Source organism: Taudactylus pleione, unplaced genomic scaffold (genome assembly GCF_031769625.1).
Source record: "Taudactylus pleione unplaced genomic scaffold, aTauple2 ptg000329l, whole genome shotgun sequence".
Classification (NCBI taxonomy): Eukaryota; Metazoa; Chordata; class Amphibia; order Anura; family Myobatrachidae; genus Taudactylus; species Taudactylus pleione.
Genome location: NW_028284730.1, coordinates 785,306 through 853,242, shown reverse-complemented (window position 1 = coordinate 853,242; position 67,937 = coordinate 785,306). Strand labels below are relative to the sequence as shown.

General features: G+C 45.9%; 3 protein-coding genes across 7 annotated transcripts; 1 reads left to right on the top strand and 2 right to left on the bottom strand.

Annotated features, from left to right (window-relative positions):
* Positions 1 to 12,736: 12,736 nt before the first annotated feature.
* Positions 12,737 to 17,557, top strand: ANKRD39 (ankyrin repeat domain 39). Its single transcript, XM_088443286.1, has 5 exons — positions 12,737 to 13,057; positions 14,096 to 14,199; positions 15,308 to 15,511; positions 16,745 to 16,900; positions 17,181 to 17,557. Exons 1-4 carry the CDS (start codon positions 12,925 to 12,927, stop codon positions 16,880 to 16,882), a joined length of 579 nt encoding a protein of 192 aa, XP_088299412.1. The 5' UTR covers positions 12,737 to 12,924; the 3' UTR covers positions 16,883 to 16,900; positions 17,181 to 17,557.
* On the bottom strand, positions 17,035 to 33,772 carry LOC148509214 (metal transporter CNNM3-like). 4 transcript variants are annotated; one of them, XM_088443282.1, is made up of 9 exons: positions 32,299 to 33,767; positions 31,659 to 31,802; positions 29,622 to 29,771; positions 28,868 to 29,037; positions 28,691 to 28,787; positions 28,466 to 28,569; positions 25,516 to 25,645; positions 23,228 to 23,304; positions 17,434 to 17,519 (listed from the first exon to the last, which is right to left on the bottom strand). In XM_088443282.1, the coding sequence occupies exons 1-8, from the start codon at positions 33,701 to 33,703 to the stop codon at positions 23,255 to 23,257; spliced, it is 2,250 nt and encodes a 749-aa protein (XP_088299408.1). In that variant the 5' UTR covers positions 33,704 to 33,767; the 3' UTR covers positions 17,434 to 17,519; positions 23,228 to 23,254. The 4 variants fall into 4 exon arrangements, with proteins under 4 accessions (XP_088299407.1, XP_088299409.1, XP_088299408.1 ...); XM_088443281.1 differs by lacking the exon at positions 23,228 to 23,304 and having other exon boundaries at positions 17,035 to 17,519; positions 32,299 to 33,768; XM_088443283.1 differs by lacking the exons at positions 23,228 to 23,304; positions 31,659 to 31,802 and having other exon boundaries at positions 17,035 to 17,519; positions 32,299 to 33,771.
* A 742-nt stretch (positions 33,773 to 34,514) lies between these two features.
* On the bottom strand, positions 34,515 to 63,461 carry CNNM4 (cyclin and CBS domain divalent metal cation transport mediator 4). Of its 2 annotated transcripts, XM_088443279.1 has the most exons (9): positions 62,391 to 63,461; positions 60,768 to 61,131; positions 59,015 to 59,158; positions 55,089 to 55,226; positions 54,833 to 55,002; positions 54,573 to 54,672; positions 54,384 to 54,428; positions 39,104 to 39,276; positions 34,515 to 37,469 (listed from the first exon to the last, which is right to left on the bottom strand). In XM_088443279.1, the coding sequence occupies exons 1-9, from the start codon at positions 63,408 to 63,410 to the stop codon at positions 37,281 to 37,283; spliced, it is 2,343 nt and encodes a 780-aa protein (XP_088299405.1). In that variant the 5' UTR covers positions 63,411 to 63,461; the 3' UTR covers positions 34,515 to 37,280. The 2 variants fall into 2 exon arrangements, with proteins under 2 accessions (XP_088299405.1, XP_088299406.1); XM_088443280.1 differs by lacking the exon at positions 54,384 to 54,428 and having other exon boundaries at positions 62,391 to 63,450.
* Between the last annotated feature and the right edge of the window lie 4,476 nt (positions 63,462 to 67,937).

Sequence of the window (67,937 nt, the reverse complement as noted above, 5' to 3'; positions counted from 1 at the left end):
GTAATCCAGCCAAGGGAACCAACATCTACCTGGGTTTTAGCAATAATACTTGAAATAATCATGTTCTAAATTAACCACCCTCTTCCATCAAGCTGTAATTTTGTGTTCACTGGCATTCACAAGTCACCAGAGAAATCATTGAGTGAATTTGGGTATATGCGGGAGTGATTGGAGAAGAAGCAACCAATTGTTAGTGATTCTAAAGTACTGCTTGCCAGAGAGGAGATCCCTGGATATTTCAGCATATTTGTGCAGCAGAGAACCATCCTATCCATCCGCACTGACTCCAACAACTCGCAAAAATGTTGCTGTATGTGCAAATGGACCAAGTTCCAACATAGAGAAAATGATGGCAAGATTTTTCTAATGCACATGAAGATGCTGCAATATTGGTCCTTTTTTTTTTTTTTTTTGTGTTGTTGTTAATCCTGAAGTTTTTAATACTCTTTTTATCTTTTGAGTGAAATTTGAGCTTTCAGCATTCCACTGTACATGTGAGTACCGCTCAGTTGTACTAATGTTACTAATTGGATTGCAGCGATGAGAAAGGGGCCTATTGTTAAATGTGCTTGAAAGTGACCTATTTCTTATTCTAACATTTATTTTGGAAAATCTAATGTGGTGATGGCGGGAAGCTCTCAAATCAGGGTTGCATAAAGATCCGATTTAAAAAAAAAAAAAAAAAATAATCGATTTGTTTGACTTAAATCAGATATTTTTTGGGATTTAAATAGGTGTGTGTGTGTGTGTGTGTGTGTGTGTGTGTGTATATATATATATATATATATATATATATATACACACACACACACACAGCGTGGATGGCACTCCCACTAACTGCCCGAGATCAGGGTGCCCTCTGGGGATAGCCAAAAATCAGCAACCAAACATACACACGTAGCCAGCGGCACTCCAAGAAATCAATACAAAGGCAGGCAGAAATCAATACGCCGGCCAGTCAACATCGATGGTCAGCGATCCTTCGCAGGATCGCTGAAATATTACAAGTTAAATGTCCCCGATTTGACAATCGCGATCATTTTTTGATCGCGATCGTCAAATCTGGAAAATCCAACATGTTGGAGTTCTGCGATGCTGGGTTGCAGCATCGCGGGATCGCGGCAATCCATCGCTGATGGATGGGCCCATAAGTCACATGTGCTCAACCATGGATATCTCTAAAACCTGAACTGTTGGGAAGCCTTGAGGACTGCGTTTGGGAACCTCTGTGGTTAACCTTTTCTAGCAAGTACCGTTGTTCAGTAGCTGGACGTATGAAGTCCTTTGCGTATAACTCACCCCCCACTGTTATCATCTGCGTAGCGTCAGCAGCTTCAACTAACTGGTACATAAGCTATTCGCCCCTGGGTTGTGTGGTTATTTATTTATTTTATTTTTTTTATGGGATAAGTGTCTTCCCTGTTCAGAGCTGAGGCTGGAAGCTAGTTTATAAAGGTTTTTTTTTTTTTTTTTTTTTTTTAGTTTTTTTTTACTATTTATAGTCCTTCCAATTGTCATAATTCTTTGTCACATTAGGAAGATTTGTTCCCTTCATGTCTTTGTACTTTGAGAAGTTTCTATGCAGAAAGGAATATTTTTCTTGTGTTCACATTTAATTACAGAACGTGCTGTCTTCTGTAGGACGTAAACTGGAAGATAAACCAGATATCATGAAATCTGGCCCGTTTGAACAGGGGCAATATGTCTGTTCAATAAAATTTTCTCTGCTTGTTAATCAAACTAATTCCCTATTCTCTCCCTATGTGGGGTGGCTTCTGGAGCTGCTGAGAACATTTACTTGGAAAGGGATTTGAGATCTTGCAGCTGCTGCGATAACATAATTCACTTCCCGTGGGAGAGAGAGAACTTTCAAGGGTTCCCAGGGATAGATTTGGGAAACAAACCACAGCACTAGGACGTTTTAACCCTGTTCTATTTTGTTGAGTAAAATGAGTTCTTCCAAAGGATTTGTCACTTACAAACACATCTGTTGTAAATAGACGCTGGCTTCCGGGGTAGGGAAAGAAATCACAATGCATTTGAAATCCATGCTCATTGCCTGCCTGAGTTTGTCAGTGCAAGTCTGGGCCTTGCCAAGAGGTTGGTGATGTACATTTCCCAGCTTATCTCTCAGAGCATGCTGATTATAGTCTGAATTCTGCTCAATCACATACACAGTATCCTAGACCGTCCTTTTCTACAGACCACGGAACCTCATGATGACTTTTAATATCCTTTTTATTTTACATTTAATTAATGCACTATTCCTTATAATATGTGAGTGTATTTCGTACAAAATGAAGTTACTCAGGTCACAGATTTCTCAGTTTCACCTGGAGAGTCCCTGCTCACCTTGGTGAGTGTGTGAATTTAAGGGGAGGCAAGTTGGGGATGGCCTAGTGTGCAAATGTTGACCCGGGCACGCCCCTATAATGTGAAACCTCATTGACTCTTTTTCATACCTCAGAACTGGCCCAAGTGTTGACTTCAATGGTGGTGGATAGGGTGAAGTTTGGGCATAGCCTTTCAGAGCATGTGTGGCTGTCTCCTACTTTGGAAAGGTCAAATGTTGGACGGTATATGTTGCTTGTATCATCATTCTTCATTTATAAGATCTGCAGCACTGTACAATCAACAAAAGCTGAGCAAAGTAAGGGGCAAGAGAAACAGGGCTCTATAGGTGAGGCTGAGCTGGAATTGTATTCTAGAGGGAATTGGGAGAACATGGAGATGGCACAATGGATGATTAGTCAGCATTCTGGACAGATTACAGGGGAAGACAGACATGTGCCAGTCAGGCCAGAGGAGGAGATTGCAGTAGTCAAAGATTGGGCAAAGGGACGGGATGTGAGGAGTGAAGTTGAGGGCAGAGTCCATGATGAAAGTGGAAATGTGATACCCCACCACCAGTGTTCTATTTTTTCTTTTCCCCTGCGGAATCCTGTGTTGCTGCGCTAGTTGCCCTATAGTTTTATGTTTAGGTTTATTTGAGTGGGCGCTGCCTGGGATGATGTCACATGGGACCTGGCTTTAGGCTGCAGGCACGGAGGAACACAGGGTGTCTGGAGGTGGACACCATTGCCATAGTGATCAGTAGGGACGGAGGAATCTGTGTGTGCACAGATGCGGGCTATACAGGTGAGTGCCGTTTGGAGAGAATAGAGCTGCTGCCATGGAGTCGGACAGCCAGTATTATTAAGTGGAGAAGTGTGAAGAAAAGGCTATTTTACCTCAGATTCAGCTTTAAGGGGTCTTTTCAGCAGAAGTGACGATATTGCCCAGAATATTATCGGGCAACATCGTCACGACTTTTTATGAACTATAAAAACATAAGTAAGCTATTCAGCAATATTTTATGCAGGCACAGCCGTTGCGGTAATGCGCTGTCCCTGTGATGTTACAGAAGGCATTGTTTTTGGTTTCTGGAAACAATACCTTCTGTTACTTCTACTGCGCATGCTCAGTCATGCACTCCCGAACAGTCTCCGTCCCGGCTTTGAGGTGACCGCGGAGGGGTAAGTACAATTACAGCCTTTCCAAAGTGATTGACATGTGTACACAGGCTTTATATTAGCCTGTATACATGTACAGTATATTTATGTGCTTTTATTTAAAATGTATATATACAATGTTAAATATAATAGCACATAAATATACTGTACATGTATACAGGCTAGTATAAAGCCTGTGTACACATGTCAATCACTTTCAGCAGGTTTAACATGCTCTAATTGGTCTTACCTGCCGGCGGTCACCGCAAACCAGGCACAGAGACTGGGCAGAGTTACAGTATGCTGCAGGGACTTATGGGAAATATTCCCTCTGTCCCTGCAGTTTTTGGGCAATTTAAGGCATTTTCTACATATTACGCCATTCTGAGATGGCGCTGTATAAAGTAAAGATTTTTTGAGCAATTTAACAATGTTTGCTATGCTGAATAGCAAATAGCGTTAAAGCACTGTAGAGATCAATGGCTGATCCAGTGGCGTATGATCACCCCAGATGCCCGGAGGCAAGTTATAATTTGTTGTCCTCCTCCCAGTCACAGCTGCTGACACTGTAATGTAGCAATTCGCAGGCGAACAGGATATAGATAGAAAGAGGCGGCAGCTGATGGTCTGACATGGAGCTCTCCACTAGCGTATGGCGACTTCTTAGGTGCTGGGAAGGGGTGCCATGTATTGGGCGGACATTACGGCATACTCCGGGTATATAATTGGACAATTGAGGAGGTGCCCTTTACAGTACAATACTATAGAATGCAGGACAAGGACATGGATAATATACATTGCTACATTAGCAACCATAACACCCACATAAGCAGCAGAGCTTAAGCAACCAAGTGTTAGGTGCCCTAGTGGGGAGTAAGAAGAAGATGAATGTAAAGTAGGGAGAAGCACAAGAGGGTAGAGGGTCCTGCTCATAAGAGCTTACATTCTAAAGGGGAAGGGCAGACAAACAGGTGAGACACAGATGGGGTAGGCAGGGAGGAAGGAACATGTAGCAGCAAGTTAGGATGAGAGCTGGAAGGCTTTAATGAAATAGTGGGTCTTGAGAGCACGTTTGAATGATTGTAGAGAAGGAGAGAGTTCCAAAGGTGAGGAGCAGCGCGGGCAAAATCTTTGAGGCGAGAGTGAGAGGAAGTAATCAGTTGGCATGAAAGGCGGCGTGTATTAGCTGAACGAAGAGGGCAGACAGGAGAGTGAAGGGAGATTAGATCAGAGATATAAATGGTAGAAGATTGGGAGAGCGCTTTGTAAGTGAGGGTGAGAACCTTGATTGGGTTCTGAAAGGGAAGGGGAGCCAGTGAAGAGCTTGTAGGAGAGGGGAGGCAGATGTAGAGCATTTGGAGAGGAAGATAAGCCGTGCAGCAGCATTAAGGATAGACTGGAGAGGAGAGAGATGGGATTTGGGGAGGCCAGATAGGAGGAGGTTACAGTAGTCCAATCTGGAGATGACCAGTGAGTGTATGAGGGTTTTAGTAGCATCCTGGGTGAGATAGGTCTGATCTTGGAAATATTACCTCTCTGACGTCTACCTGCTGTGTCTGGCCCTTCCGCGATCCCTGGACTCAGCAGTGAGAAGACAGACATAGCGGGAGCCCAATATGCCTGCTCCTCACTGCGCATGCCCCGGCATCCAAGAGCAGCAAGTCACATCAGACCTGCTGCAATGGATGCTAGAAAAAAGGGGCGGAGCCAGCACTGTGTGCCAGACAGAGAGCAGGGAAGTATGCGGCTTCCCTGCTCTGTTTGGGCAATAGTACAGATAACGCCATCCTCAGAATATCACACTCACCATACAATAGTGACACCGGCATGGCGCGGGGGTGCTGCTGGAGTAGTAATACACTTCTCCACGGTAACTTGCTCCATGAATTGCACGAAGCAGAGGAGAGCCCTGATTTCAGCTGAACAGGGCTCTTCTCTGCTTCATGAATAGACCCCTAAATGAGAGGCTATTTGTACCTCAGATTCAGCTTTATTGTTCAGAACTTATATTCAGTAAGACTACTGCAGCGATCATGCACAGTGAGTAATTAGGCGAACATTAACATAGAAGTTTCCAGAACTCTCAACCTCCGTTATAATCTCTCTGCTTTTCTAGAGCAGCGGAACCATTCTACACATCTGTAATCACTCCAGAGACAGAAAGAAAGTGCACCAACACAGCTGCAACGTATATATCAGCATATTTCTAGTGAGAGGAAACACAACTTGTAAATATATTATCAGATTTAGTTTTTATGATTGTAATAAATTGTATTGATGTTGATTGTATTGTGTCTAGAGTCATGGTAGCTATTGTCTTACCGATGGACAGTAATATTCAAAAGTTGGAGAAAAAGTGTTTTTCAAGCCAACCCAGTTTTAAACTGTTAAGTTTTTTTAATGATACCACTTTTCTTGCAGAAACATAACTGGGATTACAGGGAATTATATAAAAGATTTGCAGCATCGTATTAAGATCCACAGCGCACCGTTCCTGAGAAATAGATGCTTGCTGCTCTGGTTGTGTCATCTTACTGTCTAATGCAGGGTTTCCCAAATTTCGCCATTGCAGTCCAGTTTTTAAGGATATCCATGCTGAAGGAACGATCAGGGGAAAGTGAGGAGTTTTGATTCAAACAAGAATGTTGACGTATCCAAAGATGAGCTTGGGTAGGTTGGAGGAAAGAAAGTGGGAGATCCAGGAGGGAGTGTTGACTAGGAGGTAGGGCACAGGGGAGGAAGATGACAGGAGGGGGAGAGAAGTGAGGCATATTCAATTGTGCGCGAGGTTTAATGAGGTAAAAAACTTTGCGCCCAATTTTGGAATACCGCGGGTATGCGCACTCCCGATACCCGAGGTATCCAATTAATAATAAGTGGTTGCGGTGTTTCAGCTCTGAAAACCCCATGCCGCATAAGAAAAGAAAAAAAATTCTTCACTTACCCGCCCAGGGGTCTCCGGTGGTCTTTGCGGCTCCCGGTGGCCTCTCCTCTATCTTCTCATTGGAGAGAGGGCTGCTGGGAGGGGAAAGGGGCTGCTGGGAGGGGAAAGGGCTGCTGGGAGATGTAATTCTCCCAGCGCCCATTCCGGGGGCCACACTGATACTGGGGGGGGGTGGGGGGACGGGACACATACACCGGGGGTCACACACACACACTCATGCACGCACACACTCATACACACTCAAACACTCGGACATACTCACCGCTGCTGCAGTAGTCTGGGACCCGATGCTGGATGAAGAAGACAGCACTTCGGAAGGTGAGTGCTTACTGATGAATTCAACTAATTGGAAACTTCCAATTGCTTAATTAGTCCACAGGGGGTGTTCCGCCAGGGTGCCAGAGCAAGTCCTACTGATTTTTCCTAAAATTTATGATTTTAGGAAAAATCACACTTGCTCGGGAGGTGCAAGAATTTAAGCCTCCCGCGTGTAAAAAAAGAAAAAAAAACGCACCTAATTAAATAGCAAAAAACCCGCATCTGCAGGAAAAACCTTGTAGGTGCAGGTTTTTTGCTATTCTCGCACCCAATTGAATATGCTCCATGGGGTGATGAAGTAAAGGAAGAGGGAGGGTAAAGGGGTGAACCATGCTGAAGGTGTAGTTAGGAGATAAAAGGATGCCTATGTCACCATTCTAAGAGCCATCATGACAAAGAGTATATGTAAAGAATAAAAACATCAACGAAAATCCTTATCCAGATGTATTATCCTAACTGACCATTATAGGTTTCACCACTGGACTTTTTCATGTTGAATCATTGGGACAAGTGACATCAATACTTTCCAAATACACTCAGTGGCCACTTTAATCGGAACACCTATGCTTCCAGAGGAACAATAGAACAGCCTCAAATCTTGGCATGGATTCAAAAATGTGGTGGGAACATTTCCTATATGTTCTGGTCCATACAGACCTACACCTGACCATGAACAACACAGATGGTTCCTCGCACAGCATAGAGGCGAGCCGCAAAGTCTGTGATGTTGTAGCACAGTAATTATTGGTGACCTGTGCAAAGCACATCGCCGATGAATGAATAACCTCTTAGTTTTGACTACTGTCTGTGTCATTGCAATAAGACAATCATATTCTGTAGCTGACATATTCTCAATGATAAGTGAAGCAGTTTAAGACATTACTGTTCAGCTCTGATTTCTCTAACAGGCTTTCAGTATGAAGAGATGTAGGATCAAGGAATCACTTATTTAAAGTGTTGCCATTTGGTTACACGAGTTTCATCATCTTTACAGAGTTGAAAAGAGGTTGTGATGTCATTTTCAAATCTCGTGGGATTCTCTGCGCTCCGTCATATTCTGCTATTCTAGCTGCTTTTTGTAAACTTAAGCCATATTTTTTGCAGATCATTAAGACTTGTTTTATCCTCAAATATGTGTTTAACTCTGGCGTATAAAATACAATCCCTATCTGGCTTGTAAAATAAAAAGAGAGATGGGGAGTTTGATTGGGGTGGTACAGTACTGGTCCAGCGTGATCGCAAGCAATGCGCCCTAAGACAGACGGCAGCTGTTCGGTGGCGGGGAGGAGACGGCGCTAGGTAGCGTCCCTGAAATTGGGGTTGCGTCATACCCGGTTTCTGGGAGTGCTGAGGCCAGTGTCTGCGTCTTCCGAGCCAGATGGCCAATGCTGCAACCATCGCGTGATCCGATGCTGCCTCTTCTGACGCAGAAATCATGACTGCGATGCCGGCAGGTGGCGTCTTTTGTCCTCAGACGCGCAACAATTAAATGTTACTATTCCTTAAGTGAAGCAAAGGTAAATTATCTTGAGTAAGTCAGGTGCAACATTAATGACTGGCTTATGCTGACCATACACTGTGAGATACAACTCCTCATCAGACAAACAGATCAATTATCTGACATTGGATTACACTGGGCAGAGGTGCAGGATATTGCATAGAGATAATGTTGGAGGCTAAATGAGCTGATGAGCTAACCTAGGGGTCTATTCATCGTCTCTTAATTTCTATAAAAGTAGGTGAAAATGTTAATTTTCACCTGCTCTTGTAGAGATTAAGTTTTGAGGCCGTTCATCATAAAGGTAATACAAGAGATATCACAGTACAGGGTTGGACTGGCCCACAGGGGTACAGGGGAAATCCCCGGTGGGCCCCACTGCCTGTGGACCCACCACCCTCCTCTAGGTGTCAGCTTCCAGACCTCAAATTATAGATTGTTACTCATTTAGACAGTCAGTTACCAGGAACACTGATCAGCATGGTGGCTCGGTTCCCTTCAATTGAAACTACAACAACATTTGCCATTGGTTAGCCAAGCATTTGTGGTGGCTGACCACACCCCCTCTGATGGATGACCACACTGTTTAAGAATGGGCCCCTACCACTGCATTCCCCTGGTGGGCCATTCATATCCCAGTCCGACACTGATCACAGATATCTCCTGCTTACCTTCCTCTAGCGGATTGGCCCCACTGTCCCCATACACTAGTATCACAGATATCTCCTGCTTACCTTTCTCTCCTGGAATGGCCCGCTGTCCCCATACACTAGTATCACAGATATCTCCTGCTTACCTTTCTCTCCTGGAATGGCCCCTCTGTCCCCATACTCTAGTATGGGGACAGGAATTCATCAAGCTGAGAAAACACAATATTTTCTGAACTTGACTGCGGGAGCATTCTCCATCTTCCTATGGTGTTTGCTCCCGCACACCCATTCCTTCCCTATGGCAGGGAGTCCTGGGTTGCAAAGAGGGATCCTTGTCCGGCTCCTTTCGCCAGCCATGGGGGCTTTGTGCGCCTGCGTAAACTCTAGTTACTGACTAGTCAGACTGGGCAATGCTAAGTTTCACTGCTACGAAAGAAAACATTCAGGGAGACAGCTGATTTCGGATCAATGATGAGTTGAATGTTAATTATTGGGGCCCGTTCATTATGATAATTAACATAATAAATATGGCCCCTAAAGAGGATGCGTAAATGGAGAATAGAAGGAGATCCAAGCACAGAACCTTGGGGGACACCTAATGGTAGAGGAAGTGTGGGAGAAGAGTAGTCAAGAGAGGAGACATAGCAAGAATAATCAAAGAGGTAGAATGACAGCAAGGAGAGGGCAGTATCACGCAGACCGAGGGAGTGAAGAATTTGCAGGAGGAGAGATTGGTCCACAGTGTCAAAAGCAGCAGAGAGAACAAGGAGAATGAGCAGTGGTGGCCATTGGATTTGGCAGCAAGGTCATTGATGACTGTAGTGAGGGCAGTTTCTGTGGAGTGGAGCGGATTAAAGCCAGACTGATTAGGGTCAAACAGGGTGTAGGAGGAATGGAAGGTTGTAAGACGGTTGTAGACAATCCACTCAAAGAGAGTGTGTCTGGATCAAGGGTGTTATATTTTTCAGAATGGGTGAGACAAGGGCATGCTTGAATGAAGAGGGGACAATGCCTGATGAGAGCGAAAAACTGAAGAGTTGAGCAATATGGTAAAAGTCAACGAGAGAGAAGTAGGGGAGGAGGTGGGAGGGGATAAGGTCATGGGGGGAGGGGAAGAGGGCGAGGACCCGACTTCATCTCCAGATACTGGGGAGAAGGTAGTCAGAGCGATTTCGCTTTGCAGTTCGTGAACATTTTTGCAGGTATCTGGTGATTTGGAATGCCAAGGTTAGTGCATGGATCTGCGAGGGTGAGTAGTGACCGCTGGAGCACTACTACAGCAGAAGTAAAGGAGACATTGTATAGGGAAACAGCTTGGTCAGGGCAGAAGAGAGAGACAATGGGGGAGAAAAGTGAGTCAAACTGAGAACATAAGGGCATAGGGCCTGATTCAGATCCACATACAACTGCTATTGCAGCTGTGATCTCTTATGGATCGCAAAATCAAGGAAATGCTAAAGACCCAGGGCTTAGACAGGCCCACTGAGAGCATCTCGCATCAGCTGCTAACTCACGAAATTGGAAACATCAAACCCAGATCAGGCAGCCATCAGCCTTCTGAATAAGCCTAAGCTGCCGCAGCCACAGCGAGTCTCCAGCCACACACAGAGGGCTCTCCTGCTGCCAGCAAGGACGCTGTGGCTAATTTATGCACGCCCAGAAAATAGTGTTTAAATGGTCCGACACTCCTGCGTTTTCCTAACCACCCCCTGTTATCTCCCCCAAATGCTGGCTCCCTGTCACTCACTTAGTGAATGAATCTTCTGCGCGAGCGTAATCGCAATTTAATCGCTGAGTCTGCGCAGTGCGGCTCACACACATGCACAATGGAAAACAATCACTCAATCTGCATAAATATCGGCATTGTGTCCAAATCTGAATCAGGCCCATAGTGCATGGGTTCCCAACCGCGGTCCTCAAGGCACACTAACAGTCAAGGTTTTAAGGATAGCCATACTTGAGCACAGGTGCAGTGGCGTAACTTCATCCCAGGTGCCCGGAGGCAAGATAAATGTTGCCCCCCCCCCAAAAAAAATAAAACATTAACCATCCCCCCCAGCACCTATGCCAGCACCTATGCCAGCCCCAGCTGCCATCGCCCCACTATGCAGTTCCCTCTGTAGAGGTCCCCCTGTGCAGTGCCCGCCTATGTAGTGCCCCCCAGTAATGGTCCCCCTATGCAGTACCTCCAATAGTTGTGCCCCTATGCAGTGCCCCTGGTAGTAAAGGCCCCTGTACGCCCAGCGCCCGGGGAGCTGCTGAACAACGGGAGTGTTTCACAGGCCCAGTATTTCCCACAAGCAGGGCCGGATTAAGGGGGAGTGGGTGCTGGGGGCAAGTACCCTTGGGCCCCCCTCTCTGTGAGGGCCACCGCCACCTGCTGCAGATCGGATCCAATCAGCAGCGCAGGCAGCAGACACTAAAGGTGGGTACACGCTTGCCCTAGTGTGTACACAGCATTAGGCAGCCTTCACAGTCCCTGCTGGCACCACAGATCAGTGTTAGGCTGCCGGGTCTGGCAGCGGACCAATGAAATGCCAAGTTGCAGCCTGAGGCTCCCAGTGATAGCTTGCAGGGAAGAAGAGGGCGGCCACAGGACTCGAAGGGTGGGCACAGCCGCATATGGAGGAAGAACCTAAGTAGTGAGAGAGAGGGGAATGTGCTGCCCAGCATCGTGTTGATTATACAAGCAAATTTCAATAGTTCTGGAATTCCCCTTATCCGATGTGGGGCATTGGGCAGAGTCGGATTTAGGGGGAGGGGGCACGGTGTCCAGGGTCCCCTCTGTCAGTGCTCCCCCCCAGCTCGAGCACACTGCTGAACTCACTGTGTAGTACTGCGCATTTTCTAGGGGCTGGACGTTGAGTGGGGAAGGGATGGGCCCAATGACAAGATGGGGTGGTCCTGACAAGAGGGGGTGGGCTGGAGGGATAGGGAGGTCTTACGTGCCCCCCGCCGCCCCAAAGGCTTAATTTGGCCCTGCCCTCAAGGCAATGCCCACTTATGGCAGCGCCCCTCTGAGCTGTCTGTCACACTCTGTATTGCATATATAGCAGAGAGAGTATGGGGGTGGGGCAAATAGGGGGATCTGTAATCGAGTGGAAAGAGGGGTCACCTTAGGGAGCTATGGTTAATGGGGTGGACGAGGTGCAGGAGGAGTTACAATACTGAGGAGTAGAGGAAAATGCCACAGGGTTTGGGGAGAGAATATCTGGGGGTATCAACTTTACAGGGGGGTGTGAAAGGAAATTCTCAAGGATTGGAGGATAATGCTTAAAAAGGCTTTCTATACGCCCACTGGGGGAATTCTTTTCTAAAATATTATTAAATGTTTTTCATTCAAATAGGTATTATGTACCTAATTAATTTAAATACTGACAATTTCTGAGACTTATTTAAAAAAAAATTTAAAAATAGTAAGTTAAGTGGTTAAATAATTATATTGTTGTCTCCCTAATTTTCAGAATAATTTAAAGATACGCCAATTCCTTACAAATCTGTTAGTGGCCAAATTATTTGAAAATGACAAAATTAGACTCATGAACCGGTGGATACAATGAGCAAAACCTCCTATAGGTGTTAATATAGATAGTAAGCTCCACTGGGGCAAGGATTGATATTAATGGTCAAATATTATCTGTAAAGTGCTGCGGAATATTTGTGCACTATATAAATAACTTGTAATAAATACATACAGTCACTGACTGCAGTGAGAAATTAGATCCCTGCCCTTTTCTACCATTGCTGGGGCATAGCAAAGTACACAGCGCCATCTACAGGTTACATGACGTTCCTGCATCACCTGGAGTGCCAATGGGTATTCGTCACGTTTGTCAGCACCTATATTAGTAGCACTAATATCGCCAGCCAGAGCTGTGTGACTGCGCCATCTGCTGGTGTTAGTTCTTATTCCTGTGCTCGGCAGCCTCTAACCCTCACTTGATTGGTTGCCAGCACATGCCGGATTGAGTGTGTCATGGCGGCGCTGTAAGTGGCATCCTGAGCTGCGAGATCTTATTCGCAATGGCCTCGGATCGGGACGGTGGCTGCTCCTCTCATCACGTGGGGGGACAGGGGAACCGGGGCTGTGACACGTGCTGTCCGGGAGCAGCCCTGGGGCTGCGGGAGAGTGTGCCAGAGATGGACTTCCAGAGAGGTACGTGTGCTGTAGGCTGCATCTTCATGCAGAGCCCTAAGCTTCCTGCGGGCCTATGGGCAGGTTTGGCTGTCATACACAGTTCCCCAGCAGCTGCACAGCCACTGGTTTAGGCTCTTTCCTTGCCCTCCTTTTGTATAAAAACAACACAACAGAACATAAAAACAGGTTAGGGTAGTCTGGGCCCTAGACTAGGTTGCTTAATGAATGATCTGGTTCTGCCACAGCTTCAGGGCCCCCATTTTTTTTTTAGTTAAAAAATAATAATAAAGACACCAGGGTGCCCTGACGCTTGGTCAGGCCTTAAAATCCATCCTATACTTATGTCTCAAAGCTTTACTACAGCAATGGTACAAAATTTCCATAGTAGACTAGCCTCTGGGGCAGCAGATGGCATGTGAGGAGCTGCTGTGGCTGGGCATGTGCCATCTGTATGCTGTGGCAATCAGAGCTGCAGGGCAGACATGAAAACAAACCTGTCTCTGGAAATAAATAAGTTGATAGGGCAGCGTGAAAATCTGAATTCAGCTTCAAAAATCCATAAACGTCACACAGGGAAATTAAATCAATTTATGTTGCAAAAACGACCCATATCTCCAATAAGAGGTCTGCTCTGTTCTCTCTTTTACTAATTATTTTCTAAGGTTGGGTACACACACTAGTCTAGTGACTAGACGGTACACCCAGCCTGACATCCACAGGGACGGACCCCAGCAATGGTGTGAGCTGGCCATGCTGCATTTAGCAGCATGGCCATCGCCAACGACATTCCCCGTCGACCCTGCATGTAGGGCTGACGGAGGATGTCGCTGACTACCCGCGGGAGCACGCTTTGTCAGCGACATAGCGGGGGTACACACTAGACGAGGTGCCGATATATTGGTCCGATCTGCTGGATCGGATGACATATCGTCTAGTGTGTAGCCAGCAAAATTCCTATTCTCTACGTTGCATTAAACACAATACCTAGTCTGTGTTATCTGAGATGTTGGACTTAGGTGATGTAACTATTATTTATGATTTATCTGATCAATACAGGTATCTGGTCAGCTGCTCTGTATGGAGACCTAGGCCAGGTCCAACGCTTTATTGAGAAAGGAACAGACCCCAACCTGGCCGATAACTTTGGGTACACGGCGCTGGTGAGACCTACGTTCCATGCTGTGCCGTGTACTTTTCATTGGGTTATAATCTGATATAAATGAAAGTAATGGTACAGACTTGTACATTGCCTAACTAACAGGGCTTTAATACCCCCTATCAGTCCGGACAACCAGAAGACGAGGGCCACCACCTGTACTGTGTGATCCAAAACAGCCCAGGTGTTGAAGCAACTCAGCTTGGGTGGGGGGAGAGTAGGGGTATCTGCATGGATCAGCCATGTAACGATCATCCTGTTGTTATATCTGGGATATTAATGGTCTTTTCCAAGTAAACACACACATGCTGGGTTTGGGCCTGATTCAGACCCGCTCGCAAGTGGGTCGATGGTGTGCACTGCGCATGCGCGAGACGCGACGAGCGAAGGACTTTCCTTCGCTCGTTGTGTCTGATCAAAGGGGGCGTGCTGTCGATGTTGATTGACAGCACGCCCCCTTTGGTGGGCGTGCCTGCCAGACAGAGGCGTTCCCAAGGGAACGCCTACCGTCAGAAGCCGGCCCCACTGCCATCACTAGTGATGTCAGTGGGAGTGATTTTGGCTCTTGATAGAGCCAAAATCACTCCGGGCCTTGCAGTTGAGAAACTCAACCGCAGGCTTCGGCTCGCAGTGGCGATGGTCAAGACCATCGCGACCATCATCCTGCACGCTCGTATAGGCTGTGGGTGGTGACCCACAGCTATACGAGCGTCCAGGAGGACGCTCCATAATTATGGAGGTGGGCCCTGATTCAGAGTGAGCGCTCTGGTCAGAGCATCCGGCTCTGAATCAGGGCCCTTGTACCATATTAGGACAAGTTGTACTGTCTGTTTCCCAACTCTCTGCTATCACTCTGAGCTAGGAGACTCCAATTATACTTTATCAGGCGGAACAGAAAATGCTGCTAATTGGGCCCCTCCCTTTGTTATGTGTATGAGGCCATCTCCAGCTTATAACCCGGAATCTCCCCGTTATTACGTAATGCGGCCATTCAGCCTGATGCCATCTTGGTAACAGATTTGGTTGGTAGTACAAGTAATTGGAAAGCACAGTGGGTGAGCAGCGCCATCAGCATTGTTATGTGAGCGTCATTGTTCTTCCTTCTCATCCAGCACTATAGTAGCCGACACGGACATTTGCCAGTCTGCAGCTTACTTCTCAGCAGTGGGGCTGACTGCAACGCTCAGACACATGGGGGCAGCACTGCCCTGCACCGGGCAGCTTACTGCGGCCACATAAAAGTGGTAGAGCTGCTACTGGAGAGCGGAGCTGATCCATCCAAGACGGACTCGGATGGGAGGACGGTGCTCCACAAGGTAAGTGGCCAGAATTCAGGAACGTTATTCACAGTTCTCATGTTCATTATTGTATTTTGCAAATGATTCAGTCTATGGCAGGCACAAAGTCCAAAGGCCTTTTGCCAGCAGATGTTCTGGACCCCAAATGAATTCCATCAATCCTATGTGGGAACACTTTGTCGTTGTGGTTTAGAAGACTGCAAATATAGGATGCGTCCATCTTCCATCATCACATGAATGCACGATAATATACTGTATAGTGTCAGACTACAAAAGGCCTTCTGACCCTGTGGGATCTCTGCTCTGTAGCTGTTCAATCCACATCAATCTTCAGTGCGTAACTCATAGGTTCCAAACCGAGTGCCACGGGTGGGAGGTCCAGCACCAAATCACATTATATATGATCAATATAATAAGCAAAACCAAGAGCTGGTGGCTGACAATCATGACAGAAGCACAACCCTGACCACCACATAACTGTAGCTACAGATGACAAGTAATCACGGGTCACAATGTAGAAGTTTTGGCTAGGGGTGCTTCTGATATAATAGGGTACTGTGACTAAAGAAAGCATGGGAACCACCGGTGTAGCTCGTGAAAGGTTTGGTAGTCTCTGTCCTAGCAGTGTCTGCCATTCTCTATACTCCTATTCTAGATTGGGAAATGGTGGTCTGTCCTAGGACCCTAGCCCCTAATGTTGTGCAGAGCCCACTTTCTGCTCCTCTAGCTCTGGTACAGGATGAGAGGCTTCATCTGATTAGACAAATTCCTGTTTCATCCCTCACTCACAATAGCATGGGCAGATCGCTGCTGGGTGAGACACAAGGGGGCAGAGGCAACTGGGTCTGGTGACTGCTCGGATCACAGAGCTACAGGTGAAGGAATAACATTTTGAAATGATTTCCTTTAGTTAAACTCTTACACTATTAACTTCATTTGGCCAAGTTTGGATTCCTTGCTTGTTTACGTGGCTTTTATGTATAAATGTGCTGTAAGCAAAAGCATCAAATCAGACACTAGCTCTTATTATCTAGCCTGCTGATTGGTTGCTGTTGGCTTTGTACTATCAGTGACTCCTGGAGGGATCTGTGGTTTGATGTCGCCTCTCTGAGGGAATAAGTGAGGAAGTTTTAGCCAATTAGTCAGTGTGTGATGCGTTGTCCCCTCTCTGCACCAAGTCCTGAAATCTGTTATCGCGTCATTTTGTGGCAATTGCAGCATTCGTGCTGATGCTTTCTCTGTGCTCCATAGGCGGCAGAAGGTGGACACCCAGAGCTGTGCCGTTTTCTACTAAATCACTGTAAAGCATTCTGGGATCTACAAGACTGCAGAGGCCAAACAGCCGCAGACCTGGCTCCATTCCATCTGACCGATGTCTTTTCTCCTTAAACTTTCCTAGCAGTATAGGTGAGGCCCATGTTGTGCTTCTGTCCCTCACTGTCTGCAGCTCGCACGCTTCTTACCAGTTTCCATGTAGTCTGTGTGTAACATTTCACTTTGTGAGTGGGGGGGGGGGGTTACAGTTACCACACACTACAGAATGAGGATAAAGCGTTTTCATTGTCATTAATGATTCCAATTTCCACACCCCCAGCCCCTGATTAGCTTAATACAAAATAAACATATAACATATCTTGTCTATAGCTTCTATTACTTATTGATAGCTCTACACCTTCACAATTTTCAGTCTTCCCCTCTGCAGAACACTGTGTTCGCGTAGAAATGCATCTGTGGACGTAGCCTCAGGAAATGTCTGCAGAGCACCAGCCAGGGTGGACGGGATGTCCCTGTGTCCTGACAGGGAACGCCGCTATATCTACTGGATGCTTGCATGAAATAGTAATGTCCTTTGAAAAGAGATGGCACAATGACATGGCTAAGTATGTGCCCGGGGTCATGGTCCTCGGCCGTAAGGAGTCTCTGGTCGGGGGATGGCCCCAGGCTTCGCAGTGAGGTAACATTGGTTAGGGTGATGAGCCCTCCGCTTCCTGCTGCATTCCATCACTCTGTCCTTCATCCCTGCATTCTGTAAGGTCAAATATACAGATATTAAACAGTTTATGAAGGGAGATGGTCTTTTTTTTTTTTTTTTTAAATTAAGGTCATCCAATAGATAATCTGCAAACATTACATTTTCTGTTTGAAAAACAAGTCTCACTAAGCATTTAAGGGTTAATTGCTTTTTCAGACAATGCACAAACTGCAAATATCTCTTATAGTAACTAAATGCTTGCCGTCAAATCTCCAGCTCACAAGTAGATAGGTTAGAAAGAGTTATATTTTATTTTTACCAGAAGGCAGCAGTAGCAAATTATCATTTGCAGATGTGAAGAGCATGAACATGCCTTTTACCGAGGTCATTTTTATTTTCAAAATGATTTAGCAGCTGGTACACCTCAGTGACCTCACTGGCTGAATAGATGCATTTCAGTATTGGTGCCACAAGCGTAACCCATGCAGGAGGAGCAGATCCATGAGTAATAATGTACAATGTTAGAGCAATGTCAGATTATGGGACCCTAAATGTCACTGTCCTCTTACAAGTGCACACACCGATGTGTAACACAACCCATCTACTGAAAACTCAGCCCAATCACTAGTCATTTACTTATTTTTCTCTTCAGATATTCATTAAGAAAATGGTTGAATAAATATTTTGTGAGTGTCAGTAACAATAGTAGATAATGCTATAATATTTTTGTGAAAGACTTAGGGGCCTATGTATTCATAATCGCAGCACTGTCACACTTATTAACAATCTGTACCTCGGGGGATATTTTCATTTTGAATGCAAATATCTCCACTATGTACTAAACTGAACCCGCAGGGACAGCAGTAGTGATGACCTCTGTCCCTGAGTGTTACTTCCCCAGCATTTTGGAGGCATCTTTCCCATTTGTGAAAGACTCCCCTGGGTGAATTGGACACTGCGCATTCGCACACAGTGTCAGTTTCCGGAACTGGCTGGGAGGCTGCAGGAGAGGGATCGGAAAAGATCTGTAATCTGCGAGTAAAGCCCCCATAGGCATGAAGTAGTTTATACCTTCCAAATATAGTGTGAACTAAGGGGGCCAAATTGGCAAGTCAGATCATAGCCCCTCCCTCATTGATAAAGGAGACTACAATCTGCAGCACTAATTAGCCTTCTGTGAAATCTCCTGCAATTCATAAAATTATGCTGATACTGCAGTTTCTACATCATTTTATGACAACACTGCTTGATAAATAGGCCCCTTAGTACTTTATTTGCAGGGATACGTATTTAGGTTAAAAACATGTTATATTTAATAAAATATTATGGTCCAGCAGTGTAGATAGCACTGCCACACTGCTTACTCAGTGTCATACATGGGCTATGTACATACATGCTGTGTAGTATAAAATGGTCTACAATGTTTCCTGGTGGGAGAGGAGAGATATGGACTCTTGCTACAGTATGGGAAGAGTGACAGCGGTATTTGTGAGCATGTAAGTAAAAGGTTATGTATATTAAGCAGTGCACACTGACATAATCAGCGGTGGTGTGAAGATTGCTGGTGCTGTACTCTGTGGTTATGATTCATCTGCATTATATGGTAGCATATAATACATTGATTAGTGTATATGATTCTAGTAAAATCACAATAATACCACTTTCACACAGAGGGCCGTATTCAATTATTTTCGCTCCAGCGAAAAAATCCAGCCTACCCAACTTATTGCGTGTTTTGGAGGCGAAAACTTATCGCACACGTCCCCGCTTTTCTCCCTATTCAATTACTAACCAGGTAAGAGGCGAACAGGTGGAAAGTACTGTCAGTATAGGGGGAAATCAATCTGAAACCCCCAAAAAGATGCATTAACATTGGGGAACAATGTAGAAGGGTTATAATAGCCCTAATAAAACTATTTGGGGAACTGAAGTTCTTTAAAATCCTTGTTATTAGCGTCCTTGTAAAAAGTGGTGAAGAATGGCATTAAGCAGTATTTTTTGGTGAAATAAAGTGTCAAATTCAGGGTACTTGGGAATGGGCACTAGCATCTTTTACAGTCTTTAAAGTGAACTTTAAAAAAAACATGAGAAACGCACCAGTTACATTCACCTGCAATCCTAACACACCTGACCCATCCTTGCAGACCCCTAAAGGCAGCTATTTCGCTGGTTTTTATGCTTGTCCCCCCCCCACTTTGTACTTTTTTTTCCCCTCTAGTAAAAAGCAGGGTCGGAGACCTGGCATTTTCGACCCGGGATGACTCTTTCACACAGAAAATAAACCTGTGTTGATCTGCAATTTACCAGGTACTGTACTTTTACCTGGTAATTTAATTTTGGTAATATAAAGGGGCACATCCACTAGACGATCTACTCCCTGTCCAATCTCGAAACGATTTTACCTTGAAATTTTATCTTTTAGTCTGAACGATTTGCAAACGATCTTTAATAGATCAAGTGAAATTGACCTGCATGTTCGGTCAACTGACAAGACGATCAAACGACCAGCGGGGATCGTTAACAACCAAATACTGCATGATTTATAAACTATTTTCAAACGATAACAAAGTCGTTATCGTTCAATCGCCTGCTAAAATCGTGTAGTGGATGCCCCCCTTTAGTCTAATAACAGTATAGATGTGTAACATTCACATTTTAGGGGTCTAATATGGCTCAGTTGTTATTCTGGACCCCCCCAATCACATTTGCACTCAGCTCTGACATTTAGAATAAAAGTTGCTGTGAATCACAGCAATTAAAAAAAAAAAAAAAGATTTAAGTAGTTACCAAAATAAAGCATATGTTTGGTTGCCACTGGTTATAGCATCTTATTGCCCTGAGCACAATTTTTCATGACAAGAAATTTGTCCTTTTGGATGAGCACCCCCTAGTGGTAGCCTAGGGTGAATCAGAAGACCTGAAGGAGGTGTCTCTTCTCCATTAACATCCATGTAAATTGGATATATTAGTAGATAGCCTAGTACTACATGGGAATCCTGAATAATTTTCATATGCGTTTGACTGTTTTCACATTTCCATATTTGTCAGTAAAACAATGGGTTTAATATGGTAATATGCAATAATGACATCAGCTGTAGTGTATTTTCCTGACTTAATGCTGGCACCAGGACTCTGGCAGTCTGCACAGTATTCCGTAGTATGTGTTCACATCTAAGGAAAGTTGTATAGCAGTGGTTCTCAAACTAGTTCCTTAGGACCCCACACAGGTCACATTTTCCAGGTCACCCAGTAGGTGCACAGGTGTAGTCATTACTCACTGACATTTTAAAAGATTCACAGGTGGATTCAATTATTTTACTTGCAAATATTTGAGGAGACCTGGAAAACATGCTCTGTTTGGGGTCCTGAGGACCGAGTTTGAGAACCTGTGCTGTATAGCACAGTTCACGCTCTACTAAAGCGTTCCCCAACCCTCAGAGACCCCTAACAGTGCATGTTTTACAGATCTCCTAGTTGGTGCACGGGTGTACCCATTACTGCCTGATACATTTTGAAAGATCCACAGGTGGTGCTAATTATTTCAATTGCGGAATGTTTATTGGTTTTCAGAAAATTACAAAAGAAAACACTTAATAAAATGGAGAACATGTTACAATCTCTAAAAGGTAATATTTCTGTGAGGCACGCAGCCCCAATATAAGATAGGGCAAAGCATCACCGCACACAAAAGCATGACAGAAAACACATGCATTATGGGTAGGTAAAAACAAACCACAGGTGATACTGAGGAGATCTGAAAAACAAGCACTGAAAAGGGCGTTTCACCGATCGGACCGGAAATGCCGACCAGTGGCCTTCAAAGATCGCCGATCTGTTGAGTAATCTGAAACGGTACATGTTAAAAATCTCAGATTTGCGGATCATGATCATATTTTGATCATGATCCGAAATCCGGGAAATCCAACATGTTGGAGGATCGGTAAATGGCCCAATCCATCGCAGATGTATAGGGGTCCCTTAGGACTGGAGTGGGGGAACACTGCTCTACTATAACATTTCAGAGTTTAGTTCCACATTTATAGAAACTTATTTCTCCCATTGGAGACATCCCTAATCCCCCTCAGGTGAAGCTGGAGCTCTCACACAGATAGTACAGCCATCAGCCCATAGCTCTTCCAGCAGAGCTTTACTGAGGAAATACCATGGTCTGAGATGTGTAAGGTGCTCTGCACCTCTGGTCTGGTCAGTGGTGATAACATGGACATATGAGGTAGACAAAATATTGTATATGCAAACATGAAAATAAAAGGGAGGTAGGGTCCTTCTCATTAGAAAACTTGCACTTTGCTGGGAAATAAGCAGAGCTGAGACCAGAGAAGCGAATGAGGGATTATTGTTGATTTGTAAAACATCACAGTGTGGCAAGCAGGACATACATAAGACAGGACATTCAAGGTATAAATGCATATACGAAGACAAAGGGTCCGGAGGGCACTGCTCATGGGAGAAATTACAATCTAATAGGGAAAGGGCACAGCTGAGGGTGCATTAATGTGGCAGTAGGGTAGGTGTGAGGGGGCATTACTGTGAGCTGGAGTAAGGTAGGTGTAGGGGGCATTAATATGGGTGGGAGCAGGGTAGGTGTGAGGGCATTACTGTGAGCTGGCGTAGGGGGCATTAATATGGGCGGGAGTAGGGTAAGTGTAGGGGGCATTAATATGGGCGGGAGCATGGTAGGTGTAGGGGGCATTAATATGGGCGGGAGCATGGTAGGTGTAGGGAGCATTAATATGGGCGGGAGCATGGTAGGTGTGAGGGCATTACTATGAGCGGAAGTAGGGTAGGGTAGGTGTGGGGGCATTACAGTAGGCAGGAGTAGGGTAAGCTATAAACAGATGTGTTTCCAGGGTGTGTTTAAATATTGACAGCCATAGGAGAGTGATCAGGCAAGACGGAATTCCATAGGTCTTGTGGGCAGAAGTGAAAATGTCATTAGGAGAGGATCAGGGTAGAGCTAAGAGGGAGAGGATATTTCAGAGAGGTGATTTGAGATGTATGGGGTTGTTAAGGGCTTTATAGGGGAGGGTGAGTAATGACACGGGGAGCCAGTGTGTAGAGAGGTTCAGTGGATGTGGAGCAGAGGAGGATCAGACTTGTCGCAGAGCTCAAGGATGGATGAATTCAGTCCTGAATCACAGCGATTTGTCCAATAGAGGGTTTCTCTCACAGATCCACTCATTGTAGTTTGCTGCAGGTGTCAGTGAAATACGAGACACACAAGCGATCACAAGGCAAATACTTGGTGGGGGATAGGGAGATCAGCACAGCCAACAGGGAAACTTAAAGGGAATCTGTCATAGAGTTTGATGTTGCACTTGTCTAGTCGGTAATGCATCGCCACACGGAGGCGGCACATACAGTGGGCATGTGGTGTGTGCCCAGTCTGTGTCGCCTACAGTACGGGGTTAGAAGGAGATGGAGACAGAGAAGGCAGCAATGTGGACTGAGCCAGTGATGAGAATGCAGACTGGGAACCATGGTGCCTTGAGGACATCATTTATAGGCTACATTATAATACACATAGTGTAGCCCACATAACGACTTCCTCCATTGTGTGTAGCGAACAAGCTATAAAGGGCAGCAGTAAAAGGAAAATTAAGTCATGAGAGATTCCCTTTAAGACATTGAACGCACAGGGTGCTCTTGCAGCAAGCAGAGGGGATGAGCCAGCTTGGGAGTACCGCCTTTTGTGGAGAAGCAACATCAAGCACAGCGAGATAATAATCTGTATGTATAGTTACCTCTGCATTTACCAGCATGAGCAGCTATTAGCTGACACTCTCAATTGTGCCCATAACGGCAGTGTTGATTAGAAGTGCTGGAAATAGACAGGGTTAGAGAGGTGAATAAGGCAAAACTGAGAAGGGAAGAATCTGCCCCTCTCTGGGCCAACCACAGTAGTCACACTGCCTAGTCTCTTATTCTGTACAATGGAACGTCTCCCTGCATATACCCCCATAGCAAGAGTCACCTATAACCAAAAAGATTATTCATATTAACAAATCAATCTAGTTAGGAGTGGCTCAGTGGGTAAGAGTGCTGACACTGCATACCACTGTCACATGGTCTCCCAGGAACCCAAACATAGCTCAATTGGACAAGAAGCTGAACTACATATGATTATACATTTGTGGAGATGGAAGGCGTTTTATTTGGGGGGAGAGAACTGCTTTTAAACCCAACCTTGGGTTTGCAGGGGTTTTGCATGGCACGTACCCAATTTTCCTACAGGGCTATGGGAACCATTCTGTAAGGCTGAATAACAATAACGCTCAGCTGTGTTACAGTCTCCAGTCCAGTCTGCCGTTTGTGTGTATTCAGGAATGACTGTCCACTCATAGATCTTCCATGATGTTATACACAGCAGTGAAGGCAAAACGCGAGGGTCATTTCTAACCAGACCTGTAATAGGGACTAGAACCACTGCTAAGATCAGGTGAGCACCAAGATGCTAAAAATACAGTAAATTAAACTGTAAACTGCATAGTAAGGAAAGGAGAGGTACCATCAATGCTACACTAATCTGACATAGCTCTATAGAACGCAGCTGTAAGGGGACCATCACCGACAGACATCAGACACCCTATATACTGGGCAGGACACTGCATTCATGATACATTTCTCATAACTAATCAAATTATGTCATCTGTTTAGGGAACTGCAATGCACCCGCTTCCTATTTACAGGTCACTAATAGAGTAAAATTAAGAGACCTGTTTGCTAGTTATATAATCGGGTTGGGCACGAGATGCCGGCGGTCAGAATCCCAACAGGGTGAGGATACCAACACCAGTTGGTAAGAATCCTAACCCTCACCGCACCCTAAACCTAACCATCCACCCCCTCTAATATAGTGCCTAAACCTAAACCCCACTACTTACCAGCCGAAATTTCAACTACCTCCCATATAGTCACACGAGTGTCCTAGATACTGAACCCAGAATTATAGGAAACCAAAACATGTTTATCATAACCAAGATACAAGTGCAGGGTGTGACCCAGTGACAGGAGAGAGCCAGGCGTGTAGGGCAAAGTTGATGCTCTGAAAACAACTGACAGAAACCTTATCTGTGTCGGGTAACAATGCTCCTGCATGTCAAACAACAACCCCCCTCCCCCTGGCGGGTGGGTACAGTGACCACAGAAAGCAGATAAAATGTGAGGGTGATATTTAAGAAAACATGAAGATGAGTGTATATAACCTTTAGCTTGCTCGCAGCCTGGCCAAACAAATGGCATAAATCTGTAAAGGCTTATATAATAACTTGGGGCAATTGGCACAAATACCATAGCAACAAGATTATGGATTTCATTTTTCTCGCACAGTTTAGGAAATGCAAATCAACATCTGATTGTCTGCTATGGGTAGAGGACACTGTACCAACATCTGATGGTCTGCTATGGGTATAGGACACTGTACCAACATCTGATGGTCTGCTATGGGTATAGGACACTGTACCAACATCTGATTGACTGCTATGGGTAGAGGGCACTGTACCAACATCTGATGGTCTGCTATGGGTAGAGGGCACTGTACCAACATCTGATTGACTGCTATGGGTAGAGGGCACTGTACCAACATCTGATGGTCTGCTATGAACTATAGGGTATAACCAACATCGGATTGGCTGTTATGGGGAATAGAACTGTACCAAGGTGTTAAATAAGTCCCTACATTCGGCACTTTGCACAGTAAAGCAAATACATTTATTTCACATTAGAGCGCCTTTAAATGAAATGCTGACCTATATTCAAATATATACACACACACACACACACACACATCATATCTCTAGATAGAGATAGATATATCTATCTCTATCTATCTCTAGAGAGGTATATATCACACACATTTTTTTAAAAATACAGCTTTGTTTTTATATATGCATGTAGTCTAAATAACCCAAAATCTATAACTAGCGTATTATTTACAGTGCACATAAGCATTACAAAAATGCATTTGAATGAAATAAATATTGTGTTGGTCTCAGTGGCCTGAACAGCACAGCCCGTGGATTCAGCACTGTACCTGAGCCAGTGTTCTTGTCATTCAGTAGCTGCATTTGGCTGTTAGGAAATATCTTCAGCTCTATGCTATCTGGAGACTGGGCACTGGTGTGTGAGGTCCGTACAGCGTTCAGGTACTGCAGCCGGGAGACCTACATCGAGTACAACAACAATAGAGTAAGAAACCATAAACACCACTATATAGCTGTACAGTACCATCAGCACATTTGTGAAACAAGCCTTCAATACATAATAGGTTTATAGTGTGAATCCGAACCTAAGTTTTTCATAATAGATCGCACGAACGGCATTATATCACGCGCCTAACATTCCTACTGCATCATTTTGTAAACCAAGGAACGACATTTTTGAAGCACGGTCATTGTTATTTGATAAGCAATGGTGGCACAGTAATTAGCACTGCTTCCTCACAGGTCATAGGTGGAATTCTAATTGGGGCAATCTGTGTGGAGGTGGACTGCTTGTTCTCCTCATATTTGCATGGATGCTGCCATTTGCTTTTCATTGATCACAGATTATGACTGGCAGGAGACTATAGAAAGGGTGCAATGCCCAAGTGCCTGAGTTAGGACTGACAACATATCTCAAGGATTCATTCCTACATGCTATGGTGAATGGACTGACACATAATGAACGGTTGTAACTATTGTAGGTACACAGTGAGAAGAGTGTGCCATTTAACCCAGAGAGTGAGAAGTTCATATAGGTTCTGCTGTACGTACTGATTTCCCACGACTTCTCTGATCAGTAGAATTACAAGCAGCAACATCCAGCCTGTGGTACATTAGGGTCAAATATGAATTGGGAAAAACCATGCAGAGCTGCAGCACATTGCTCTGCACAGCTTAGCAGCTCCATACTCCGTGCTGTGCAATTTGGGAAAGGTACTGTAGGCATAATGGTACATTTGGAGCAACTACATTGAATTCCAAGTTTTCAAAGTCTTTTTTTTTCTAACAAAGTATTGATTGTTGGAGCGTCATTTGTACCTCCTAACGTGGCAATCGGGGCATCACCGCAGTTTTTATTTCCAGTGTGGAAAATTTCTGTTACCCCACTGATATTGGTTTGTGTGTGCACAGTAATGGAGGTCTGCTTTATCATGTGCCTAGATGGCGCAAAACCATCACACTGACAATAGATCTATCAGAATACCTGGTATCATTCATGTTTATCAGTGGGTTTCAATGCCAATCTTCAAGTACCTCAACAGGTCATGTTTTCAAGATTTTTGTCTGGGGAAACAGCTGGGATAATTACTAACCTAATAAAAATAGATTATCTATGCATGATTAAAGAAATCCAGAAAAACATGACCTGTTGGGTGATACTTGAGGACTGCAGTATACCTGATGCATAAAATCGGGCACATTACTTTGCTTATCTCATACCGCATATAGCAACACAAGACTTCTGCCAGTATACTGGCCTGCTATACATACAGTACAGCAATACTAACACTGCCACCGTACTGGCCTGCTATACATACAGCACTGCTTACACACTGCCACCGTACTGGCCTGCTATACATACAGCACTGCTTACACACTGCCACCGTACTGGCCTGCTATACATACAGCACTGCTTACACGCTGCCACCGTACTGGCCTGCTATATGTACAGCACTGCTTACACGCTGCCACCGTACTGGCCTGCTATATGTACAGCACTGCTTACACACTGCCACCGTACTGGCCTGCAATATGTACAGCACTGCTTACACACTGCCACCGTACTGGCCTGCTGCACATACAGCACTGCTTACACACTGCCACCGTACTAACCTGCTATACATACAGCAATGCTAACACACTTTCACCGTACTGGCCTGCTATACGTACAGCACTGCTTACACACTTCCACCGTACTAGCCTGCTATATGTACAGCACTGCTTACATACTGCCACCGTACTGGCCTGCAATATGTACAGCACTGCTTACACACTGCCACCGTACTGGCCTGCAATATGTACAGCACTGCTTACACACTGCCACCGTACTAACCTGCTATACATACAGCAATGCTAACACACTTTCACCGTACTGGCCTGCTATACGTACAGCACTGCTTACACACTTCCACCGTACTGGCCTGCTATATGTACAGCACTGCTTACATACTGCCACCGTACTGGCCTGTTATACATACAGCACTGCTTACACGCTGCCACCGCACTGGCCTGCTATACATACAGCACTGCTTACACGCTGCCACCGTACTGGCCTGCTATACATACAGCACTGCTTACACACTGCCACCGTACTGGCCTGCAATATGTACAGCACTGCTTACACACTGCCACCGTACTGGCCTGCTATACATACAGCACTGCTTACACACTGCCACCGTACTGGCCTGCTATACATACAGCACTGCTTACACACTGCCACCGTACTGGCCTGCTATACATACAGCAATGCTAACACACTGCCACCATACTGGCCTGCTATACATACAGCACTGCTTACACACTGCCACCGTACTGGCCTGCTATATGTACAGCAATGCTAACACACTTCCACCAATACATATATGCAATACATATGGGAATAAACTATACCCTACAGCAGGGTTTCCCAACCACGGCCCTCAAGGCACACAAACGGTCCAGGTTTTAAGGATAGCCATACTTGAACACGTGACGTAATTAGTACCTGAGTCGTTTTGATTTAACCATCTGTGCGTAAGCATGGATATCACTAAAACCAGGACTGTTAGTGTGCCTTGAGAACAGAGGTTGGGAACCACTGCCCTACAGAATAGGAAAAGCAGCTTTACAATTTTAACCTGTGTTACAAGATTTTACAATGATTACTGAGCCATGTTCGACATTTTTGTGTGGCCATTTTCTGCGTGTACACTGTATATTTCAGACATGTACAAGATAGACTTCAAGATGGATTTGCAACAGCAAGACTGCAGTAGTCACTATGTGGGACACTGCTCTCACCTTTACTATTTGCAGGTCAGACAAGGCTCTCACAGAATAATCCGGACAGTAGGAGCCAGAGTCTGGGGAATCGCTCTGCTGGACACTGGAAGGAGAGTGCTGACCTATGCGGGGAATGGAAAGGCAGCAAGAACAGATTCTTCTGTTTTTATTATCATTTATACACATGCAAACAGAACAAGTAGTCCGGAGCCCAGATAAAACTACTATATATAATGCACTCACATAATAAACTGGGGCTGAGTGCAGCAACACCATAGTAGGTAAATGCCCCATTTTCAAACCTCAGACCTTCTTTCCCAATCTCCACCTGCGCCCGGCCCTGATAAACCAAGAAAGACAGAGTAAGCTCACTCAAGTGCAGGCAGAACGTCTATTGTGGCATGATTTTCTAGTGCCCACCTGCAGAATGAGAATAAAGTAGTCAACTGGCTGGCTGCGCAGGTACAGGTAGTGCTCTGGGGCGAGGCGGTCGCTATCATCAAACTTCACCTCCTGCATGACCCCTGGGAGCTTCAGTAAGTGCAGGAGGACCTTCTCTGACATCCGGGAATTACTGAAGAGCTCCACCTCTGCCAATCAAACAACATTTACTAACCTTTATATCCATTCCAAGTGACCATGTCCTGTGTAAGGGACGCGTACTGCTATGCAATTATCTTGCCCAACCGGGTAACGTCATGTTGGGGCTGTCTTTTCTACCACCCACACAAAATATTGTGTGGGCACGGTCTACATCAATGGTGTCAAACTCGGGCCCTTCAGCTTTTGTGGGACTACATATCCCAGCATGCCCTGCCACAGTTTTAACATGCCCTAATAGCAAAACTGTAGCACTGCATGCTGGAATGTGTAGTTCCACTGCAGCTGGAGGGCCAGAGTTTGACACCACTGGTCTACTTTATCTTTAAAGAGGGTGATGGCACATTGGAAATTACAACTGGTTGAGATTCCGGACCAGTTCTACTATCACATCAGAGTGGCTGGGAGGTCAATATGCCGCACACGAGGGTGTCCTAAAGTACCCACGTGGCACTGCCCATGAAGAATGATCCAACGTGGGAGTGCGTGATTAAGTTAAAGGATATGAGGAAACAGGTGGCCACAGAGACAGAAGACAACATGTTATCAGTAATGGTGCATGGTTCAGGCATACCCTGTGACAGGAAGCGCTGGGTGGCCAGTAACAGCTGGGGTGAGATTTTCACTTTTTCCATCTCAGAAGTTTTGAAAAAGGACAAATCCTCCCCTCCACGGGGTATTGGGACAGGCTGTACTTTGGGGTGTTTCTTCTTTACAATCTGCCCTACACAAAGAATATAAAAGACAAATGTCAAAAAGCAATCTGTGTAATGGTTAGCAATACTGCCCTACATTACTGAAATTGTGGGTTCGATTCCCACCACGGGTGTGTGGAGTTTGTATATTCTCACTATGCTTGCATGGGTGTCCTCCGGGTACAGCGGTTTCCTCCCACAATCCAAGAGTATACTGGTAGGTTAAGTAGCTCCCAACAAAAATTAACCCTAGTGTGTTATGTGTGTGTACATACGGTACTGATGTGAATGGCAAAATATTCGCTGCACAGCGCTGCAGAATTTGTGTGTGCTATATAAATAACTGGTAATCTATACATATATATATTACATATTTTTAGAACAATAGAAAAAGAATACACAATCAAGGCGAAAAGCCGCAAATAGATACAGTGTGAAAAATAAACAAATACTAAAGTCATCAAGAAAAAGAAATATTTTTGAGTCCATACAAAAACACCCAAGGGCCAGATTATATATTCGGTACATAAGGATATCGTGTAGGCTTCTAATCACTTTGAAATAGAGATTGCAGTCTGGTGCGACCCTGTTGTCTAATGCTGGCCATACACGGTGCGATGCACCGTGTAGTGTGACTGCCGATCCGTCAGCAGATGGATCGTGCTGTCACTGCCGGCATTCGTGCGGTACCTGCAGACCACACGATATGCCTGCTGCCCCCTCCACCATTTGAATGGGATCGTACATCGCATCCCAGGTCAGATGGTTTTGCAGGAAGACCTGGGGATGCGATGTACGACCCCGCGGGAGCGCGCAGCGCGATATTAGGTACGATATCGTGCACATACACGGCACGATATAGCACCTATATTGTGCCGACCCGTCGGATCGGCCCGTATATCGTGCAGTGTATGGCCATCTTAAGACTTTTTTGTACCAGTCTACTTGGGTGATTACTTATATTGGAGCCTCATGTACACCCAAACATTGTGACCAGATCATGTTATGGACCAGGTTATGTTACTTTATTGGCTTCAGCACATATACTGGAACAGCTGCAATGTGTTTATTGTGCAAACTAGATTTGTATTTTGTCCTATCTATATAAAATATGTAAAGGAATGGTTCAGAGTCATTGGATTGTAATGCCTGTGTTGTGTTCTGTTTGGGATAATTGGAACCTCTTGTACTATGTCAAAGGCCCTGCAGTTATACAGCCTGTGTGTAAGATAATACCAGACATATGGGGCTGGAACTCAGGCTGGCTTTACACGGGCAGTATACAGCTGTTGTGCAGCAGAGAAAGATTACAGGGGACAATTCACTGCAGCACACAATCTGCTCGTGTGACCTGGAACAGAATTATCCCTGAAAACAGGCGAGTATCTCTGGCACTGAGAAGGTTACTTTATAGATCAAAAAGTATATTTCTATTTCCTTTGGGTTAAGAATGGAAACCCACTAGTTCTCCTTAGGTCACAGATATGGGGCACCCTTTGGCGCCAGCACTAGATTCATTTTTACATAGCACATAATTACCCCTGTAGCGTGTGACTGCAGAGACCTCAGCACAGAACACTTTTTTGGCTAGGAAGGTTATGCATTGTAGAACGCCTTGGTGACAACTGAAATTGGTTGTGAATTTCACCATTCATGAATACATTTTAGTTAAGGGTTATTATGTGCCTCACCACATAGAACAGTACGCCCTATTCGCAGTTACATGAAATCTGACCTTTTGACCACCCATAATAATGTGTCTCATTGTCAGTGATCATAAGGCTTTCACCACCTTACTACTGAAGCAGCCAAAGGCCTGATGCCATGACCTATACAATGGGTGCTACACAGAAAATGCCTCTACGGAAAGCCCTTGTGACTGATCACATGACCAAAGAATTCAACCCGCTCCTTACTGCAGTCTTCTGATTCATCCAGGATCTCCGATTTTATTATCTCTTCAATGACGTCCTCAAGAGTGACTAGACCAATGACCTCATAGAATGGGTCTCCTTCTCCTTCGTTGTTCACCTTCTGTACAATGGCCAGGTGTGACTTACCTGTGGATATATGACATGCACACACACACACACACACACACACACACACACAAAACAGGTGATAAAAGTGAGAACGACCCTCCCAAATTTCCAGATAATCAATGGACAAACATGCAAAAAAATCACTCTGAAAAGCATATAAACAACAAGATTTACTTGACACTGAATTGGACCTAGAGCGGAGGTCACTGGCACGTACCTTAAGCGCAAGGTAAAGGGGGATGATGATTTGATAATGGTCTCTTAATGTATTTGCCTCTAGCATCTCTGCTTGGAGGTTATTCCATGAATCCATCACAATTCACCTAGAATATTTCCTTACATTTCGCTACAGCCAACTAATCATCCAGCTTCATAGTCAGGTCCACACTCGCTCTGAAATATGCTTCCCACCATTACTTTGTTGAATTCTCGCAATAGGGGGCACACACTAACCTTCAGGCGCCATACACACTCATATACACACACTGCTCTGGCATATCCAGAGTGCCCTCACCCTTCTTGAACTCCTCCAGCACGGCATCCAACTTGGTGTCACTGAACACAAAGTGGACGGGGTGACTGTAGAAACGAGTAATGGTGCTCAGAGGGGTGCAGTCATCAGGATCCACGAAGGCCAAGTCTTTCGCATAGAGAATGTCCACAATGTTGGAGCGCTCATTCTCATACACAGGGATGCGGGTATAGCCACTCTCCATGATACTGGACATGGTGCTGAAGTCCAAGAGGGCATCGCTGGGTAGCATGAAGCAATCATTCACAGGCGTTAAGATATCTTCCACTGTCCTGTTCCTTAGCGCCCCCTTGCTGAATTCATCCCTCACCAACTCACTGTAGGGATCCCCACATCTGGCCATCTCTAGAATTCGCAGTCTCATGCGACAGCAGCTCGGGTCCTGCCCAAACACCTTCTCAAGGACCCAGGACAGAGGAAAAGCAATTGGCCCAGCAACAAGCAAAAAAAAGTGGGTGAGCCAAAGGCACTTGGAGGCCACCCAAGGACCCCAGCGGGAACTGATGGCAGCTGGCAGGGTCTCTCCAGCAATTAAGAGCAGTCCAGCTGCTGCAAAGATAGCAACCACTACTGAGCTGGTGGCGTGGTACAGCAGGACCGCTACAGCCGAATTGGTGAGGCAGCAAAGGGACAACAGGGAAATAAGTGTATAACCTCCCCATCGAGTCCTGATATAATCCAACCTGTTAGCAGACAATCTTTCGGAGGGGGAGCCCCAGTCCTTAAGGAGACCAAGTTCTGGGGGCTCTAAGATTAGAGTGCTGAGCTGGAGACCGCGGACCAGGCCAGACAGCAGCACACAGAGGACAATGAGGAAAGCCAGCAGCCAAATGGCCAAATAATTGTCTTTGGGACTAATGTAGTCCTGACTCCTAGTGCTGAGGGGGAAGAGGACACACCGCTGCTGCTCTGCCCCCACCCTGGGCGGCTCCTCCTCCTCCTCAGACACAGTGATGACAGTGTCCCCCCCTGTATATAGGGCCCAGCCTCCCCCCTGCCGGATACACAGGGGATACAGGAGGCCTCTGTCCCCCCTGACCTCATCCTCTGCCTGCACAGTGACCAGGCCCGAGTGCTCACTGCACACCATAAACTCCTTGAGTAGCTTCAGGGGCGGGTCCGGGGTAGGGGTGCAGCTCTGGCCCCCGGGGGCCCCAATGGACAGCCAGGGCCAGGTGTCATTTCGCAATTCCGAGCCATAGAGGCGGAGGCGGAACAGGGAGCCCGGTCGAGCCCTGATCACACCTCCGTTCATGGACGCCCCGGCTCCATCCTCCAACCGCAGCCCCAGCACCTGGGCCTGGTCACCGGCTTCACCTACCAGCGATGCCACTCGCGTTACCCCGAATCCGGCTGCTAGCAGCAGCCGTAGAGTCGCAGCGGCCATGTTGGTGGAGGCAAAGCCGCCCCGCCCACTAGATCAACATCATCCAATCGCCCTAGGCTGCAGGAGCTCACCGCAACCAATGGGGAGCAGGCTGAGCTCTAGCGACCAATATGAAGCAGGAGGCGCGGAGGGAGGGCGGAGCTACGGCTGAGCAGCTGTAAACAAGGAGGGTGCCGAGGGCGACGTAATGTAACCCTTTCCCTGCCAGTGCCAGGAGGCACGGGGTGCCCAGTAACCGACGCAGGGGGCAGCAGAGCCGGGCACAGGGGGCTCATCTACAGACCTTAGCCTATGCTGTAGCCGCATACAGATCCCTGGCGCTCGGCGCTACCTTGCAATCACTCAGTCATGACAAGCATGGGCACATACACATCCGCATTCAGCGCATTCCAGGGAGAGGGGTCAGACATCAGCCACACACACATCACTGTGCAATTCTACGTGCAGGACGGAGGGAGAGGCATGCACAATATCCCATAGTGGGGTCCATAAGTAGCTTTGTAAATATACATAAAATATAGGACACACAGTAATGCCCCCTAACATACCACACCACCAAGTTATGGGTCCTTGGGCAGTATAAATCCCACTTTTCTTTTTATTGCAGAGACAAAAATGAGACGCGTCCAGTTGATTGATATTGCAAATTGTTAATAACCACATTGCTGCATAATACAGGTGCACAGAACATCTAATGCCATGAATGCCATTTCAGACACACAAGCCTATATAGTGCTGTACAATCTCATCTCTCCATGGCTTCTGTCTCCATATCATCATCTACTGCATGAAGACCAGGCGGCAAGCAAGATGAATTAATAACTCTTTAATAATTAAACAATTTATATATATTTACAATCATCTCAAATTGTACCTTCTTTTCACCCACCACCACTCCTGAGGAAACAAACAAATAAAAACAAAATAAAAACAAATTCCCTTCTTTTGGAACTCGGTAAACAGCAATAGGTTATACTTTCTAAATTCTGCTTAAAATTTCCAGTCCCTGAGCAAGAAGGTAGCAGATCTGCAGCTGTACAGTCCGGCCACTGCAAATACAGAAAACCATTTATGGCTTGTGCATACAATGGGCACTACATGTTTTGGAAACCAAATCTTAACACAAAAAACCTTTAGTGTAAAGAGCGAGCATTTTATTTATTTATTTTTTGTAAAGACTTCTCGTCACCTATAGAAAAGAGCCATTTGGGGTCCGAACCAATATTCACACAATCTGGGCTAAGTAGCGACTTTTGGAAGCTGCCAATTCTCAGAGCTCTGGAAAGCAAAATTTAACACTGCAATAATACTTAATGCAAAACCAGGTTTGTTTTGCATTTAATATTATTGCCATGATAAATTTTGGTTTCAAAACTGGTTCAGTCCATAATGGTTAGTAGGTGAGGGTTACACTTAAGTTTTGTATGCTTTTATATACCTGCTCCTCTTTCAGTAATGCCTCCCTCCTAATTAGCGTTTCACCAGGGGTATCCCTATGGCATCCCGTCATGTAGCTAGAAGCTATAGAAAAGGAGCCAATGCTTCGGCATCATGGCTGACCAAAGCCCAGTATTTAACAGACACAATGACTGTTTGTCCAGGTACCGCATGCACTACAAATATTTTGGTCTGGGCAGGTATGACTTAGAAGAGTCTGCTTCATCCCAAACTAACAGATACAGACAGTTAATAATAGTGTTATGTGGGCTCCACCATAGAACTATTGGGGAGCACTACTGAATGAGAAGGGATTGTACAATCTTTCTAAAATGCCGCTTGGTGCTTGCTCAATATCATCAGTTATGCGACCACACACTTCCTTTAACATTTGGTACATATGACATTAACTTCCCAAAGTACCATTAAAGGAAACAATGGCTTGTAAAGCAGAAAGTATAAGTTTAAAAAGAAAAAAAAGAAAACAGTGTGTGTGTGTGAATATATATAATTATATATAATACTATACACACACACACACACACACACACACACACACAGACTAGACTGAGCCAAAGAGATCTGCAAATATATATCCTTGAAAATAAACCTCAGTATACGTTTAAGTTTCATCCAACCATCATCTATCCATTTTCTCCATATCTCAATTTAGTAGAAATATGCAGCTGTACTGTGGGTTTTTTTTTCTATAGGTCCAACATGGAACTCAGAGCAGCCCAAGTGCAAACAGAACTGCAAAAATAAACAAACAGTCACATATCTAGTTCAAACATGAAGAGGGACCCACGTGCCCAAAATATGCCCTCTGGAATTGTTTTTGGGAAGACTAGAGTGCTGCAGTGCAATTAGGGGAGGTGAGCAGACAGAAAGCAGTGCTTTCTATGGACAATAAGGGAGGGAATTAATGAGCCACATTGGTGAAGCTTGGGGCAGACAATGCATTAACAAGAGGCTAACACCATCTGCACTGACCAGTGTATTCCCAATACCATGAATGCAGAATTAGCCCAGTACCACTATTCTAATGTCCGAGACTTATCTTGGCCTTCTGTGTTGTGTCACTATAACCTATTAGTGGTGACGTACGATTGGGACACAGTCCTCTAATGTTGTAGTCCAGTGGCAGACATGGGTGAGGTGACATTTATACAGTGGGGAAACTAAACTTCGCCATGTAAACAACTAGGAATATAAAAGCAGCCTGTAAAAAGGTTCTCCCTGCTATCACAGTGCAGTGATATGTGCCGTACATGGAGGGCTGCACACGTCAGCGATAGTTTGTCAGTAATGTAGATATTCCCTCGTTAGTCCTCAATACGAGACAGGTGATCAGAATGCAATACTGGTGGTTAATTTACGGCTCTGGTTACTGCTAGAAGTCTGAACACTGAAGGAAAGCTACACTAGTGCAGAAGACACCCGCCATACCAGGTCTCCATCAGCTCCATGCGGAGTACCAGGAAACCAGACAAGACAGGATGAAGTAGAATTAGATAATCACACCTAGCTTTTCCCAGATGCTTCACTAATAACAGGAAGACCGTCAGTGGCCCCTTCTGAGATACCAGACAGGCGGCGGTAGAAGAATGAACAATGGTGTGGGTAATGCACCCACATATATAGGAAGACTAAGCGCTACCCACTCCCCCCCAAAGGAAGACAAACAAATAGATCCCCTTTTTAGAGTTGGGGGTCTCCAGTGCACACGTAGAAATCCTTCCCTGAGTTGATGCTCTACACAGCATCACACCATTCCCCAAGTGCAGCAGAGCCTCGCTCTGCCAGTTTCCCTTTGGTAGTCTCATGTTCTTCTCTAGACAAGTCTTTATACTCCAGCGCTGCAGAACATTGCTCCGGTTGCTGCCCCCTGCTGAAAGTCTGGAGAACATCATAATGAACACTCCTGAACAGGAGGCTTGCAAAGCTCACCCCGTACAGAGATGGCAAACGCAGCACCCTGGCCTCCAGTATTCATGGAATCCTGCTCTTTTGTCATCGTAGGATAAAGCTTTGCATGCAGTCACACTGTTATCCAGTAAGATATTGCAAGGTCTTTCTCTAGGCTGACCCACTGGTAAAGAACAGGCAGAGCAATGCTACGACAGCGCGGATGGTGTTGTCAAACTGCATTGTGATGCAGGCTGTGCTGAGAGTTCCTCTGGTTCAGGAGACTGGTGGTCTCATCCACCAACACCTCACTGTGCTCTGACAAGGTGCAGTCAGGCTTGTGGGTTCCTCCCTCAGGGGACTGAGGGCTACTATCCAACCGGGAAGACATCAGGGCTCCTTGATACTGGTCCCTTGTGATCTGTAAGTAAACGCAGGTTACAAAAGCAAGATACACACCTTTCACTAAATCACAGCTAGAGAAAAAAAAATAAAAGTTTCTCATCCCATGTTATTTACCCGTTCAATCACCAGCAACTCAAGATTAACACCCCTTTAATACCAAACATGAACAGGAGAAAAGTTACATGGATGGGTGAAATGTGTGCGGGGCAGTAAGAAAACACTTTACTCTGTACTTGTCTACTTCAGGTTATATAATACAATGTATAAGAGAACACTGCAAATGAGAATACAAAAAGACACAGGGATGAATGATGTATAAAAATGTATGAGAAGACTGTCCCAGTGAGAATGTGTAATTAGGGCATGCTGGATTGGCACAGCAATGTGTAACCAGTCACACCCCCAGGGTAATGACACACAAAGGACAGTATGTAGGAAGTGCAATACCATCATGGTGCTGGGTGCAATATCAACTCTAAGGGGAGATGTAGCAAACCTTGGAGAGTGATAAAGTGGAGGGGTTGCCCAGAGCAACCAGTCACCTAGATAATTGACAGTTAGAAGCCAATTGGTTGTTACGTTCAACTTCTCCACTTTCTCTCTCTCCAAGGCTTGCTACATCTCTTCCTAGTGACACCACCTCAACCACCGAGCAAGTGCAGCCAGTCTCAAACTACAGACACATGACCATTGGCTGGGTGTATTACACATCCGTACACACAGCAGCAGCGACAGCTTATGACATCCATTCCTGAATGCAGGATTTAGGACCATCACACAGGAAGAATTAAACTTCCTGTACAGGCTGCAAGAGAACCACCTAAGCTAACAGAGCGATGCTTGTGCCACCATGACGAATGCTGGTAATATATCAGTGTCCTGCTTACTACAGGCTCAGACAGCTACCAGGCATCTTCTCTGTGTCTAATGTGGTTATCGGAGAGCCAGGTGTCCCATATATAAGGGTAGATGTACCAAGTGGTAATGACTTTCTGCTTTGTCGATAAAAACGTGGTTATTACCACTTCTCTAAAATGCATTAAAAGGCAAACTGTGTAGACATATCTACAGCGGCACCTTCGGCTTCTGTTAATAACACTATGGCCGCGAAGCGTTATGGGCACTAAGCAATGACAAGATCTTGTTTTTGTCACATGCCCACTAATACGCTGTATGTACCAGCCCGCCAACCGCATATCCTCGCACTTGCGCTGTCAGCCTCAGGATGAGATTTGTGGGGTTTTTTTTTTTTTACATAATCACATGCGCAAGGGGAGCGCCAGGAGGCACGATGTACGGTATCAGCACTAAGCTACTGCGCTACGGGACTGGTTGTAACTGCCGGAAACGTGAGTGTTTTCTAGCCCAAATTCATCTAATGAAAGCTTAGTACATGCGGCAGATCATGCTTCCTGCTTGGCATGGTTAATCAGAAAATCAGGATAAGTACAGCCTTATATGCTGTTAGCACATACACCCCATAATCTGTACAACAGCAGCCAAAATGTAAAAAGATTTTTATACACCTCTCAATACCTCCCCACAAGTAACCCTATTTTTCCTGGTTCGGCAGTCACGTTATGGATGGGACAATATAAATGCTCAATTAGTTTGTCTGGAACCAGAAACACCAGAAGTTTACAGACTCACCTTTACATACTGCAAGTCACCAAGGGCTCGAACACTGAAGTCTGCTGTGTACTGCGCTTGGACACTGAGCTGTGTGTTGCTGCCGCTGATGGTTGAGGAGAGGGAGTTTGAACGATCATGGCTGAGAGATGACGACCTGTTCAGGCTGCCCATGTGAGAGGGGGAGCGGAGCTCTGTCGCAGGTGAGGGAGGAGGAAAGACATATTTGGTAGGTGAGATGCAGGATTACTCTCATGCACAGTCTCAGTTCACTCTATGACAACAGTTCTGCTGGATTTGCTGGAAATTCCGTTTGTTCAGGCAATTTAAACTACCCGGCGTAACAAAGCAAGTAATAAGCCTATCCACAGCACTAGTCCCTGTGTGTACACACAGTATAAAGTAAGCGGTAATAGGCCAAAGCAGACTGGAAAAAAACACCGTCTGAATGCAATATTACCATAAAGTAATTGTTCCATTACCTAAAATAGGATTATTTTCATTTCAAAATATCTCACTATTGGTAATCTTTGTCCTTTACTTTTGCACTATTTTAGCATAGAATGAGTGTAATGTTATGAGTATGTAATAAATAGGAAGCATTTGTACAGATTCTTAATGTCCAACTATAAAATATTCCAGATTGTCTAGGCTAGCATTTCACTAACTTGGTCTACATATTGTCTATACATACTACACTATATATTATCTTTTGTATTTTTCTCTCCCATTATATTATTGGAGAAAAAGAAAGGACTGACACAATGAAGGGAAATGAAGTGCCACAGATAGGAAATACCTGTATGAACAGAGCTATGTCCACCGTGCTAATGTTTTCTATTTTGATTTATCCATCTGTGCTCAAGCAGGGATATCCTTAAAGCCTAGACTGTTGGGGGGGTTAGGGGAGAGTTTGGAAAACAGTCTAGGCCAGTGGTTCCCAAACTGTGCGCCGTGGCTCCCTGGGGTGCCTTGGGACACTTACAGGGGTGCCTCAGGTTGGTGGTCCAGACACCAAATAAAATTATTTATGGTCAATGTAACGTAAATATGTGGACAAACAGAAGCACAAACCTGTCCCTCACTACATAACTGACCCTAAGGATGACAGGTCAGCACAATTTCCTTCATATTACTTTACATTTTTTTTCTGAATTTCTCAATAAACTGTGTGCTGTGAAAACACTGCTGATACTCTAGGGTGCCTTGGTTTAAAAAAGTCTGGGAACCCCTGGTCTAGGCGATTTGTCGACATATGCTAATTGTACACAGACAAGTTAGTTCAACCAAAAAAAAAAAAAAAAAAAATTTTTAATAAGATTCACAATTTCCCATTGAGCTTGCCCAGACCCCCACGTGATATAATGTAACTGGAGGAAAGGGGCAGGGTGGTGGGTGGGTAAGTTTTCCAACATAGCTTCCCGTTAGTCCTGCCATTGACAGATTTAAAGGACCAGTATAACTAAAATAGAACCTGGATTATATAGAAGAATTACAGCCAACATTCCGGTGCTTATGTAAAAGGTTTCAGAAGTGAAGAGAGATAAAAATATGATTGTGGATGGATATTTTCCAACACACTGAATGCAGTGTCCTTCAATGGGATTAATGAGAGGAGGTCTGTCTCTCACTGGCCTTAAACAGCTCATAGCAGAGAACAGACAGGACCCTGCGTCAGCATAGCAAAAATATATATATATATAATGGGTATGCAATGCCAGCTGTCGGGATGCCTCCTATCAGAACACAGACAGCGGCATCCCAATGGTTGGTATCCCAACAGTGGTCGGATAAGTACACTTACCCTCCCTCCTCCCCCTCCAATCTTGTAGCCTAGCCCTAACCCTCCCCCACCCCCCAACCCTCCCACCTGCGTGCATCGCGGCCGCCGGTCTCATAATATATATGTTGGGGTTAGGCTGCGGGAAAGGTGGGTTAGAATACTTACCCGATAGCGAGATTACAGTATTCTGACCGCTGGCGTTATCAGCGATGGGATCACATACCCAACCCATATCAGTTACTGTTATTAGTAGCTTCTTTATGTATGCAACTTGTGTTGAAGGTTTAGGGGCCCTTTAAGTCAGTCTTTCAGCAGACTCTGGCCGATAAGAGAATAGTTTGCACCATCTTGTTGTAGAAGTGTAAATACCAGGACAATTGGGGGATCTGTCAATATGTAGGAGCTTCTGTATATATTTATGTTATTATTAGCCTGTTTTACATAAGGTAACTGGTATTTACATTTAGTGGCACATTATCTAGCCTGTGGCAGTTTACTCACCCACTGCTGGCTGCTGCGAATGTATATGGCTGTGCAGAGATGAGGCCATATTTTCAGTTAACCAAATGAGCATTCTGCACAACAGACCCAGAGCAAAAATTTAACAGCCAAGTGGAAATAGTGCATCCAAATAAGAGAAGCCAACACTGACACTAGTAACCAAGCCGGACCGCAAACACATGCGCTGAGTCAGGGAAAAGGTTACAGCTGCTGGATACTTATGTTGGCTCCAAATGCTGCGATATTGCAATCATGGTTGAAAAACACCGGTAACACTTAATAGTGATCAGCAAGCTGGGAGAGAACTGCTGTTAAAGTGCCTACACACTTGGCGATGTGCTCACGATCCGACATTGTGTCCGATTTCCCCTTGAACTCTCCCCAGCAGCTCCCCGGCAGTCGTGGGCACGATTTGGTATTAAAAACTATCCAAATGTGACAAACGATCTATCGTGCCTCCTAACTATTCCAGTGCATCGTAACTGAGATTGTCAGATCTGCCCTACAGCACAGCAAATCTGAAGATGCGATGTACGACCTGCGGGGACTCGCATCGGCATCGTGAGTGGACACTCACGATTTGGGCATATTTTACACAGTTTGTCGTCACGATGCGTTGGAAATGGGTAAACGGTGTAAAATATTGTTAAGTGTATAGGCACCTTTACTCTGTGTAGTGTAGCTACAGTCAGGTCCATAAATATTGGGACATTGACAGAATTTTCAGATTTTGGCCTCTATTCACCACCACAATGGTTTTGAAATGAAACAAGATGTGCTTTAACTGCAGACTTTCAGATTTAATTTGAGGGTAATTACATCCAAATCGGGTGAACGGTGTAGGAATTTCAATATGTGCCTCACACTTTTTAAGGGGCCAAAAGTAATGGGACTATCAACTCAAAAACTATTTCATGGACAGGTGTGGGCTATTCCCTCATTATTTCAGTATCAATTAAGCAGGTAAAAGGTCTGGAGTTGATTCTAGGTGTGACATTTGCATTTGGAATCAGTTGCTGTCGACTCTCAATATGAGATCCAAAGAGCTGTCACTATCAGTGAAGCAAGCCATCATTCGGCTGAAAAATCAAAACAAACCCATCAGAGATATAGCAAAAACATTAGGTGTAGCCAAATCAACTGTTTGGAACATTCTTAAAAAGAAAGAATGCACAGGAGAGCTCAGCAACACCAAAAGACCTGGAAGACCATGGAAAACAACTGTGGTGGATGACAAAATAATTATTTCTCTGGTGAAGAAAAACCCCTTCTCGACATTTGGCCAAATCAAGTACACTCTCCAGGAGGTAGATGTATATGTGTCAAAGTCAACAATGAAGAGAAGAGTTCACAAGAGTGAATATAGAGGGTTCACCACAAGATGCAAACTATTGGTGAGCCACAAAAACAGGAAGACCAGATTAGAGTTTGCCAAACAACATCTAAAAAAGCCATTACAGTTCTGGAACAACATCCTATGGACAGATGAGACAAAGATCAACTTGTACCAGAGTGATGGGAAGAGAAGAGAAGGAAAGGAGGTGGTATGTTTTGGATCATAAGCAGTTCATCAGTGAAGCATGGTGGTGGTAGTGTCATTGCGTGGGCATGTATGGCTGCCAATGGAACTGGTTCCCTTGCATTTATTGATGATGTGACTGCTGACAAAAGCAGCAGAATGAATTCTGAAGTGTTTCGGGCAATATTATATGCTCATATTCAGTCAAATGCTTCAGACCTCAGTGGATGGCGCTTCACAGTGCAGATGGACAATGACCCGAAGCATACTGCAAAAGCAACCAAAGAGTTTTTTAAGGCTAAAAAGTGGAATGTTATGCAATGGCCAAGTCAATCCCCTGACCTGAATCCCATTGAGCATGCATTTCACTTGATGAAGACAAAACTGAAGGGAAAATACCCCAAGAACAAGCAGGAACTGAAGACATTTGCAGTAGAGGCCTGGCAGAGCATCACCAGGGATGAAACCCAGCATCTGGTGATGTCTATGCTTCCAGACTTCAGGCTGTAATTGCCTGCAAAGGATTTGCAACAAAGTATTAAAAAGTGAAAGTTAGATTTAGGATTGTTTAGTTTGTCCCATTACTTTTGGTCCCTTAAAAAGTGGGAGGCACATATAGAAACCGTTGTAATTCCTACACCGTTCACCTGATTTGGATGTAATTACCCTCAAATTAAATCTGAAAGTCTGCAGTTAAAGCAAATCTTGTTTGTTTAATTTCAAAGCCATTGTGGTGGTGAATAGAAGCCAAAATCTGAAAATTCTGTCAATGTCCCAATATTTATGGACCTGACTGTATGTAAACAATAATAGTCCACTGTTTATAAGTCATCAACTATAAAAACACAGCAGAATAAATACATACACACCCACTGGCTCAGATTAATTCTGCAAATGCCTCTAGCCAGGAACAGCAATATGGCATGATCTTACAAACCCAGCACCTAAAGCATCATTAGTATATATCCACTGCTAAGTACAGACAGCCTCCATCAGAAGATACAAAAAAGTCACTCATCCTCTTCCTCAATTTCGGGTGCTCCCCTCCGGCCAAATAAAAGATCCTCTGGATACAGCGGAATCGGAGTTTGATTGTTCCATTCTAGAAATACCCACCAGCAGGGGATAAGGAAGCTACGCCTCTTCTATACCCAATACTCTACCAGACAGATATACGAAACCAGGCGTCACGGAGAAGTACTCATGCTAATAAAATATCCAACACACCACAACGGCTGCTCAGCAGTCCCAAATGTGTAATGTAATCGCAACGGTCGCAAATACACAACCTGATCGCGCGTTTCTTAAAGTTTCAGTTCCATAAAGTGAAGAAAACGCTATCAGAAGATTGGACAGTGGCATCACCATGGGGTAATGCATGAAAACATCAAACAGGAAGAAAAAAAATGATGATCTAGCAGGCGCGGTCAGGGATCAAACTGGTATGTAACTGGATAAATGTGAATATAGATATTGATAGAAGCTTATAAAAACATACATATGATAGAGAAAATTCTTATGCAATGTTGCTGCTGTTCGCTGGAATAGAAGTTTATGCCTCTGACGAAGCTGTGATACACAGGGAAACGTGTTATGCAGAGCTAAACTGAGCTGGGATTGCTGGCACAGATTTTGGTTGTCATTTGTAACAATTGGAGTTCACTCGGTCCATTGGGACTACTATATTTGGAAGGATCATTTCTCCATTATCCCTGAAAGTCCTTTTCAACATCTAAGGTGTACTACAGGAGCTACCTACACAGAGGGACTGCACGGAGCTGCAGGTACAAGTCTTCCCCAGGGAACTCACTGCCATCATTTATTGACTTTCTATTACAGACAAGGAATACCCTTCCTTACTCATACATGGACTTTGGACAGCTGATCAATGACTTTTATTCAGATAAGCAATCCAGCTTAGATATGACCTATTACATGCATTTTCTTCAAATGTAGGGCCTCGTTTATCGAGTAATATTCTTGTTATCACTCATTACTAATCATAAATGGTGCTCCAACCAATCAGCTCCTACCTGTCATGTGTTTGACAAATGACAGTTAGGAGCTGATTGGTTGGAGCACCAATTAAGATAACAAGTGGTTGCAAGAATATCACTCATTGATAAATGAGGCACGCAATGTTTTATTCTTTGGTATATTGTTTTGTTGTACCATCTTAAAAGTGTCAAAATAAAGAGATATATATAAAAAAATAAAATTATATATAAGTCTTCATTTCAATGTTAAAAAACATTTCTCATCAGGTTTTTTAAATGTTGACTTATTTCTGCCTGTCTTTCGAGTGCTGCCGTTCATGCATAGGGCTCACTCCTATTGTCTGCAAAGGGTACGAGTTGCTGTTGCCACAATGTTAAAACGCCGGCAATTGTACCGCATCTCATACCCCTTACAGCCCGCTGCCAGCCTGAATTTGCACAGTTTTCCTCACAGCTCTGTGGCGTGGCGAGCACTTTAGTGTGCGTTAGGGCTGCCATAACGTGCGGCTGTTGCTGTGATGACTGGCACCCCCGTGATCATCGTGCCTAATTGGAATGGCCCCATTGTATGACTATATTCCTATTTGGGCTGTAGTACTATGGAGGGGAACATCGTCATAATGTCCATACAGCTGGTGCTGTCTGTGGTCTGAGCGGTGGGTATTGGAGACCTCCGACCAGTCTCTTTTCTTAAAGGGCGTTATAATTGTGACACCAGTGCATTTAGGTACTGGCACGTACCTGTCAGGGACTGCCTGACAGAGGTACACACACACATTTTAACTACCACTCATTAACTTTAAATTTCCTTGAAAGAGTTGATTTGGGAGTAATCTTTCTACTTCACCACACACCCATGAGATCTCTTTGGGACTCATAAATGAAGAATGGCAGCTACATTATTCTACCTCACCAACAGCATTTTCTACAGCCAGGTATTGATTAGACGCGATTATGTTGTTACACAACTGTAGGGCGGCATTGGGTGACTGGGAATTGTGCAGTAGAGACGCACAGAAGCGAGAAGACCCTTCATCACCAACGTCAGATGGATGGTGGTGGAAGCACTCATTCCCCAGTCTCCTATATATGCTCAATCGGGCCCAGTTCTAGTGACTGAGCAGCTTTAACAACATCACAGTCATGATCATCAAACTGCTGAGGGACCACATGTTCTCATTATCATCCCAGATGATAAACTCCTGACCTTGCCCTAATGTCTGGACCAGACCAGGAGAATGCACCTACATCACCACCCTTTATAGTTATATTATCGTACAACTCACAGCTTCTCATCCATACTGCACAGTGCTCTGGTACAGAGATGCTACTCCCCCCCCGACCCCCACCATTCTCCATCACTGTGCTCGTCATGTGAACACTGGTAAAAAAAAAAAAAAAATCTAGGAGCACTACAGAGGATAGGGGATGTGCTGGAGAAACTAAGGCGTTGTGCTAATACAGAGAAGCAGCACCGTATAAGCTGCATACACACGCACACACAAGGATTGTTACCAACGATTTTATGAACGATTTTCTGTCAGATTTTTTAAAGTGTAATGAACGATTTTTTTGAACTACAAACGATTTGTGCATATTCCCTTAATGAAAATCGTTGAGTTGACAAGTATGAACTACAAACGTGAATGCACATGAACGATAATCGTTCATCATTTGACTCAGAAAGTGAACGACTGTTTCAAACAATTATCGTTAAATTATATCGTTCAAAAATCGTTGTGTGTATGCAGCTATAGTGTACAGCAGGGGTTTCCACCCACTGTCCTCAAGGCACACATACAGGGGTATTCAATATGGGAGCGATAACTTCGTTTTTGCGTTAATATCGCACTTTTGACGTCATCGCAGGTTTGACTTTTACACCGTATTCAATTTCAAAGACTTATCGCAGTTTTGAAAAGTCTTTGATAAAAAACGGGGATAACTTTTCACCATTGAATAGGTGTCGAAAAAAAGTGCAGAATTGGGGTTTAGGGGTGCAGGCTTAAAAAAAATAGCCTGCACCCCTGGGAATGACATTTAAAAAAGAACTGTGTCAAAAAAAGTTTAAAAATAGGGACACCCCAAAAAATTAATTTACAAATTGGGGTGAAAAAAAAAAAAAAAATGGGAAAAAAAATTGTTAAACAATAGGGAAATAGGTTCAGGGCTATTCTGCAAGTATGCGGCAGATGTTTTCTAGAATAGAATTATAGCGACAGGTGCACAAATGCAGAATTTTTAAAAACTTACTTTAGGGACATAAAAATATGCTAGTGCCCATTTTCATGTACCCCAAATTTGATGGGACCACTTAAAAAAAACGAAAAAAATAACCTAAGTGCTCTTCTGCATCACTTCTTCAATGTCGGAAAAAAACACCTGCTGCGGCTATTTAAATCCCCGACTTTCAATTAAAGGCTAAAACGGGGGTACCCATAGTGATTCCCCATGTTTTTACTACTTTAGGGGGGGGGGGGGGTGTCTTACAATTTTTTTAAGGGAAAATTCGTAACTTTATGCAAATCCAACTTCGGAGTTTCCCGTTTTCGTAAATTTTATATTGAATACGGGTATAAGCGGGAGCGCGCCCGATACTTTAACGCAGGTAAAAACTCCGATATGAAACGTTAACTTCGACAGTGAAGTTAACGTTTCATATTGATACCCCTCTAAGAGTCCAGATTTTAAGGATAGCCATACTTGAGCACAGGTGACTTAATTAACATTTCAGTTATTTTGATTTAACCATCTGTGCTCAATCATGGATATCACTAAAACCAGGACAGGAATACCACTTTTATACCTAAATTCCGGGTCTGACTCCAGAGGTTAGGAACAGGGTTCCAAACCGGGTCAGACCCGGAATTTAGCCGGCGCCGACCCAAGATATTCCCTAGTCTGTGCCGTTCACACTGGAGCTGGGTCCACAGAGACCTAGCTTGTCCGGCGTTGAAGTGTTTGCTTGGAAATGACGTAATCTCCAAGCTCCACTGAAGTCAGCCAATCGGCAGACACACGACACGATCCAGGTAATCGTGACCCGGATCACGCCATTTTACACTACAGGGTTTCACGGATCATTCCCATGTTAAACCCTGCAAGTTACCTGAGTTAGTCACTCGACCTGGGAATCCAACCCTGTCTCATACCCGGGTTAACCCTGCAATAACCCTGGTTTTAGCTCTGGTGTAAAAGGGGTATTAGTGTGCCTTGAGGGCCGAGGTTGGGAATCACTGATGTACATGGAGATGATAGATAGGCACAGGTTAGGAATTGGGGAAAACCCAGAAGCCCACATGGCACTGAAAAACAATTGGGAAACAATGCTAAGTGTCCAGAAACCTGGACAGGGGAGATATAAACCAGCCACACTGGGCTCTTTCGGTCAGCACACTCTCAGGGATTTCAGGGATTAACGCAGCACTTTTAGACATCGGTTTAGTTAAAAAAAAAAAGGGCATTTCCCCCAAATTCATTCAGCTTAGTAACACCCAAGATTATCCCAAAGCTAAAATATTAAAGGGGAAATGTGACAGAAACCTGTAGTGACAAAAATAAGAGTTATGGTATAACATACCTTTGTTAACTCGGTTTCTTCGAGGTCCATGGGGTCCACAGCCATTACGTTGGGGTATGAATCCCGGTCACCAAACAGTTAATACAAACAAGCTCTTTGCTCCCAGGATGCACCGGGTTTCCTCCTCATATATCCCACCTCCTGCCTCAGGTAGCCAGTACATTACCAAGCTCAAGCAGGCAGAGACAAAAAGGGTAAGAAAGAAAAGACCAATACTTACGAGTCCAGACTCTCAAGAGAAGAAACTACGGAAAACCTCCCCCAGAACTACAGGTGCGTCTGGGTGGGTGTCCTGTGGACCCCATGGACCTCGAAGAAAAAGTTAACAAAAAGGTATGTTATACCATAACTCTTATTTTCTTCTTCGGGGTCCACAGCCATTACGTTGGGGATATCCCAAAGCACTAACCCTACGGGTGGGGACGCTCCTGACTCTCGGAAGAGAGGAGAATCCTACGCCCGAAGGAGGCATCCTGAGAGGCAAAAGTGTCAAAGGCATAAAATTTGACAACGGTATGGATGGAAAACCATGTGGCTGCTTTACATAATTGCTCAGCAGAAGCACCCCGGCGGGCCGCCCATGATGGACCTACCGCCCTAGTAGAATGTGCAGTCACTGAATCCGGCACACACATACCAGCCTGTGTATAAGCCAATGAAATTGCCATGCGAATCCACCTGGCCAGTGTATGTTTATTGGCTGGCCAGCCACGCTTATGAAAACCATAAAGCACAAAAATGAATCGGACTTCCTCCATTTGCTCGTGCGTTTAACATAAATTCTCAACACACGGACCACATAAATTCTCAACACACGGACCACATAAATTCTCAACACACGGACCACATCCAGGGAAGCCTCACCTTGTGAGAGACTTGTGCCCTGAAATGCTGGAACTACTATTTCTTCATTAATATGAAATAAAACACCACTTTCGGAAGGTAACCCTCCCTAGTACGTAGTACTGCTCTATCTTGATGAAATATCAAGAACGGCTCCCGGAAGGAAAGCGTAGCTAAATCCGACACTCTACGTGCAGATGCCATAGCAAGGAGGAATACAGTCTTTGCTGTTAGCCACTTGATGTCTATTGAATTTAAAGGCTCGAACGGAGGAGCCTGTAAAACCTTCAGAACTAGAGTCAAGTCCCACGGAACAACCAGGGAAACGAAGGGAGGCCGAATCCTCAACACCCCCTGAAAAAAGGTCTTTATATCCGGTCTCAGAGCAATTTTATGCTGGAACCAGACTGAAAGAGCTGACACCTGTACCCTTAAAGAGGCCAGGGTAGCCCTATTTCCAGACAGCTTTGAAGAAAATCCAGCACTCTGGATATCAGGAATCTATGTGGATCATACCCTATCAGTTCACACCACTGAAAGAAAGTATGCCAAACACTATAATATATACGGGCTGAGGATGGTTTCCGTGCCTTCAGCATCGTCCGTATAACAGACTCGGAAAACCCCTTTTCCCTCAAGAAGGAGGCCTCAAGAGCCATGCCGTCAAAGATAGCCGATGAAGATCCGGGTACCAGCAGGGACCCTGTAGCAACAGATCCGGTCTCAATAGCAGAGGTCATGGAGTGTCTATGGAGAGAGACCGTAGATCTGTGAACCAGTGCCATCTCGGCCACGCCGGAGCTATTAATATGACGGTGCGGCCCTCTTGTTTGATATTTCTGACCACTCTGGGCAGAAGAGCAAACGGGGGAAACAGATATACCAGCTTGTAACGCCACTTTACTGTCAGTGCGTCTACAAACTCGGCTCTCGGATCTCTTGTCCAGGATCCGTACCTGGGAACCTTGCTGTTCCTTCTTGATGCCATCAGATCTATTTCTGGTAGACCCCACCTGTCCACAAGGTTCCGAAAAACCTGTGGATGTAGGGCCCATTCCCCTGCATTTATCTCTTGCCGACTGAGAAAAATCGGCCTCCCAATTCAGGATTCCTGGAATGAAGACGGCAGATATCGTGGGCAGATGAGTCTCTGCCCATACCAGGATTCTTGATACCTCTGCCAAGGTGGCCCGACTCCTCGTGCCCCCTTGATGATTTAGGTAGGCGCCCGCAGTGCGATTTTCCGACTATCTGCACCGACCTGCCCTTTAAGATTTCCTGAGCCTGCACTAAAGCTTTGAATATAGCTCTTAGACCCAGTCATCGCCCCCCAACCTTGAAGACAGGCGTCAGTTTTGACTAATGTCCAATCAGACACCCAAAAGGGGCGACCCTGCCTGAGATGCTTTGTCTGCAACCACCAGGTCAAGGACAACCATACCTCTGGAGCGAGATGCAGCAGCTGGGACCTGATCGTGCGATGATCCTTGTTCCAGCAAGACAGAATGAATTGCTGCAGTGGTCTGGAGTGGAATTGAGCGTATTCCACCATCCTGAAGGTGGCCACCATCGACCCCAGGACCTGCATGGCTACTAGAACGGATATTTGCCTGTTGCGAAGCAACCTGCGTATTCGTGATTGTAGAGCAAGGATCTTCTCCTCCAGCAGATATATTATCTGCACCACGGAGTCCAATCTCGCTCCCAAATGACACCTGTTGTACCGGACAGGGTGACAACTTTTGCCAGTTTATGATCCAGTCGTGACTGTACAGACATGATACTGTCAGCCTCAAATGATCCTGTAACTGCTGTGGGGACTGCCCCAGCAACAGGAGGTCGTCCAAGTAAGTCAAAATCCTGACGCCTTGGCGCCTGAGGCATGCCATCATCACTGCCATCACCTTAGTGAATACCCGAGGGGCTGTGGACAGGCTAAACGGCAGGGCCCAGAACTGAAAATGTTCCTCCCCTACCGCAAAACGAAGACATTTTTGTTGAGCCTGTGTGATTGGGATGTGAAGGTAGGCATCTTGTATGTCTAGGGACACCATATAGTCCCCCTGTTCCATTGCCAACACAATCGATCGCAATGTTTCCATCCTGAACCCGGGGACTCGAACTAATTTGTTGAGCTCTCAGATTTAGAATAGGCCGGTATGACGCATTCGGTTTCAGAACCAAGAACAGATTGGAGTAAAACCCCTCTCGGAACTGGTTCTCTGGCACCGGAATCACTACTTCTGATGCTAGTAAGGCAAGAATAGCCTTCTGGAGGCACAAAGCTCTTTCTGAACCCACCTGCGTGTTTACACAAAAGAACCTTTGAGGAGGAGTCCTCCAAAACGTCAGGGTGTACCCTCGGGAAACAACTCCCCGAACCCAGGCATTCTCCGTCGTGAGGTGCCAGGGCTCTGAGAACCGAAGCAGTCGGCCCTCCACTCTGGGATCCCCCAGGGGGAGGCCCGTCCCATCAGGCCACTGGTTTATCCTGGACGTTTGTTCTGCCAGGGCTTCCTGGGTCCTGCCTTTCTTGGTGGAAATCTCGCTGAGGGCTGACCTTTGGCCTTGCCCTGCGACCGAAACCCCCGAAAGGACGCCCTCAATTTAGACAAGGTTGCTGATGGTAAACCTGCCGTCTTTGAGGCTGCCATGGAGGATACAATTTTGTCCAGATCTGGACCAAAGAGCAAACCTCCAGTGAATGGAAGGAATTCTAGGGCCTTTTTGGACCAGACATCTGCCCTCCAATCCTTCAACCAGAGGATCCTACATGCCACCACGGACTCAGCTGAAACTTTAGAGGAAAGGATCCCTGCATCCAAGGCGGCATCACCCAAATAAGAGGCCCCTTCTCTAATAAAGGAGATCATATCCAGTTGCTCCTTAGAGGCATCTGGTAAAGACTCCGTTAGAGTTTTGGCCCACTCCTCAATAGCTCTTGCTACCCAGGCAGTGGCCATAGCTGGGCGGGTGGCCGTTCCTGCCAGCGAAAAAAAATGATTTGAGACAAGACTCCAGTCTCCTATCCATGGTTTCCTTCAGCAAAACTGCTGGGATTAGCAAAGTGGTACGTTTAATCAGCTGTGCCACATGCGCATGAACTGATGGTGGATTCTCCCACTTGGCACAGTCCTCTGCTGGAAAAAGGATATAGAAGCGCCATTCTTTTATAAGAATGGCTTACCTTATCCGGACGGACCCAGGCTTCCTCCATAAATTCTGATAAATGTTCAGACTTTGGGAAATCTGCCTTAACCACTTTTTGGCGCTTGAACAGGGGGGCTTTCCTAAGCGGAAGATCCCCCTTCCTCGATATTTAACACCGATTTTACAGCCCTTATCAGAAAAGGGACATCGGCTACTGGGAAATGATCATCACCCTCCTCGGAGCTAGACTCCTGCGAAAAGTCCTGTGCCTGTTCCTCCTCGGAGGAGGCACTCGAGTACTCACCCATGTAAGGCGGTACATGGCGCCTAGATTTAGGCTGCTTTGGCTTGACAGCCTGAGGCTGAAAAACCCCCGAGGATGATGCCATAACCTTACCAGCACCAGGGTCCATCCAAGGCGGCCACATCATGGGCATAGGATGCATCTGCTGAGGCAAACCCCAAACCAGTGGTAGCGGGGCAGCCAGCCGTTCTGCCACCTGAGCCATAACCTGAGACAATGATGCCCAAGGAGGCTCAGGGCCTGAAACAGGCAAACTTAATTGGCGTGGTGGCTGTCTGAAACAGTTCCCACAAAGCCCATTTTGCAGAAAGTCCTGTGGGGACAAACCTGCCTTACAGGCTATACAGGATATCAGCAACGGGGCTCCCACCACCTGACCCTCAGACTCCATAGACATAACACTATGCCACTGGCTCTGAGCGTATATGTGCTGCTTTCTACTCTCAACCCACACACACCTGTAGTAAGGGAAGGGGAGAGACAGTGACAGTATACAGGAATTACAGTTCTTTTACAGAAGAAACAGTATCCATAAACAATCACATGTCATGCATAAATACTCTGCGGGCCATATGCATATAAGCTCTCACTACCATAATCAGCCTGAGCTTAGGTAGGATAGAGCCCTGTAAAAACCTAGACCAGCAGTAGGCAAGGTATACAGGGAGACTGCCCAGCATCCCTCTTGTAAGAGCAGCGTTCAGAGAGCAACTGACATACACTCTGGCTGCCCTATATGGAGGCTGGGAGGAGCAATCCACAATCAACTGTGCCAGAGGACTGAACTAGCGTGTGGATTGGGGAGGGGCCGCCGGGGAAGTGTACCTCCCCTATGCTGCTTGGACCTGCCCGGTTAAACTGCCCTGGCCGCCGCCACAAGCCCCGGCTGGTCAGGAACATCAAATCCCGGCAGTCTAGGCTAGGAGAACAAGCCGTATGCCTCCTGACTGCAGCGCGCCTCCGTCCAGTCTCACCGCCGGAGGCCGGACCGCCACATGGTCCCGGCGTCAGCGGCCGCCGCGACCACCTGCCATCCCCTTGATCCGGTTGCGGTCCAGGGCCATAAAGCCCCTGCCAAAGACCTGCCGAGGCTAGCGGTGCGGCGCCGGAGGAGGTAGTTGCAGCACGTGGCCGGTGCGCCTCCTGTCAGGCGCGAGGCTGCTTCCAGGACAGCTCAGACCACCCACTGCTCCAGCAGTCCCACTGTCTATGTGGTGAACACACCAAACAAGAAGAACTGGCTACCTGAGGCAGGAGGTGGGGTATATGAGGAGGAAACCCGGTGCATCCTGGGAGCAGAGAGCTCGTTTGTGTTAACGGTTTGGTGACTGGGATTCATACCCCAACGTAATGGCTGTGGACCCCATGGACCCCGAAGAAGAAAGCTCATATACACACCACCAAAGCCCTTGTGGATTAAATCAAGAACTTAAAAATTCAAACAAGACGAACAGAGAAAGAAGAGCAGCTATGTAACTGAAACACAACTGGCATATTAATGATACACGCAGCTCCACACACTGTTATACAAGCTTCGTATTCTCCAGACACAGCACCCATAACCTGTCCCTGCAGTATGTGCCAGTAACGTGCACCCGGTATACATACACATGCAGTCTTTTACCTGCTAACCTTGAAAACAGAGACCCCCTTTTATGACGGCCAGGAGCTGGGGGAGGATGGAAGAAGAGAAATGGGGAAATGAGGAGGAAGTAATAAGGTCATTTCAGTCCTTTGCCAGTTTAGGCAGCGTCATCGATGCTATCTGGGATTGGGAGTGCCATTGATTTAGCAGGAAACAGGGAGCACTCACCATTAGCTGGTGTGATACTCATGGCCATAACACCATAGTAGGAAAAGGCTCCAGATTCAAATTTCATATTCTCCTTACCAGCCTCCACTTCAACCTTCCCCTGTAAATGAAAAAGTTACACTGTAGATTACTCACTCGAGCATCAGGCTAGAAACAAGCCCTGAAGCTTTAGTTACAACCCCCTATATACACCACCCCAATCTCCTACCATTCCATAGAACAAACCACTTCCAGGGCACACGCCAGCATGACAAACGCACCTGTAAGATAAGGATGAAGTAGTCGGCTATCTTATTGCACTGGTACAGGTAGTGTTCTGGCGCCTTCTTGTCATCCTCATTGAAATGCAGCTCCTGTACTACATCCGGGTACTTCAGCAGGCGCAGGAGCGTCTTCTCCGATACCAAGGTGGGTGCAAATAGGGATACCTCTGCAAAACGAGGACAACCCAGGAGTAAGCAGGAGACCAGGAAAGACGTAATGAGAGAACCATGATAAAGTTGTGTATACTGTAACCTGTGGATAAGAAACGATGGGCAGCCAGGAGCAGCTGGGGGGAAATTTTAACCCTTAGCTCATGATCTGGGTCTTTGAAAACGGAAAAATCCTTTTTGTCCTGGCGACGACCAACGCGTTTCTTACTGCGATTATCCGCTGCCGGGGGAGGAAAGAGGAAAGACTGAGTAACTAAAGCAAATTACCATGGGGGCAGTCACAGATTCTTACAACAGGCGAGTATTCATTCAACTGCAGTAACAAGTAACATGGAGGGAGATTTGTCAAGTCTTCTAAAGAGCAAAAGTGGGTTCAGATTCTAGCTTTCATTTTTTAGGATGTACTAAATAAATGATGGCTATCATCTGATTGGTTGCTATAGGTAACAACTTTCATTTTTCCTTTGCATACAAAGTGATAAATCTTCCTCATTGGGTGGGATGCAGCAAAGGAAGAAATTCTGTCACACCCCCGAAATGCAGGTTTTGACCGCATTTCTCATATTCACCAAGCCCTGAAATGCGATGCACTCTGGGGCTTAGTTGCAGTGGGTAACGCCATCTCCTGATGGCGTTGGCTTCTATCGGGAGAGTGCTGCAAGAGGGATCTAATAATATAGCCCATTATCACTTACAGACAAAAAAAATTTAATGAAATTCAAATAAAATAAAAAGAATTACCCATCTGAGGACAAATGCAAAGTGAGAAGGAGGAAGACGCGACCTGCAGTGCAGATAACTAATGGGACAGATCACAGGCTGATGTGGTGCTCTGAATTGTTTAGTCCTGGTCTGATATACTAACTAATATTTATATAGTGAGAGCTATATAATATTACAGGCAGCCATTGCAAACAAATATATACTGTTGGCCCCTGAACTTTTGGGATAAGTCCCTGAGCTCAATGTGTACCCCAATGTGTACCTTGCCTGCTAAAATCAGAGAGTTTTTCTAGGCTTGTCTGGCTGCATTAGAAGATTGACAATTGTGTGCCCCCCTCCAATCCATCACAGGGTATCTGGAGCTGGCATAAAGGAACTGATCATAAATAATACAACTTCTGTCATCGGAATATTTAATGTTTTACTAAGAGCAATTGTTTCTTCTGAATAGTTTTCTAGTCTCAGATGATTACAGTATTTATTAATCACTGAAGACAATACTGAATATTTACACAGAAGCTTCATCTTGTGCAATCCCTCTGCTTTGGCTCTGGATAGACCCACAGTGATGACGAGAGTACACTGCTCGCCCACCCGGTCTGCTGGGTACCTCTCAGCCAATACACCGCACATCCTCAGATATGATCCGTAAGATCCTACTCAGTAATCCCGTGTTACCTAAACAAACAGTTACCAGTAAGCCCTACGCCAACTCTTTTTGAAAACATTATTTTCTCTCTCTACTTTTATAATGCTTTTATTGTATAGTGCTAGCATATGCCTTTCATATCCCAGTTATCGTGCCAAGACGAAGATTATGTAGGTCTCAGGGAACCATAAAGTAACATTTTTGGGTGATCCTACTTCATTGTTTCTAGGTCCCATCAGAATTTATTTTGCATGCCCAGTATCAAATTCCCTAATGCTGCTAGTAGATGACAGGCAGCATCCTGCGAAAGTTGCAGTGTCGGGTTATTGTTGCTGTATGTGTAGTATGATTATTACACAAAGCTTGGAGGACGCTGTGGAACTGCAGTATAGAATATACAGATACACCACTGGCGTCATGCAGCTGCACTCTGCGTTTAGTCCACAGAGCCATATACTACAATGGCTTTACCATAATCGACCCTGCACACATACAAATATATATTTATTTCCTTGCTCTACAACCACTGACATGTGTGCAATTCGTTTAGCCAGGGTCTACATCAGGAGTGGGCAAATAAGCAGCCCTCCAGCGGTTTTTGATCTACAAATCCCAGCATGTTTTGCAACATTTTTACATGGCCAAATAGCAAAGCTGTTGCAGGGCATGCTGGGATGTATAATTGTACATCTGGGGGGGCCTCTTATTGCCTACCCCTAGTCTACACACTACCCCGGGCTCTACCGCCACTGAGATTTACTTCCTTGCTTTACCCCTGCTGACATCACACATATTGCCACAGTTCTACCACTAAGCTGCAGCTCAGTGGCATTACACAGAATGCCCCAACTCTAGCCCACTCCACATTATCCCCAAAGACATGTTGTATTCCCATTACCACAACATATATAGCCAGCTCTACCCTCTTCCCTGCATCCCACTGACCTGTATAACCCCCCTGGGACAGTACACACATATCACAGCTCTGCCTCCTCCCCATTGATATTACACTACACTGTGCACGTCATGGTCTCTGCTTTCCCCATTGTGAGTACAGACATTACACTGTGCCCGCTCACTCACTGAGTAATGTATTTATCTCCATGTGCATATAGGAACAGTGCACGGCTCCTATACCTGACCCATATTCTGTGTCCTGCTCCATATCGTCCCATTCCTTGTGTCCTCTTCCTGCCCATGGCAGCCTCACCCAGTATCTCTCCCCCCCCCAGCCGCTTCCTGTTCCGACACCTACTGCTGGCATCTGCTGCAGGCATTATTCCCGCATACGGCTTCCTCCATAGTCACAGTCCTCCAGTGCCCAGCTGTGTATTCTCCTGCTCCTGTATATAACAGTCAGGGAACTGCGGCTTTCCACAGTATGTCCCCGACCTCATCCCCTGCCAGACAGCAGGCTGCTCAGAATAACTGCATGGTCCGAATCCTGTGCAGAGCAGAGGCTGAGGGGATGGTGGGTGAGCACACTCACCAGTCTCCTCCCCTTCCACTGTCATTGGAGTATGACACTGACTGACAGGACAGCTCTGCTGTCATTATCAAGCTATAAGCAGAAGTTTTCTTAACATACAAGTCAGCGACAATAAAATACGGCAGGAGTACTGTCTAACCAATCATAAGGACAGAGCGAGAATAAGGCACAATTGTGAGTCTAGAACAGGCCACCCCCCCCCCCCAGTACAGAGCATCAGTATGAGCAGGACACCTCCTAGGAAGCTCCCAAGACGTCTATGGCTATTTTGACAGTGTAATACTTACTTGTCTGTTGGACAACAGAAGCCTGGGACCTGCACAAATGGTGGCGCTTGCCAAAATAGAGGGAGCAAGTTACAGACTGATGAGGGGGTGAAGTAAGTATAATGGGATAGAGAAGAGGATTCAGTGGGCACTGGAGAAGAGTAAGGGGGGAGAATAGCTTGGAAAAGAGGGTACCAAACGGCCTGCAGGAATAACATACAGATGAGTAGGACAGAATAGTTATGATGTGGACTAAATGAGGTGTAAATGGGGTCCTACGTATGATTTGCCATTAGCAGATTACATTTAAAAAAAAAAAAAAAAAAAAGGTATGGAATGTTGCATTGATTCCCAGATTGGAGAATATCAAGCTCTGTTCTCCCCTCCCCAATTCCTTGTGGATGTGTTGGTGGGACACATTGTCTAGTGTGTACCCTCAATGTCATTGACTACGCGCGCTCCTGTGTGATGTAAGTGACACTTCCCATCGGACCTGCATGCAGGTTCAACGGGCAAGATGGTGTGTATGCACTTGCCAATGCCGGCACCCGCTGCTTACAAGGTCGGTACACACTAGACATCCTCTAATGTCTACCGCCCTTTAGTAATAACCGGGTCTTTGGCCAAGGTTGTCGTTTTTCCTCTTAGAAGCTGCTTGTACTGTATATCATCAGCCCCTACGTACGCTAATACAAGAACCTTACAGGGAACATTTTCTGCTTCTTGAATAATGTAAGTGACAGAGAGCAGAGTACCCTAGCTCCTAATGAGTAGCGGCTCTGCAGGGCACATTTATACCTTCCATATGGTGATATGTATATTGTGCTGAATTTTTGGAAGCACAGATTAAATATTTTCACAGATGATGGCATGAAACTTACTATAAAGATCTGATTCGTCCAAAATCTCGGATTTGATTATTTCTTCTATGACATCCTCGAGAGTTACTAGACCCATCACTTCATAGAAGGGATCACCCTCTCCTTCACTGTTCACTTTCTGTACAATGGCCAAGTGAGACTTTCCTTTGGATGATAGAAGAGAAACCAGTCACATGATGGATAATTACTTACCATGTAGTATTAAACACGGACCACCCAAGTCTCATATACAGTCTCCAACTAATACCTCACCAAGTGTATGCGGCTGAGATACTTATGTAAAAATTCTTGCATATACATAGTCAAAACTTTAATTACGGAAAACAAACACAGAGATAATTAAAATGACAATTGTGCAATCTTCTCAGATGCAACTCTAGTACAATGTGTGCAGTGTGCAAGGGATAATACATTGTGCACTGAGAGCCAGGCAGGTAATTACAAGCTTGGAAACCTCACTAATGTTTACTGAAGGGTTAACGACTTTTGGACCAAGACAAACGTAAAGTGGGGGTAAGGGGCACCTACTGATGCCAGCTTAACTGTGTACACAAAGTAACTCCTGCATTGGGCTAAACAATAATGGGCTGTATTGTTTTTATACTTGTCAATCTAATGTTTTATTTCATATTGTAAAACTATCCTTGCTGGTTGGGAGAAAATAATAGGGCTTGTATTTCTACAGGTCTTACCAAAACAACTTAAATAGGTACCTACAGCCACAGTGGTCCAAATGTAATTAGTAACATAATGCAGTGTAGTCTGATGCAAATTTTTATTTGGTTACAGAATGAATAGCGGAGGACTGGTCTGATATAGTATTCACACACTCTAGGGGCAAAGTAATGTAATACAAACATATACGAAGATACAAAACTGAATAAATCACAGCTATAAACTAGCCAAAATACCAATGTTGCAAAACCAACATTGCACAGCAACCAAACTGTTTTATGACCAGAAACACAAAATGTGTAGTGTTTTTTTTTAATCCAATGAAAGAATTAAAAAAACAAAAACAAAACACAGGACTACTTGTGAGGAGACCCGGTCAATACCCCGGTAGTCGGGATGCCAGTGCTGGAATCCCGACATCTATCAGAATCCTGGCGTTGGCATTCTGATGCCAATGCTGGCCATACACGCTGCAATTATCGGGACGATCCGCCCGATATCGGCGGATCGCCGCGATAATTGTAGCGTGGGGGGGGGGGGGCGACCGAGGGTTAAATATTGCTCGGTCGGGCATGCTGGATTGTCCAGCATGCCCGTCTGATGCGATATTTACCCGGTAACTGTCGGCCGCATCGGGCAGTGTATTCCCAGCGCAGTCAACAGACAGACATTTCCTGTGTTCCTTCCTACGGAAGGCGGAGCGCGGATGTCGGGCTATACACTGAGATTTCGCTCACAGTGTATGCAGCGGACATCTGCGGCTGGCAGCCGGCCAGATAAAATGTCTGTCAGTCTGACAAACATTTTATCTGGCAATGCATGCCCAGCATAAGTTCTGCTGTTAGGGGGAGGGTTACTTTAGATTCAGCCACTGGGGGGGGGGGGGGGGGGGGGGGGGTCAGGTTTAGGCACCTGGGAGGGTTAGGATCCCAACCCTGTCAGGATACTGGCGTTGTGATTCTGACTGCTGAAATCCCAAGCGCTAGCATCTCGTACCCATCCCTTATGAGACCCCACAAACAAGGGTCAGAAAACGCTCAATTTAATGTACCAAGTTCCCCTCCATCATCACACTCACCCTTCTTGAACTCCTCCAGCACGGCATCCAACTTGGTGTCACTGAACACAAAGTGGACGGGGTGACTGTAGAAACGAGTAATGGTGCTCAGAGGGGTGCAGTCATCAGGATCCACGAAGGCCAAGTCTTTCACATAGAGAATGTCCACAATGTTGGAGCGCTCATTCTCATACACAGGGATGCGGGTGTAGCCACTCTCCATGATACTGGACATGGTGTTAAAGTCTAGTATGGCGTCATTGGTTAGCATAAAGCAGTCCTCCACCTTGGTCATCACGTCCTCCACTGTCTTTGTGCGCAGCTCCAACGCTCCCTGGATGATATTCATCTCTTCCCGGACCAGTCCGCTATATGGCTCCGTAACCTGTAAGAATAGAGATCACATAAAAAATATAAATCAATTGAAAAAGTAACACAAACATAGGCAATGTGACAATGTGAGTGCGGATACAGACGCTATCATAGCCGACTACCACATTAATCACCGCAGCTTAATTCTGGGTACACAATGGCCGACATATCGGCCGTTCAATTGAACAGCCGATATAGATTGTGTGCCCATCCCCCAGTGTATACAGATGATATGTCTGAATGACATTGTTCATAGACATATGGCATTGGCAGATATATCTGCTCATCGAGCGGTGTTCCCAGGCGGTCAGTCAACCACCTGTACTGCAGACGCTGCCGGGGAGGGGGCGTGAGGCAACCCCCCAGCCAGCGGGATGGCAGGTGATGGTTGTTCAGTGTGTATAAACAACCATCATCCCCAGATATATTCGTCAGGTGTGTACCCACTTTTAGACAACAGATAACAACCTTGAGTAAATAACCAGACACTGGGGGGGTGGTATTCAATTAGCCGTAGGGTAAAACTATTCAATTAGCAGTGATTACCCCCACACATGCTTGAGTCCCCGCAGTAGAACTGAACCTCGCAGCTCATGGAGCAGAGGTAGTCAGCTGAAAAAAACCCACCAAATTGGGCTTGTACACAGAAAAACACCCATTGATTCCGCAGTTTACGAGGAACCAGTGTGTTTCTGCGCAGGAAAAAAGCTAACTGAATAGCTTTTCCTTGCGTCGCGGGGATTTTGGCCAGCAAATAGTCAAGGAGAAAACCCTGTGGCTAATTTAATACCCCCTGGGTGTTAAAATAAATGGCTACAGCTTATATTGTCATAATGCAAAACAAAGTATATACATCCCTGTAACACGGTTTCTCCCGTTAGCTGCTGTCAGTGCCATAAACAAAAAGGTGCCCTCTGCTGCTGCCTCCTGGTCCCCTACAACCCCGGCAGAAGACCCAGAGCATGGTCCATATAGGTGAATGCTTAGGGCCCCATTGGTCCAAGGGGGCATCCAGCAGGCAACACAATGAAGTTAATTCAATTAGAATTGGCCCAGTTATATCTGGCACTTACAGTAACTCTGGGCTCTCTGAATTGTGTTGGCAGACCCATAAGGCTGCGTATACAAAAATAATTAGTCTGGGGCAAGATTTCCAAGAGGAGGTGCTGCTGCCGGTTTTTCCACCGCATTGCAGAACTACAAGTGCCAGCAGCACCTATCAGACAGGTTGCCCGGGTAGCAGGGGCGCATCCCTCCCTCCCTCATACAGACCTTCAGCATCTCCAGCAGCTTCTCCCGGTTGTAGACGGTGCCGATCTCCTGGCCCAGGACGCAGTCCAGCAGGCGGCTGACCGGGTAGGCCAGGGGGAAGGTCAGCACCATGAAGATGCGGGTGAGCCACAGGGTGTTGGCGCCCACGGCCAGGCCGTGCCGAGAGCACAGGGCCTGGGGCACGATCTCCCCCAGCACCACGATGCCGGAGGTGGAGGCGATGACGGCGGCGATGCCGGAGCCGATCAGCTCGTCCAGCAGTGAGGTCAGCGTGGTGTTGACCAGGACGTTGCCGAGCAGCAGCGAGCAGAGCAGGTAGTTCCCCTTGCGGCGGACCGGCTCGATCTTGGCGGCGTAGCGCTTCTCCCGCTCCGAGCCGCAGCGCTGCACCACCCGCAGCTCCATGGGGTCCAGCGCCATCAGCCCCAGGTTCAGGCCGCTGAAGATGCCGGAGAGGCCGAGCAGCACGGCGATGATGATGCCCTGCAGCCAGACGGGCAGGAAGGGCCTGTGCTCCTCCAGCACCCGCAGCCGGCTCTCCGGCCCCGGGTGCAGCGTCCAGGGCAGGCCGGAGCCCCGGCGGGTGCACAGCGCGTACACCCGGGACTTCTGGCTCTTCCGCAGCAGCTGCACCTCCAGGCGGAGCACCGCCGCCGTGCCGCCCCCCTCCGCCTCCTCGCTGACGTTGAGCCGGGCATCGCGCAGCAGGTCCCGGGTGTCCTCCAGGCAGCTGCGGTTGTCCTGCGGCCCCAGGGACACCTCGGTGAAGGCCAGCAGCTGCTCGCTGTCCGGCCGCAGGTACAGCCCGTAGAAGCGGAGCTGGACGCGGCTGCCCTCGGTCACCTGCAGCTCTCCGCTCTCTGACAGCCGGGTGTCCTGGTCGCTGCTCACCAGCTTGAAGCCCAGGATGAGGGGCAGCGGCTCCTGGCCCGGGGAAGGGGAGTCGTCCTGGGAGGCGCACGGCGCCGGGCTAATGAGCAGGAGCAGCGGGGTGAGGATGAGGACGGCCGGCCAGGCCATGGCGTGTGCGACTCTGTAGGGCCACGGGTTTGCGACGCCGAAGCCACGCCCCACGGTTATATCAGCCACGCCCCGCGATGGTAGTGGGCACTGAAGACACGCCCCTTCTGTGCCTAAACCGTATTCTCATTCCGAATGACATGTACAGCCCCTTGGTGTGTCTGCTGGCGTATACCACGCCCCTCGAGCAGGGACCGCCTCCTTGAGGCTTTGGGTTACGCCCCGACTTCGACATAAAAACATTCTTATGACAGGACACGCCCTCGTACATGGCAGGCCACGCTCCATACGTGACAGGTCACACCCTCGTGCATGATAGGTCACGCCCCCTACAGCACAGGTTACGCCCCCTCCGCTGCACATTCCCGCCCAAATTCTACAAATTTGGGCCCCACATCACACACACACACTGGTAAACAAACAGTAACAGAGGGAGAATGCAGCACAGTCAGTATGAATCACATACAAACAGGCAGGGACATTTCTAAACAATATGGGGCCCATTTATTAATGATCGCATTTTGCAATGTGATCAGGGCATCCAGTACTGCCCATGATCGCAGGGCAAAATGCGATCATACCGGCCGAATGTATGACCCGGCACATGCAGGGAGACGGGCTCCGAAAGGAGCCCGTCCCTGCGATGTGGCCGGAGTGCGGCGCCCATTGTCGGCGGAGAGATCTGGGAGATCCCTCCGCCGGCTGAAATGCGGTAAGTCCCCATAGACTACAGTGGCTAACGCTTCAGATAGCGTTAGCTACTGGGGAAGCATTCCCAATACTGATACATTTGGCAGCATCGCATCCCCCATAGAAGCCTATTGGGGAGGCGGCTGCGGGCGGCAATGGAGGGATCGCAGCAGGTATCGGAGATACCTGCTGCGGTCCCTCTTTCATACATCCGGGGGATCCTTAATATTTGAGGTAAACCCCCGAAAACAGGTGTTTTCGGGGAATTTACTTCAAATTAACTTTGATAAATGGGCCCCTATGACTCCCAGGGTGAACGGTCAAAATTGCTATTTATTCCTCCCAACATGTGGGTGGTATGCAAGATGGAAAGACTAATGCTTAGTACACACTGAGTGATGAGTGCCCAGCCGATATGTCGGCCCACCGGGCCAGCTTATCGGAACCTCGGTACACATTGGAACGATGTAATAAACAATCCCACGTTCCATCCTTCATTAACATGCATGGAGCAGCAAGCGATATCGTCAGGTTTGATGTGCCACACATCAAACCAGACGACATTGTATGCGACCGGGGGAGCGAACATCGTGCATACACACTGCACGATATGTCCCAACTCCTGCGTTTGCCTTACCCCGCTCTTCCGGATCTGAATCAGGCCCATAGAGTAAGGATGACCATCGATAGTTAACAACCATTGATGGTTAACTGTTAATGGCCAATGATTTTGCCATAGATGGCAGAGAGCCAATGGTTCTCCGCCTTCGATGGCTGAGTGGGACCCTATGGGTTTTCTTTTTTACGGGACAGCTAACCCCGCCCCCGGCGGCCGCTGTGCCCCCCCCCCTATTTCCGACTGTCCTGCCCCAGCACTGCCATTTTCGATTGCCCTGCCCCACACTGCCAGGGCTAACCCCTCACTATCTACACATATCCTTCCTTGTATACTGTACAATTGTGACACTACTTCATTGTGTTCCTCCTGAATGCTTTTGCCGCTGGATCGGAGAGCGCCCAGGGGTTGGTCCTGGGAATGTATTTACAGTCAGGTGCATAAATATTGAGACATTGACAGAATTTTCATATTTTGGCCTCTATTCACCACCACAATGGCTTTGAAATGAAACAAACAAGATGTGCTTTAACTGCAGACTTTCAGATTTAATTTGAGGGTAATTACATCCAAATCAGGTGAACGGTGTAGGAATTAAAACGGTTTCTATATGTGCCTCCCACTTTTTAAGGGGCCAAAAGTAATGGAACTATCAACTCAAAAGCTATTTCATGGACAGGTGTGGGCTATTCCCTCGTTATTTCATTATCAATTAAGCAGGTAAAAGGTCTGGAGTTGATTCTAGGTGTGACATTTGCATTTCGAATCAGTTGCTGTCGACTCTCAATATGAGATCCAAAGAGCTGTCACTATCAGTGAAGCAAGCCATCATTAGGCTGAAAAATCAAAACAAACCCATCAGAGAGATAGCAAAAACATTAGGTGTGGCCAAATCAACTGTTTGGAACAATCTTAAAAAGAAAGAATGCACAGGAGAGCTCAGCAACACCAAAAGACCCGGAAGACCATGGAAAACAACTGTGGTGGATGACAAAATAATTATTTCTCTGGTGAAGAAAAACCCCTTCTCGACATTTGGCCAAATCAAGTACACTCTCCAGGAGGTAGATGTATATGTGTCAAAGTCAACAATGAAGAGAAGAGTTCACAAGAGTGAATATAGAGGGTTCACCACAAGATGTAAACCATTGGTGAGCCTCAAAAACAGGAAGACCAGATTAGAGTTTGCCAAACAACATCTAAAAAAGCCATTACAGTTCTGGAACAACATCCTATGGACAGATGAGACAAAGATCAACTTGTACCAGAGTGATGGGAAGAGAAGAGTATGGAGAAGGAAAGGAACTGCTCATGATCCAAAACATACCACCTCATCAGTGAAGCATGGTGGCAGTAGTGTCATGGCGTGGGCATGTATGGCTGCCAATGGAACTGGTCCCTTGTATTTATTGAGGATGTGACTGCTTGTAAAAGCAGCAGAATGAATTCTGAAGTGTTTCGGGCAGTATTATTTGCTCATATTCAGTCAAATGCTTCAGAACTCATTGGATGGCGCTTCACAGTGCAGATGGACAATGACCGGAAGCATACTGCAAAAGCAACCAAAGAGTTTTTTAAGGCTAAAAAGTGGAATGTTATGCAATGGCCAAGTCAATCCCCTGACCTGAATCCGATTGAGCATGCATTTCACTTGATGAAGACAAAACTGAAGGGAAAATGCTTCAAGAACAAGCAGGATCTGAAGACATTTGCAGTAGAGGCCTGGAGGAGCATAACCGGGGATTAAACCCAGCGTCTGGTGATGTCTATGTGTTCCAGACTTCAGGCTGTAATTGCCTGCAAAGGATTTGCAACAAAGTATTAAAAAGTGAATGTTAGATTTAGGATTGTTTAGTTTGTCCCATTACTTTTGGCCCCTTAAAAAGTGGGAGGCACAAATAGAAACCATTGTAATTCCTACACCGTTCACCTGATTTGGATGTAATTACCCTCAAATTAAATCCGAAAGTCTGCAGTTAAAGCACATCTTGTTTGTTTCATTTCACAGCCATTGTGGTGGTGAATAGAGGCCAAAATATGAAACTTCTGTCAATGTCCCAATATTTATGCACCTGACTGTATATTGCTTGTATTGTATAGGCTATTACATCCTTTACTCACCCTGCAGCTCACCCCTCTGTACACATTGCAGCCTCAATAATCTGCTCCCCTCTTGTGAACACACATGAGCTATTTACTTATCTTTCTAAATTGGCCATAACATCCACAACCTGTCACCATAAAAAACTTTCATACAAAACCCAGAACTATATTTATATCTCTCTCCTTCTACTTCTATTAGCTGGTGACATATCGCCAAACCCAGGCCCTACGCACATGCCACACCCACAACGAGCTATAAATCCAGCTAACCTCAGACACATCACATGCCTCCCATCACCCTCCAAAACACTGAAATGTGCCTCATGGAATGCACGCTCTGTCTGCAACAAACTAACATCCACCCATGACCTCTTTATTTCAAATAACCTCAATCTTCTGGCATTAACAGAAACATGGCTCATCCCCTGCAGCACTCTCACATGGTGGCCAACACTTCACACACACCTCCAGGCCTGGTAATAGTAAAGGAGGTGGAGTAGGAATACTACTGTCCCAATCTTTTACATACGCGTTTATTCCACAGGTACCATCCCTTACATTTACATCATTTGAAGTACATTCTATTAGGACTTGCACTCCTTTCTCTCTGCACATTGCTGCTATCTATCGTCCACCTGGACCACCCAATCAATTTCTGGAACATTTTTCTGCCTGGCTCCCTCACTTCCTATCCTCTGACATCTCCACCATTATTATGGGTGATTTCAATATCCCCATTGGCAGTCCACAATCCCCTCATGCCTCCAAACTTCTCTCCTTAACATCCTCTCTTGGCCTCTCCCAATGGACTGACTCCTCTACTCATCAAGATGGCCACTGCCTTGATCTTGTATTTACCAGACTATGCTCAGTCTCTGATTTCACTAATTCTCCTTTCCCTCTCTCAGATCATAACCTTATCACCTACACACTCTCCTCCATTACATCAGCCTCAATGCCAAGCAAATCAACCAAACTTCCAGAGATATTAATGCTATTAATTTTGAATGACTATCCACCTCTATGGAACAATCACTCTTGCCTATTTCTAATTTCACTTCTCCTGAGACTGCTGTATCACACCTGAACCAGACCCTAGAACTAGCCCTTGATGAAAT

What these genes read in the sequence shown, in the direction of transcription:
- ANKRD39 (XM_088443286.1), top strand. Translation starts at nt 12,925, where the DNA reads ATGGCCTCGGATCGGGACGGTGGCTGCTCCTCTCATCACGTGGGGGGA. An exon ending in AGAGATGGACTTCCAGAGAG is followed by an intron (nt 13,058 to 14,095) that starts GTACGTGTGCTG and finishes TGATCAATACAG; the next exon opens with GTATCTGGTCAGCTGCTCTG. An exon ending in GGAGGACGGTGCTCCACAAG is followed by an intron (nt 15,512 to 16,744) that starts GTAAGTGGCCAG and finishes TGTGCTCCATAG; the next exon opens with GCGGCAGAAGGTGGACACCC.
- CNNM4 (XM_088443279.1), bottom strand. Translation starts at nt 63,410, where the DNA reads ATGGCCTGGCCGGCCGTCCTCATCCTCACCCCGCTGCTCCTGCTCATT. An exon ending in TCTGTTTTCAAGGTTAGCAG is followed by an intron (nt 39,277 to 54,383) that starts GTAAAAGACTGC and finishes CACCTGCGACAG; the next exon opens with AGCTCCGCTCCCCCTCTCAC. An exon ending in GTGACTTGCAGTATGTAAAG is followed by an intron (nt 37,470 to 39,103) that starts GTGAGTCTGTAA and finishes GTTTACTTACAG; the next exon opens with ATCACAAGGGACCAGTATCA.
- LOC148509214 (XM_088443281.1), bottom strand. Translation starts at nt 33,703, where the DNA reads ATGGCCGCTGCGACTCTACGGCTGCTGCTAGCAGCCGGATTCGGGGTA. An exon ending in CTGACCTGCAAATAGTAAAG is followed by an intron (nt 25,646 to 28,465) that starts GTGAGAGCAGTG and finishes TACTCGATGTAG; the next exon opens with GTCTCCCGGCTGCAGTACCT. An exon ending in TGACAAGAACACTGGCTCAG is followed by an intron (nt 17,520 to 25,515) that starts GTACAGTGCTGA and finishes TTGACCTTACAG; the next exon opens with AATGCAGGGATGAAGGACAG.